This window comes from Pempheris klunzingeri, chromosome 2 (genome assembly GCF_042242105.1).
Source record: "Pempheris klunzingeri isolate RE-2024b chromosome 2, fPemKlu1.hap1, whole genome shotgun sequence".
In the NCBI taxonomy this organism is placed as follows: domain Eukaryota; kingdom Metazoa; phylum Chordata; class Actinopteri; order Acropomatiformes; family Pempheridae; genus Pempheris; species Pempheris klunzingeri.
The window spans coordinates 7889481-7961569 of record NC_092013.1 but is presented as its reverse complement, the minus strand read 5'-3'; the positions used below and the strand labels follow the sequence as shown (position 1 = coordinate 7961569).

The 72089-nt window shown below is 42.2% G+C and overlaps 1 protein-coding gene across 1 annotated transcript; it reads right to left on the bottom strand.

Moving 5' to 3' along the window:
* Positions 1–14568: 14568 nt before the first annotated feature.
* kif21b (kinesin family member 21B) lies at positions 14569–69792 on the bottom strand. Its single transcript, XM_070840130.1, has 34 exons — positions 69477–69792; positions 46346–46568; positions 45169–45351; positions 44120–44269; positions 42474–42608; positions 41923–42102; positions 41635–41750; positions 40987–41182; positions 39617–39806; positions 39399–39462; positions 38014–38244; positions 37172–37304; positions 36946–37084; positions 36327–36515; positions 35974–36173; positions 35766–35873; positions 34718–35034; positions 34008–34188; positions 33689–33892; positions 33478–33579; positions 32696–32861; positions 32125–32185; positions 31855–31903; positions 30852–31096; positions 29775–29843; positions 29523–29633; positions 25924–25962; positions 22577–22713; positions 21823–22003; positions 21389–21553; positions 20611–20728; positions 20342–20512; positions 15710–15909; positions 14569–14668 (listed from the first exon to the last, which is right to left on the bottom strand). The coding sequence occupies exons 1-34, from the start codon at positions 69515–69517 to the stop codon at positions 14569–14571; spliced, it is 5094 nt and encodes a 1697-aa protein (XP_070696231.1). The 5' UTR covers positions 69518–69792.
* Positions 69793–72089: the final 2297 nt, after the last annotated feature.

The window sequence follows — 72089 nt, the reverse complement described above, 5'->3', positions numbered from 1 at the left end:
GAGGAGCTCAACTACTTTTTTTCTCAACTTGAAAAGCTCTGACTCTGCTTTATGCTTCAAGCTCCTGTGAAATATTCAACTGGTGTTTTCATGGGTCTTTCTGTGAAATGTGGGAACTTGCTTAACTGAACAAGGCAGGTTTAAGTAAAGAGAATGCATACCCCAAAAAGTGCTGAGGCTAAAATAATTAGAATAGTCTGGAAGCCTTTTCCTTAAACTCTATCACCTCTGGTGCACACAAGACTTCTACCAGTAACCACATCCGAATTTAACACTGGGATACCACTTTAGCTAATATAAAACATCTCATTTACTGGATGAAGACTTTTAGAATACGAAACATAATGCACAGAAGTATGTGATGTGCTGAAAGCTCCCGCTGCAAAAACGGAGATAGAGTAGAGTGTTTGAAGCAACACTGGGAACAGACTTTCTAAAGTAGAAACACTTAAGTAGTTTCTTATTATTACTGTAACGCCTATTTAGTGCAGCTTAAGAGAACACCAGTGAACTCTGATTTATGTAGAGAAGTAGGGGGGGGTTGTCAGAACCCCAGTTCAAAAGGGACACATGTTCCCTCCCAGAGTGTAATCCTGCTCTGTCACCTAGTGGTTTAATCCAGAATCAAACCCCAACCCCCCAGAGGTGGCAAACATCACAGAGAGGCCTTTTATGAATCATTGTGCTGGGATCAACAAAGAAACAGACAGAGGGACCCACAGACAGACACACATGCTCGCAAGCATACAGTATTTATGGAAGGCAACAGCAGCCTGGGTGGCTGATTGACTGGCTAACAGCCCAGCTCTCCCTCAGGCTGCAGCAGATTCAGAGAACTGGATCTTCGGTTAGAGCTGCAAAACAATAGTAATAAAAATAGATACGCTTTAGCAGTAGATACACAGGCACTCAAACTAATTATGAACTTTTTGATTCAACACTTGCTCCCGCCCTTGATCATATAAGTAGCTAGTCATCCAAAAGTTTTAATGGTGCAGTCGCTTCTCTCTGTTTCTCTGGGAAAGTGCACTGCCGAGTCCTCCAGGGAAGCTGCCCGGACGCTTTGCTCCTCTCTCGTTTCACCAATGAAGCATATGTTGAGTGGGTTTGGCTCGTCGCTAATCAGAGTGTGTTGTGGCTGCGCTTGAACGCTGAAAATAGAGTGAAAATGATAATCAGACTGAGAGAACTCCCCACAGGCAAAGTTTCCACCAGGGACTTTTAAAGAAGTCAAAAGCGAGCACTCTGCTCACTGACAGCCTAATGTCACCACTCTGGAAGAGGACACAATTACACTTCATTCAATTATTTAGAGCCCCTTGTCTGACTGTAGATATATCTTAGATTAAAGTGAGTACGCATTGCTGATAAATTAGCTGATAGCTGAACATTTAGAACTATTGTATTTGTAGCCTGATATGCTGCTGACAAGATGTTACAAACTGGAGACTTGAAGACTTTAATCAAAGTTTTGCAGGCTGTTTTGTGTGTATGGTTGAAACTGTACCTGTTGTATTCACCCGTAAAGGTGCAGTTGGAAAGAGAGTGGACTTTGCTTGAGAATTTGAAAGAGTACAACTTCCACTTCCCTCCACCTCCCTCTCCACCACGCTTCAGTTCTGCCTCCAAAGCCTCTCCGAAGAGGAGACTGACATGCAAGTGTAGGCTAGCAGTAAAAACCATGCAAATGGCATACAAAGTAGAACAAATGAAACATTAGCTGCACTCGTTATAGATAGAAATAACAGTGATTGTTGCCTGGCTATATTTTAGCTAGATACTTGGTCCTAATTTCATTCCATTTAATTTAGAAATCTAACTTTGTGATGACAGTAATGCTACAGTGTTTCTGAACATGCCGTCATATTAATTTCATAACAGTGGAGTACCGGTCATCTGGCACACCAGCACAAATCCTGGTGGGCCATAAAATCCATAAAGTCTTTACTGGGTCCCAGCACTGTGCGTCTCTCTCTGTGTGTTTGACATTCAGAGTGTGCTGCATGTGTGCTCTGGGACCTCACCGACCCACCCCTGCTTTATTATTTACTTATCTAACGTTAGCTAGCACATGAGCTATCACAGCAAGATAAATGATAAACCTGTAAATCAGCAGCTTATTTACATTTTTCTCTTTGCAAATGAATGTTTGCAAAGCTCGTCCTGAAGCCACGCGCTGAAGATATTGAGCCTGACCGACTGGGAGCATGCACAGGGGAGGCACATGCGGTGATTGACACTGCCTTAGCAAATCCTCCTGGCTCCAGTGGATTCTTGCAAATGCCATTAAGAGCACATGGAGGAGCCAAAGGAACCTGATATTTTCACAGATTACCTGTCCTATGCACTACTGTCAGGATGTAGTTGCAATTACAGCAAATATGACAATACGCTTTTTATAAAAGTTACCTACTGCACCTTTAAGGAATTATTTTTTTTTTACATTTGGAGAAATATGCTCATTTGCTCGTCGACAGTAAAATGAGAAGATTGATACCACACACGAGAGTGCCACTGATCTTGTTGAAGAAAGTCGAAGGTTGAGATATTTCAAGTCGTAGTTATAGATTCATGTTAGTGCCAACTCAAACTTAATGCTATAGACATGAAACATGATATGCAAGAAGAAATGTGTCACTAGAACATATATAACAATTTTGTGTAGCTCATACTACAGGTATTCATGTATCCGTGTAAATATCGCTGGATGTGCTGCATTGGTCGGTATGAGTCTTACAGTGCAAGCTTTTATCCTCCTGCTGATGTTGCTGTCTCTTAACGTGACAGGAAAGAGAAGAATATTTTTCCTCTTTATGTGTTTGAAGGCACTTATTTCAGATCACAAAAAATGTTCAAAATTCGGACCACGCTGACAATAAGAAAGGCTACAAAAATATAGAGTTCAGGTTCTTATAACATAATCAACTTCTGACATGTCATTCAATTCACACAAGCTGACTCACTCATGTTCTGTAAAATCAAGGCTACTTGATTATACAATAAGAACACTTTCATTACTATAACAACCATAAGATACACTATAGGAACAGTTTCATCGAGGAACGCTGTCTGTGGCTTTTATGTGATGCACTTGAAAGGACTCAATAAGTATTTCATGATAAGGAGCACAGGAGGTGGATAATGTTTGACAGGACTGTTGTGATGACGGGTCAAAGTCTGTTTTCCCGTCCAGATCCACCGTCACATTTCAGAGGGATTTCCGTCTTGGAGTGGGTGTAAATCTGATCCGGGTGAGTGTGTCTCTCAAAATACCCCAACTCAATACTTCAGTGGATCCTTGAAAATACTTTCCAACACGTGCACATGTTAAATCCAAAGGGTTTGTAGTGCGTGGGAGCATCCTGTCTTCAGCACCATGGTGGAACTGGCCTTCTACCCGGCAGTGGCACTGATGTATTTTTTTGGAGTGATGCAAGCTTCACGGGACGATCGGGTGGAGCTGGATGACCGGGCGTCCATGAACGTGTTCTGCTTGTTCGTGTTGGCACAGCCGCTGTGTCTGGTCCTGGGAGGATACACTGGCATGGCTACGTACCTCCTCACAGCTCTGGTGTCCTACAACTTCCTGCCTTGGAGGACGACAAAAGAGCCTTCAAAGGGAAAAGAATCAAAGACGAAGACAAAGTGAGAGCAAAGGATGCGCACTATATGAAGACACTGGGTTTGAAAGAGGTCGCGAAAGAGAAAAATATTTAATCAAAGAAAAGGAATTCAATATGAAAACATTTTCTGTATGAATAGATGGATGTGTTGCTACCCTGCTTAATCACACAGTAGTTATTTAACCTGTTTCCAAAGGTGTTTTTCATCTGTTGCTGTAAACATCTGTGAGAAAGTACATTATCCAAGGACGTCTAGTCCTCCTCTGCAGAGGAGGTGACTCATTTTATGTTTTCTGCAATAAGGTTTATTTTAGACAAGAATGGATGGATCGCTCTAGTTTCCACAACACCTAATAGCCATAATGGAGGAAAAGAAGAGCACAAAATACAGAACAACTTTACCAACTAAAAATCTGACACAAAATGATATGTTTATATGTTAGCAACTCATCGATGCTGTTATCTTGAGATGATTATATATTACAAACTATGTTCCTGTCAAAAGTCAGTCTTGTCCATAATTCATTAATGCACTCGCTCATACAGACAAGTGGTTCTTTTGTAAAAGGATAAAAAGCATTGGGAATATGTTCTTCTACTATCTGCTGAGATATTGTCTGACAGCATGATGCCAATGATGCACAATATCAGTCCAGCCACTGCTTTAAGGCTCATAGATGGCTTTAGGTTAGCCATCACTCTAACACTGCTTCTCCAGACTGGAGCCGAGCGATCGGTGTCTGATCAGTGTGTCATTGTGTCAGTAGTACCTGCCTGAACCCTCTAAGAAGCTAGCACTGTGGATATCTTGATGAGACAAATTAACCTGTAATCACAAGAAAAATGTATTATCTCGGGATAACAAAACAATGAACGTGTGATCTCGGCACAACGGCACTAAGAGCACGGCCATTCTCGGCTTCCGTAGCGAGCCGTTATTTGGTGGCTTCTCAACTTAACATTACATCCAATCACTGGATGTGCCACTGACTTCATGTTAGGAAATATAACTCGACATGAATGTGACTGATATATGAATGAAATGTTAAACAAGTCATACACATTCATGAACACTGCCTTCAAATCTGCCCCACAAAAAATAAATTATTACAAATTCCCAAAAAATCAACATTGTGTTCTTTTTAATTATCCACCCATGTTCATGAATGACTGTGTGTCCCTCTGATGTGGCCAAAGCTGGTAGCGTGGAGAGTGCTGTGTGTGTGCTGCGTAAAGCCGGACTCAAAGAGAGAATGTATAATGGGATTAGACTGTGCTATTTAGTTGATAGTCCGAGGCTTTGTTCGGTGGTTATGCAGATGCTCGCTTCGCTGTGTGTATCTCAGTAACTGTGTGAATTTCTTTTTGAAGATGCTTACGACTTCCTTCAGCACTAAAATCCTGTTAGAGTTCATGTTGTATGAAATAATTTTCCGGGCTCTGAGTGTGTTGCACGTCTCTCTTTCTCATTTTGCTTCTTACAGGGGTGAATTTATGAAGGGTAAACAAGTTGATAATGTACTGAGTCAACCATTCCCTATAAGGTTGTGTTTCTGTGTATCTTCTCTCAAGGTTATACCCTTCCACAACAAAATGTTTAGCCTTGGCTCTCTACATGATTTTTTTCCATCTCGTACACAATCAGTATATGCGCAGTATGTTTACCCCACTCATTGCCATGTCAGGGGTGCTGCCTTCTCTATCATTCAAAAATAGCAAAAATAGTTTGTCCCTTATGAACCTCCACTGCTCATTTATTGCCTTTTTTAAAATTTTTTTTTTTACTGTATTCTTCACATTCCCCAGCCAGTCCTCTTGGTTGAATTACCTCCTCTTGCTTCCTCCTCCTTGTTGTTCATTTTTCCATTTCAGTCCTTCTCTACATTCAAGTTTGTTTCCATGATGCTGCTGATTCATCGCCCCAATTTATCTGTTTCAGTTTCTTTTCATCATCTGATCTAAGTCATACTAGCACAGGCAAGAGCTATTATTATCAACACAAAAGCATCAAATTGTTACTTGATCAATTCCGTTATTGTTTTTTATGACCTCTACATCACTGTGATTATATGAGTTTAAATCTTTCCTTACTTTGTTTAGGGAGCATTTTTAGGCACCAGTTGATCACTTCCAAATTGAAGACATGTTGTACTTTAACATAAGAGAAAGTAAATCCGCTGGCCGACAGGTTTGCGGTTTGTGCCTTGAACCTTTCTGTGTGGTGTTTGCATGTTCTCCCTGTGCTTGCGTGGGTTTTCTCCGGGTACCCTGGCTTCCTCCCACCTTCCAAAGACATTGGTGACTCTAAATTGCCAATAGGTGTGAGTGTGAGCATAAATTATCTTTGTATTGGTCCTGCGATTGACTGCCCATCAGTCCTGGTTTTACCCTGCCTCTTGCCCAAAGTCAGCTGGGATTGGCTCCAGTCCTCCCACCGCCCTTAAGGATAAGTGGTGTAGACAATGGATGGCTAGATAGTAAACCTGCATCAGTGGAATTTTTGGCCACTTGGTGGCAGCAGAAACGACCTGTAAAGACAACATGATTATTGATATATTATCACCTTGTAAAGCTGATATGGTGAGTGTGAGCAAACAAAGGTTTATTAATTAATCCAACAGAACCTTAGCACTCATTTGAAGGAATGCGTGGATATGTGTGTCCACCTGATAGAAGAAAATCCAATACAAATGCCTCTTTTAGCTCTATTTTGGTTTCCACCAACTTGGGAAATATCTTGCTCTTTAGCTTCTCATAGCTCCACTGAGGACCATGATTGTCCATGCGAAATCTCCTGAGAAGTCATCTGATATTTATCAACATTCCTGTTGTGGACTGTGTGAAGTGCTGGCTCGACCAACTGACCCGTTGCCTTTATTTGTAATACTGGGGTTCAATTCATTTTAGTTTACTCGCCAGTAAGCATAATGAATGTAGGAAATTTATTCTTCTCTCAAGGCATTTGGCTGAATTTCAAATTGATTTTGTATACTTACAAGGTGATTGATACAGTAAGACGGAGGGTGATGGATCAGCAAGTGAGAACAGACTCACTGGAGCGTTGTAGTGTGATGAAACAGACGAAGACATTCAAATGAAATTTCAGGAGTTTATTACATGGAGGGAGCAAATAGATGGAGCACATACAGCTGGGACGTGACAGGGTGTGTGTGTATGGATGTTTATTTGTTTGTGACTGGCATCTGCAAATGGTTTTCGCCTCCTCGGAGGCGTTAATGGCCGCCATACATCACAGTGCTTGTGTCTCTCGTCACTGCTGGGACAAGTGCAGCGCGGCACAAGTTAATGATCAGAGTTTGCAAGGGAAATGAAGATGTATGAGTAAAGTCTGTATCTCAAGCCTTGAAGTAGAAAGAAATGCGTCTGGATGAAAAACATCTCCCCATCTCTACTTTTCATCCTTTACATCCCGTTTGCCTCTTTTTCCTGAATGATCAATGAAATTGTCGTCCATTTATAAGGTAAATGATTTGTGCTTTTTCACGTGCTTTGGTCTTAAAATCATACAGAGGAGAAGATCAAGAGCTAATGGTTGTAATCTGCAGACAGCTAGGTAAATACTATTAAAATCCCAGTCAATTTTAAAGGTTAACAGAGTCTCTATTTGCACCCAGGTGCAAAAAGATCATTGTTTTGATTAAAATAATAACAATGATAATAGTATAATAATAATAATATATTATTATTTTGATAATAAGTCAAACAATATAAAAAGAAGGTAAATTAAAGACAAAATATCCTTTTTCCAACAAACACCTAGGCAAATAATGTTAGGGTGTAAATAGCATCTACCTTAAGATAATTGCAGGAGTGTGAAAAACTTATGATCCAAACTACATACGAAAGAAATCTGTGTACAATAAGATCTGATCTGGATTCATAAAAACACAAAGGACAGTTGTTTTTAACTTATTTATTTTCTTGAGGGAATGTTGGATCCTTCTTTAAATATTTACTTACATTATTTACAGTAAGATATTTTACATGGCTTGGTCACATGCACATGGTCATATAATAAAAAAAACTGTACACACATTTACACTCATTTAAGAGGGAGTAGTCTGTGCAATAAAAGGCACAAATGACCTTTGACCCTGCATTTATGTCCCATGATCACATATTTCACAGACACTACCACATGTCGTATTACGTGACAACACGTAATACGACAATGTGACAACACACACCTGGAGGAAAAAAACTACTTGAGCAGCTGCGGAGAAGACCTGTGTTGGTGTGTGATAGCAATTCGCCGCCAAGCAGCAAAGCAGTTAAGTGCCCTCTTGATCAACAGCCCTCTTGATTGTGTCTAAATGCGATTCCCATCCCCTCAGCAACCTGAGGGAATTCTTTTTCAGCCGTACTGATAATGTGAGCAGAGACGTCGTCTGACTTAAAACAGAATTTCACAATATGTAGGACAATCTACAATCCTCAGAATAAAGAAGATGTCTATTACAGATTCTGGATATTGAGTGAATAAATATCAATGTCCCACATACACATTCTGCTTCTTTAAGGCAGTAAGGCCTGTTGGCTGAGGCACGAGGCTGAAACTGAGACACTGACTACTTAGGTTTCATTACCTAGTAATCATAAGATGGTTGGGCTGGGCTGGAAATGCTAAAGGTGGTAATCACACACTCGTCAGTTTGACCCTTCAATCTGTTCTGTGGTCGTGTTTCCAATACCAGACACACTGATTTCAGCCACTATACATTTAATTTTTGTTTGCTGCTCTCAAACAGCGACTGTCAGCTTCGCAACGGTAGCTAGGCAGGGCCTGTCAAGCTTTCGATTTCTCCACATGGCGAAATGGTGCGCACGGGGCTCTGATATGAGCAAAACTCTGTATGCTGCAATTGTTAACAAGTCTGACTAATTAGCTTCCAACCTGCAGGAGTAAAAGTGTTTGAAGAAATGACAGCAGCTCTTTTCTTCTGTTTGGGGGAGTTTACACTCCAGCAACGCTTGTATCATATTTATTGGTTATTTCTCTTCCTAAAATCCTTTGCTTTGGTAAAAGTGAAGATTACCGCTTGAAAATACAAACATTAAAGCATAAATCTAAGCACTGTGTTGCTAGTCCAAGTATGTTTTTCTATAAGTCTGCTTTTGTTTACTTCCGCTTGAAACAGAGGACCTGTTGTTTCAAAAATTACTTTGATTTTCAAGTGATAACTTTATGAGTTGGGTTTGAAATTGGAAAACTTGACAAGCATAGCAACAGTAACTATGGGAGGATCGGGGGACTTAGCTAAAGGACGATTAAATTCTGTGTCCCCAGGTGAGATCCATTGGTGCAGCAGTGTCCATTGTTGTTTGCTACAATATTTATTTTTATTTTTACCACTGGGGACACCGGAGTCACAAATCTTAAATTTCACACATAATGGCTTCAAGGAGTGAGCAAGGTATTGGCTGTTCAAGTGATTTTAAGCTTTGGCTGTATAGCTTTCGAATTTAAACCAGATGCAGTATTTTTTTTTTTCATGCTTGGCTACAGAGCATTGCCACTGGCTGGTGAGACAATTCAGGATTGGAGAGGAGTATTGATCGAACAATACTCACTACATGTTCAATGGTAGATTTAGTTAGATAATACCTATCATCAGGTATGACTTTTTTTTTTTCTCATGATTGTTGCAGGAGAAATAGATTAAAGTCAGATATTGTCATCCTTTGTCTCTGATTATATCTTTCATGGAGTAATATGATCTGTTTGTGGTCAGTAATATTAAGAGAAATGCCTGAATGCCGGTAGACAGCCAGGGAAATAAGGATGGAGATGGACTCTCCTGAGTGTCTACAAAGCCGTGCATGCTGCTCTGTCAAAGTAAAAATTCTCATTCTCAGGTAACATTTGTTATAAAAAGGGACCTTAAAGGCAGGGACACATGGGGACTGCTTTTTTTTTTAAAGTCTTCACTGTTATCTTACAGACATTATTATGACTGATTCCTAAACGTACTGTAGAGCTTAACAGACGTGTTCTTTTCAGTGCTTTAAGAATCCTTTGTAAACTAAGTCTAAAACTAGGCTTAATACATATCTGGAAAACAGTTCACAGAGTATTCACAGCAGTGTTCATTATCCAAAGTGCATGTAAATCCTACTTGCAGAGATTAGAGGCCAGCTGATGATAAAGACTTCAGTTAACCTCAATTACATCTCCTCTGTAATATTAAAATGGTATGACACACCTATTTACACATCACCAAGTAATGAAGTGGCGCTGACATCGGCAGATCACAAGCCTCATATCCCAAATTTGGGTGGGGCTGATCCAAGGCCAGGTAATAATTTGGGGCGTCTGCTTTGCTATAATAAATCCTCAAAGCAAGCATCTTTTGTGGAGCACACTCAACATTTTTGGTACATTTTTTATGCACAGTTCAAACAAAGATGCCCAAATCCTTCGAAGATTTTAACAGCAAATCCATTCAGGTGTTAAACATTATGATAGACAATGACAATACAAGGAGGAACAAATTTCCTACTGAATTGCTATGTTTTGAGATGTCCAATCAACCGATGAGCACCACTAACATCATGCATCCTTCAGCAAATGTACAAGCACAGGACATCAAGCTGTCATCTAGCAGAGTGTCTAAAGCTGCAGTACTACAAGAACTTTTTTAGCAACAAGTAGGAGTCTGGAGAAGTGAAAAAAAAACAGAAAAGGTAGGCTGTCTTAGTATTGTTATCACATGAAACACCACAGATCTGGTGGGCAGGGTCAGTTTGGCTAATTAGCACGGATAAATACATAGTGTACAGTGAAGGGCCCGGTGGAGTCTGACCATAGGTCAAAGTATAACCCATTATGTTATGGAGGTGTATTTTCCTACTAACCACATTTTGTACCACTCACTCCAGTTTTATGGACAAACTACTATACAATTGCCATATTTTATACACACAATGATGGTCAATATCAGTGCACATCTTCTCAGAGTTGCAGGACTTTCAGCTTTGGCCAGATTGGGAAGATGTCATTTAAGGTGTGTACATTTTGTACACAAAAGCACAGTACATATATAATAAGTAAATGGAATCAAATGGAAAAGCAAAACATGGACAAAAAAAACATGTGGTACATTGATAGTACCTATTTTCTCAAAGTAATAACTTAAAAAAAAAATCTCAAAAAAGGCATTTGGTTGATTGAAAGAGCTACCTAAATTCACAGGGTCAAGTAATGACTTAAGTATGACTAACATTATCCTTCAACTTTTACCTGAGTTTCTAAGCGTAGCAAAATATCAAAATCATGAACGCTTCAACAAATCAACCCCATCATCAACACATCTGCATTCACTACCCCCCCCCCCAACATAAAACCAAAAACCCATTTATCATTGCTTTTGGAAAGCGTAAGCAGCTTTAAACTTATTTTGGCGACATCGACCATCAGCAGTACAAAGAATTTGCAGGAAGAATCTTGAACTTCAGGACCCACGAATGCTGTTTTGTGATCCAAGCTTTGTTTAATTAAACTACATTTTCTTCTGGGTCTTTTATAAGGAAAAGTGCACTGAATCACCAACAGATTCTTTTTTCAGCAGAGGGAATGAGTGAGAACAAAACTCAGTTGTCATACTAACAGACATGAATTGGGCTTTTTCAAGCAGTTAGACGTCTGTAAGACATGAAGCGTTTAAATGCTGCTGACAATTCAGATTGACACAAAAAAGCCTAAATTCATAAACTGAAAATTATGTGAATGTTTGCTATTATTTGTATTCAGAAGCATCAAGGAACAAAAAGATAATTGAACTGATTTTTAAGACTTGGGTTATGACTGTTGCCTGTAGGTGTGTGTGTATGTGTGTGTGTGTGTGTGTGCGCGCGCATGTGTGTCGCTAGAGTGTTGCAGTGTTGAATTTGTTTCATTAAAGAGACACTAAATCAACACAGTGACGGATGCCAAGACCTATCAGGCAAGATGGATAACCGAAACATCCACTGAAATCTTGTGTTTGTGTATCCACAGTTTGTGCATGTGCGTGTGTGTGTGTGTATGGGTTGCCCACACACATAATCTGCCACATAAACAGATTTGTACATCAGTGCACGGGTACAGGAAGTTTCTTCCTGCCTTTAAATGTAGCAGCAAATAGTGGGTGGAGGAAAATTGGGATTTTAATAAAAAATCCCTCTCAGTTATGACCTACTTTCACCCAAGTAATCTTGCCTGAAAAGCAGCCGGTGGAGCTGTGAGGCCTCTAATTAGATAGGCTTCCCAGAGAAGTTCAGCAGCAGGGAGGGGAGTGGACTCTTCAGTAAGGCTGGTCAGTCTGACAGTCGCTAACCTTAAAGATCAGACTGGAGCTGCAAGCAGGTGGGGGGAAACAGGTCGGGCTCCTATTACCATTTACGTGGTAGATAAATGGCAGGTGTGGGCCACATACTGTAGGATGGTTGAGATAACGATCTGGTACTTTGGCCTCAATGGAGAACCTGGCTCATAAATGTCTCGAAAGTGTGTACTGTAGGTGTGTACTGTTTGTGTCATACACATCTGCAGGGGTGTTTCTTATTTTTGCCGTGGTTAGCACTTTGCAGAGCAGATAATACAATCCAGTTGGCTTCCTCCAGGGGCCAGTGCTACCTCAGTTGTGCTACTGGGCATGTGCTTTCCTATTTGCAAGGTCAGCAACTAGACAGTCTGATAGCCAGAGGGCCACAGAGGACACATCCACGCAGAGATGAAGAGCCAGGCATTAAATAAAGACTTCAAAATGTCAAGCACCAGGTGTTTGTACAGAGAGACCCGTAAAAATGTTCCCTCCCACCTCATGCCAAAGTCCAAAACAACTGAGGTAGGGAAAATAATAAATTAATAAAAGTCATAAAAAAGATTAACATGACTTGTGAAACACAAAGTTTCAGTGATATACTAAGAGCGACTTTAAGTGACTGGAGGGCGTTTCCTGGGTAGAAACCAGAATATCAAGTGATGGTGGTCTGTGTAATTTTTCAAGTGATGTCTCCTCCAAGATCAGCAATTGCCGATTGATCGTCCTCCACCATCAACACACAGTAGGCCCCTCCAATGAGTTTAGTATCAGAACAGTCGCAACGCTAATGAATTCCAACAGTCCTAAACGGAGGAACAGAGGTCCCAGTTGTTAGTCAAAGTCTTTCTGGGATTTTAAAGTCGACTTAGGTCTTCACTTTCAGACAGTAGATACATGAATACACACGTCTTTCGGCAAATTAATCTTTCACTGTTCCGCAATGATTTTGTAACCTCGATGAAAGAACAAAAGGACACTTTTTCTTTTCCTTTTAATACCAGGCCGTGGTAGAGAAATTGTTCTGCCTGGCGTATCCACGGCCAGGAAGATGTGGTTTATCTTGTCCAAGTAGCATCTCGACTGAATGGCACTTTCAAATTGGCAGGAAAATAATTTGAAAGGCAAATAGTTTCTTTGCCTTTGAATACATCTTACGCCGTCAGCTTTGTCATTTTTCAATTTGACAAAGAAAAAAAGAAAAAACACCTTGATTGCCTTGGGAACGGTGTTTTTCAGCATCGCACCTCATTCCTAGAAGTGAGCAGGTCACAAATCAGTGGCTGAAGCAGCAGCTGAAGATGGCCGACAGAGGAACACCTTCGTTTGTCACCTCTTCCTCCACACCTTTGACAACCAGATCTTCACTGTCTTGTCGCTAAAGAGAGAGAGAGAGAGAGAGAGACACAGGGAGGGAGGTGAGATGACGAGCAAAGGAGAACACAACAAAGGGAGAAGATAACAGAACATCAATCAGGCAGTCTTCCCTTTCAAAGCAACCCATTGTACATCAGACAAAAAACAAAGAGACTGACTTCAAAGTACACTTCACACACGCATGCCCACACACACTTCATTAAAGACCCTTCTCCGCGGTGTCGGTAAAATAAACACCTCTCCAACCTCTCAGAAAAGTGTTGAAGTAAGTATGATTCATAACTCTGCGACAAGTAAATTTAATCAACGTGCCCACAACTTTACTCCCAACTGACCCCGTGATTTAATTTTCACCGTCTTGCACATTCTCACGGTGCTAGTCGTGACATCTTGCGCAGTTCAATTAGGCGGGCGATACCCAAAACAGCATCACAGTTTTCATTAACGCCAGCTGAAGAAGTTCGATACGCACTTTGATTGGTGGTAGGAGATGCTAAATGTCAGTTTAGTGGATATTGTCTGAAAGGATAATGCTCAAAGCGTTAAGTGAAAAGTTTGACTTCTTGAGAAATGCACCGGTGGCTTTCATGGGAACATCGATGCCACTGTCACGTCCGCATGATAAGTATGAAGCCGCAGCCAGAAGGCAGTTAGCTTAGCTTAGCATAAGATGGGGAAACAGCGAGCCTAACCAGCACCTCTAACCCTCGCTAATTAGCAAATTACATCTCATTTGTTTAATCCCAACGAAAAAAAAGTGGACTTCATTGTGCCAGGATCGCTGTTTCCGTTTTCTGTTTCCAGTCTTCATGCTAAGCTAACTGTTGGCTGGCTGTAGCCTCAATATACAGATATGAGAGTGGTATTGATCTTCTCACCTTTCAGAGAGAAAGCGAATTTCCCAGTTGTTATTGTGTTAAGCAGAGCAACAGGCGCAGCATACGAATTTGATTTGTGCACATAAGAAAAAGGAAAATTATTCTGCGCAAATCAACCTGTGATAAAAGTTTTACAAAGAGAAGTCAAACTGAGCCAAACAGAGCAACATGTGAAAAGACAACAGCAAAAACCGAGCGAAAAGAATGTCCGAAGATTTGGAGCATAAATGAAAAGGGGGATAGAAACAGAACAGGGGAAAACTGAAGCAGGTAAAGAAATATCAAAGTAGGGTGAAAAAACGCAGCAGGGAACACAAGATGGAGATTAGCTAAGAGAGTACCAGAGGAAGGGAGGGTTGGTGAGCGGAATCATGGGAGGCTGGTGGCTCGGCCCTTGATGGCCAGGACCCGTCGAGGAAGACACGGGGTCAAGCCTGGTACATAGCTCCACAACTTCACCCTGCAGTCACTGGGGTCGACAACGGGAAGGGGGGAGCAGAGGAGGAGGAAGGTGAGGGTGCAGAACAGCAGGAGAGGAGGAGTGGGAATGCAGAGTTTGAGAGACCAAATATTTGTCCGCAGAAAAGCGAGCGATGACAGAAGAGAGCGAGAGGAGGAGAAGACAGGAAGAAGAGGGAGCAGAGAGTTAGTCACCTTCAGCGAAAGGCCCCCGATTGAAAGAGAAGTGAATAAAATGAACACAAATGTCCCTGTCAGGCAGACACAAATAGCAAACAAGCATCGTCCCTGTCTGATGCAGCTGAGAGCTCAGAGAAAAAGGATGTAGTAAAGTGTGGCCCTCTCTGAGGATTCAAGGATTCATGGATCTTTATTGTCGAACCAGCAACAATTTCTACATGAGGTGGAACGACATTAAGAACTCGGGCTGTAAACCAAAAAGAACAAATAGACTGGATAAACAAGAGCACTATAAAACCTCTATTACACAGGCATTTATCAGTGAGAAATAAGCATGTGTGAGTTATCATCTCATTTAGGAAAAGGTAATATATTTGGTAGAGGGCCTATATTTTCTCTCTAAAATACAAACATTATCCTGTCTTTCAAACCTTCGAGCTGAAGATTTAACCCTCACAAATGGGGTAATTAACATATAGGTTCATTTTTTTGATAAAAGACCTGCAGGGTACCGTAGTTTTAAGCAATTTTTACACCAACAAGACTTGACAGTCCATTTGTTGGCTACTATTTGGATAAATAAACCACAGTGTCCATGTTTATGAGAATAAGGGAACATGTCCGCTAGCACAACATGATCATCACTGATGTGTTTCAATAGTTTTTATCCGGCTCTATGGCACAGTGGATGCATTGCATGTTAGCAAAATCAATTCATTGCTGGTTTGGTCTTTTCAAGGAATTAATTGACAAAAGACAAAATGTAGAATATCACGACTCTTACCCTTTAACTTTTATGTATGATTCAGTTTAAAGCTGAGGGTAGTTTAATCTACGGACACTTTCATGACAGTAATAACAGTTTTTTTACCTGGATGCAGTGAAGATCTGTCTTGAGTTGGTGCATATGGCGTTAATGGGGCTGTCGTGGCCTCTGACCTCTCCTATGGGGGTGAAGTTGTCTACGTTCCACACCTTCAGCATGCCGCCGCGACAGGCGCTCAGTAGCATTGGACGGCCTGGGACGTACGCCAGAGCACACACCCAGTCCTTATGGGCATTGGGGATTTGCTGTGGGGTAAAACAGGGAGACAGACAGATATTACATCTCAAGTTTTCACATTTAAAATCTTCCAGTAATTTGAATCTTGAATCTCAGAATGGCAGCAGAAACATAAATGCTCAGTTTTTCTATACATTTTTTTGCATATAAATCATCTTCAGTGAAACAGTGTATTTCTTGAATGGGAAAAGCACATCGTTGCTAGGCAACATACAAGTAGAGGGGTGGCTTGAGGCTCACTAATGCTGTATTTAGTCTCAGTTTTATTTTTAGCTTATGTTTCTGTGTTCAGTATTTTACAAGGACATCAAACATGATTCATGAACGCAGAACTGATTATTCTATCTCATGTCTTGTCATAAAAATAACACTGACATAAGCAAGGAGAAGTGTTTCAGTTGTCTTCATTTCAAATTACAGAGTAAGTGTTTGAAAAAGTATGACACTTTCATTTAATTGGGGGAAGACCGGAGTTAACCATGCCTGATATCAAATATTCTCAGTACACATATCAGTCTCAAAATACAGAATAATGATCCAAAAAACATTTTGATTTTAAGTTTGGGCTTTACCTAACTTACCATGCCTTCACCTTGGGTTTAGTTGTTCTGTACGTTTTTTTTTTTTTACTTTTTGTTTATCTCAACCAACTGGGGGGCAGATTAATTTAGCTCTGAACAGCAGAACACATGCACAGAAAGATAACTTTTATTGTATTTATCTACTTTTTCCTGTTGTGTTTCATTTGCTTCTGTCATTAGTTGATATTAATGTTGAATTTTGAGATTAGCCTCCAACCAAAATAACAATGCAAATTAAGCCCCTTTTCCATTATTGTTTCCATCAGGTATCTCACAAAATAATTTGTTTGTAGATGTTTCTGCACATAGTGTTTCACACTGCTGTTTGCAGTTTGTCTGCATCTTTTTCTTTGTTCGGCAGTAACTCAGTTATAAAATCCATACGTATTCCTCATTTGCAAGTCTATTTTAGCCTTCTTCCTTATGATCAAAACAGAGCTTAAATCAAAGCATGTGTTTTTTAGCTTTCTAGGCCATAAAAGAAATCAGTATTATTTAACTCAAGGTGATTTCATCTTGAAACAGAGCTGCAACTTATTTTCTGTTAAGTGATTCTTGCTGAACAATAGTCCGAGCCAAGAGCCATTTGAATGCTGTGTGTGACATTATCCAAATGGCTATAATTTGCTATGTACAATGTAATCTGGTGCATATATCGCATTGCTTTGTATAAACAAAGGTGCGTATTTAAACACAGCTCCGTAGCTCTCAAGAATTTATGATTCACAATAGAACATAAAAAGGACCATTCTCCTGCTGGTACTACCCATTTAGAAAAAGAATCAGAAAATTGTTGCCACACATGGGTAGATGATGATGGACAGAAACGATGCTTGGTTACAAACAGTGTAGACAGCAGGTAGAATGAACGCCTGCATTAAACTCTGATCGACTCCATCAGCATAATCCCATCAGTAAGATTTGGTGGACAGTTTCTATCCTTTTCCATTATTTAATTGACCACTTGGTAATCGTGTGCCACTGCAGTCATAATGTCTTGGCTGGCAGAGGTGACTCTCAGCCAGAGGTTTGTTGAGGTTTTGAATGGTTTGAAATTTAATGTTTACAGATATGTCCTTTGGCATAAAACTGATGCTTTTAGCAGTTATGTGTTTATGTGGCCTTCCTGTTTTCCTAAGAGTCTGTAATTGCAGAAAATAAGGATTTATTGGTCACTGCCATAAACCTAATGGCTTCTATCCATTTTCTCCATTCTCTAGTAGAGTAAAACTGATAAATTGGCCGGCCAGTATATAGCATCATATTAGCTTGTTGCCAATATATTATTATTGAAGCAAGCTAATGAGCAAATTAAAAAATGCCAAAGCTATATTTCAGGTCATTTAGAGGCAGTGTCTCCATTACATAGCATATATCGGCCAATATGTTATCAGATGTTTTTAAACTCTCAGATATCTGATATAGTGCCGTGGTTGAGCTCCTTTCTTATCGTCTGCAGATGCTTGTGTGACGATCTCAGCAGGTTGGCTGCTTCACAGATACTGGATCTTGCACATATGGCATCAAGTTGTTAATTTATGTGTAGAGCTAGATGGCGTTGATTCTTAGCTCCCATTTTATTCAATATGGTAAATTAGGAATATACCATTCTGTATGTAATATCATTGATATCAACCGATGTCTTACAGGGCATTACAGGTTCTCAGTCCAGTTCACACTCACTGAGAAAACAGAAAAACTGAGCACACAATTTCTCAACCATGACTTGAAAAAAGTCACCAGATTTCTGAAACCAATATAAATAGTAGTTAGCAGATAGTTGGGAGTGCAATAAGAGATGTAGATGAGAAATAGCTATTACTCAAAACAAAGACAGTTCTCACATACATTAAATCTAGCTCACTCATCTGTAACAACTTTACAAAAGTGCGTAAAAATCAGAATCAAGTATGTGAACACATTCGAGGAATCTGACTTCAGTTTTTGCACTGCTCTTGTGTACTTACACATAAACACATTTAACACAATGTAAATATGTGAACATGTACATAAGTATATGTGTAAAATGTGTTAATGCCTCCCAACACCTCACAGAGAGAAACACCATGCTGCTGCAGCTGCAGTTGCATAACTACTTGATAAAACCACCGAAGCACGCAAACTTGAAATTGTTTATAAAAGGTATATTAATATATATCAAGCAACTGGGAATCGCTAAACTACAGTGTTGAGCAATTATAAACAAATTGCCTCACATACTCTCCCAAGAAACACGCTGTAGCATATGCATTTTAACAGAGGGGTCAGTGTAGAACAGCTCCCAGCAGCAATCCTGGAGGGTGAGTTTCTGATTCTGAGTAATATATTCTATTATACCCCGAGCCACAATTTGATCTTATTACATAATTAGACAGAGACTACTGACTTAGAGAGGCTGTAAAACGGATTGTGTTGGCTGCTTCACAAATGAGGTTAAGGTCATACACCGCAGACCACAGCACTGACTGAGCTGATTTAATTGAGCCTCTGAATGGAAATAACAGTGTCTTGTGTTCTTGTTTTCTCTGTTTGGATCAACAAAGGCTAACTAGAACTTATGCAAACAACAATGAGAAAGTGCTGCTTAATATGCATATAACTGTGTATGCAAATGAGTAAGCCACATCCACCCACAAGGTGCATTATTATGTATTATTAACGTATACAGGCAAAAGGGGATATACAAGAGACATCGCAGAAGCCAACACATGCATACAAAGACACACACACACACAATGACTTTCCTCTCTGGTACCTGTGGCTGTGAGGCGTGTGGGCTCTAACACCCTGAGGTTGACGCTGTGATTTACTGCCACATTACACACAACGACACTCTGTTGACTCTCGCCACAGAGTGAGCACTCTGGGTAAAAGAAGACATGAAGGGAGCTGTCCTCCAACTTAATGCTCAACTGGCTGCACAGCTTTTTACTGTCACAGCCGAGCAGGTATCGGGTGTCGGATAACGAGCAAAGTGCGGTCTCTACCAGTGCTGCATGGGCACCGTCTGTGCCATGAGAAAAGAAAGAAGAAGAAGAAAGAAGAAGCTGCACTACAAACTGGTTTGAGACCCCAAATTAGACAGTCATGTAAGGAGATCTTTGTTCAGAGCTTCAGTTCAAGTACAGTTTACATTTTTTCTTGCTTCTTGTCTTCAATAGAGTGCTGCAGGAATGAGTCCTGAAAACAGAAGTTGAATATGTTGAAGAACAAAATATGTTCTTCAACATAAAAGTAAATACCCCACTCTTGAATTCTGAAGCTTTTATGCGTCTTAAAAAAAGCACTTGCTAATAAGTGGCTGAATGAGACTACAGAGGTTGTCAGGGATGCTACGTCGATGTCATTTACACACCAGTCTGCCTTTACAGCTTCTATTTTTGTTTGTAGTCGCGCTCTTGCAAACTATTCGATTGCATTTACACTTCAAAAATCCGTATTCAAGTGGTGCTTACTTGAAAGGATAATCTTGCTGAACATAACATGGAAGTATAAAAAAACTTTTGTTTGCTGCAAAGCTTCTGACAGTTTCTGACAAGAAATCTTTTCCCACAATAATCTCCCTTTTACACTGTGTTGGCCCTCTATCTGCACTGCATACATCCTATGAAAAGAACGGCTTTGCTTACAAGACATAAAACAGGACATTGGATCATTTGATTGAATCATTCCGCTTCCTGCTAACCTTAACCCAGATGACTGGACATACTGTGTAGGAACATACAACACATCCAGCTTTGATTTCAAATAGTTTCTGTATGTCCTCAGCATGATAAAAGAGACCAGGCTTTAAGAAAAAGCCCTGCCTTCATCCATATAACAAATCTGAACATTCAGGCACATAAACACACACACACACCTGAGTGAGCTCCTGCTGCTCCAGATCCCATTTCTTGATGCCGTTGTCTCTCGACCCACTGAACAGCACATCTCCCTGTACAGCCAAGCACTCGATGCCGTCATAATGGGGTGGCTCAAAGTTATGAGCTGGCCCTACATTACCCATAGTTCCCTCTGCCACGTCAAACACCTGAGGAGAAAACAGTAAGCAGGAGACTGTAAAAGATGTCTGCATCTGTGACACTTGGGTCTGGTCTAAGTACGTGTGAGTATGTGTGTAGGTGGTACCTTGACATAGTGGTCTTTGGAGCCAGTGATAACTTGGTCTTTTCCCAGCAAAGACTGTCCCACTGTCAGACACATGACAGAGCCAATGTGGCCTGTCAGCTTCCCCATCCCTTGCATCCTAAACATACGTAAATACACACACACACACACACACACACAGGCGCACAGCAAAGGAGGCGAAGCAAAGATCTGTGAAATTCATTACTTAGGAGAATTTGATTTTCAATGCGCCAGTTTCACTGTATGAAATCACTTTACATCTCACGAGTGAAGTAAAACTGCTGAGACACAGCGATGCCATAGGCAGAGATGATACTGAAGACATGTTTAATACATTCATTTTTCATTTCTGGGAGGTTCTTATGCATCATTAAATAGGTCTGAGCCCCTCAGCGCAAACTGTCTGGTCCTATCTGTTAATCATTCCCCTCTAGCAGCATAAAAACTGAGGAGAAGATGGTGCTTTTTCAGATATGGGCACCCTGTAGAAAACATGCTCATGTACACACTTCATATGACTCGGTAAGATGTTAATCAGCTCTCTGGTTGATTGACAAATTAATATATACATCCACATCCACGTCTAAGGGACTTTAAAGCTGGCTGTAAAGAAACTATCTGCATGAATGAGCCAATGAATGTGGAATGAGTAGTAAGCATTTGAATCAACGACAGAATTAATTAAAATGTAGATACAAAAATGACTGAATAAATACTTAGATCAGAAATTGGATGAGCAGGTCAATGAATGAATAAATTACTGAAGGTGCAAATGTACCTGTTGAGGTCCCACATGCGAACAGTGTTTCCAGCAGCAGCGTAGAGCACAGATCCTGACGGGTTGAGGGCTATCTGGTTGATCTGACACTCGCCCTGCGCAAAGGTTATTGTGCGGGTGGTGGTGCCCGCACATGCATCACCTGAGACCACCTGCCCAGATGAACTGCGGGGGCAAACAGGAACAAAATGGTGGGTTAAAAACTGACACAAGAAGGAGAAAAAAAAACAGCAGAGACAGAGATTTTTACAGCTGTCATTTTCTCTAGATGCATTTCAAATCACTTCCTCATTTCATTTGCCACTTTTCTGCAACTTGAAACACATCACTGAGCAGGAAAAACACATTCGTAGATCACGTCTGTCAAATATCTCCTCATCTGCAATTTTTCAGCTTATCTGTTTCGTCTGGCTGGTTGCAGGGAGGAAACTTACGTAAGCGTTCGGATACACTTGGCAGAGTCGCGGATGTCCCAAACCTTGATGTAGGAGGTGGAGACAGAGAAGACCAGACAGGAGGAAGGACAATATTTGACTGACACCACGTTGTTTGGGTGGCCTTTGAGGGTTACAATCTCCTGACCTGTAACCAGGTTCCACATCTTACAGGTACGATCTGGAGGAGGAAAGATGGACACTTCAAATACTCTGCACAACAGAGGCAAAGTTCAGGCTGCTACTTGCATGTATAGCATTTTAAATAAAATGGATCAGACAATTCTAATCTCGCTATTATTTTTGCTACAAGCCAGAAATAATCAACACGTTGTGTCTTGTTCGTTTAATCCGCACTCAAACAGAAATGTAAAAACGACACGAGTAACAACAAACACTAATTAATGTTTTTTACATTTCTGTTTGTGTGCGGATTAGAAGAATAGTCCAACAGATGAGAAGATTGATGCTATTTTCACACTTGCGTTATAAATCAGGAAGTTACATCCAGCAGCTAGTTAGCTTAGCTTAGCTTAGCTTAGCTTAACAACTGGAAACAAGAGTGGCAGCATTGGAAACAAACACATCATGTGATTTGCTTTAACGTGAATGAGATCCAATTGGAAGAGCTTTAAAAAACACACATGTAATGATATATACTGTTAATTAAAGAGCAGCTATTTAGGCCATTAAAGGTTTATAAGAAAAACCCCTTAAAAGAAAGAGCTATCAGTGTAATTAGAGGTATGTGTACCTTTAGATCCTGTGAATAGCAGCTCATCTGTAGCATCCACACACAGGACTGGCTTCGAATGCCCCTCGGCTACAGAAACACACTGCAGGGGCGCCGTCCGACCCCCCTTCACACCACCGATGGGATTGATCACACCCCTAAAGATCACAAATGCACATACAGCGTCACAGTCTCTTCAATATCAATCAGTAAGCCTGATTTCTCTCCTAATATCTACAGATGTGTGCACTGAAAAAACAACACAGCTCACAAACATGCACACACAAACACAAATGTTATTTCCAGTATACAAAGACAATACAAACCTCACTGGATACATACAGATGATGTACTCCCCTAAAAAAAATATGCACATACACGCAACTTCCTGTTTTCTGAGCCAAACTGATCCGTCTTTCTGGCCTGCCTCCACCTCCACCCCCCTCTTTTCTTTATGTTGTGGAACAGCCCAATTAAGGTACTACAAGAGTAAGAGCTGCTTTCCTATTCAACTTGTCAATCTGTCTGTCTTTTCTCTGTCTCTCTCTCACACACACACACACACACACACACAGTACATACCCACATATACTCAAACACGCACAGTCGCTTCTGTATTATGTGCACTCAATCTCTCTAGCTGAAACACTGCCCACCCCACCCCCCAACTAATCTATGTCCCACTGACAGGCCAGAGTCCAGAGTGCCTGGAGAGCAGTCAGCAGAGTGAGACAGAGCAGGGTGAGAAGAAGAGAGAGGAATGTGGGAAAATTGGTCCCTGGTGGGCTTCCTAATAACACCAACGGTGGTTAGTGTGTATGTGAGAGAACAGTGAGGGAGAGCCAGAGGATGTGAGGAGGGGAAAATAGAATCTGTAGCAAAATTCAGGACAGGTTTGTTTCTGCACAGAGTGAGCAAAACACAGAAGGGTGTGCTTGAAACTTGTCGAGGATGGCAACATGCTGCTCCTCTGTGCACTGATGTCCCAGCGTGAAGACACACACACACACACACACACACACACACACACACACACAAATACACACGTCAAATCAAAAATTAAAACACTAAACCATACTTTCAGTGTATCAGTGCATAAAAACGCCAACCCAAATCAAAAACTGTCAATCATTAGCCAGTGAAAAAAAGATTGCATGCATGTCTGCCAGGTCTCATAAAACACAAAACGGAACCGACTTGCACAGAATAAGCTAAAAACAATTGTTATCAACAGCCACAGCCTGAAACACTGACTACACAGCAGCCAGCAACTCAAAAATATACCACAGCACAACGTCTTCAAACGTCATCGTCAACACATGCAGCAGCCAGTTAGGTGGGGGCTGACTCTCAGTTCAGCACCTCCACAGTCAAATGCCTTTTGGGGCCCTGGGAAAAGGGTATGTGGTACATGTGGGTAAGGAGATTTAACAAGCCGATTATGTAGTCAAATTATCAGCTTCTGCTCCTCTGCAGAGCGGCAAAAGCTGACTGTGATGGCAGGTGTGCAGAGTGAACACATGCAATCTGTCCAACCCTCTTTTTGGTCCAATTCCACGTTGGAAAGACTATTATAAGATAATATGAGGATCAAAAACACGGCATTTGTTGGATAAAAATATGAGAAAAACTATACACATTTTTTTCAATAAATAGAGGAGAGAGGGAAAGGATGATTTAAAAAAAAAAAAAAGGAGAAAAAGAATTCGAGGTGCGGTTTCATTTGAATGAACCTTATCACTCTAAAGGCTTTTAACCCCATCATGTTGTCAGAGGAAGGTTGTGCGCTTCATCCTCATTGGTTAAAATGGGAAGACATTTAATCGCATCCTTGTGTGAAAGATATATTGATCATATTCTTTTAAATGAATAAAAACATGATTTTTTTTACCTTAATATGTTGTCAGAACCACTGTCACTTAACCAAGCTACTTTGTTTACCTGCCAGGAAACCAGTATGTTGCGTTATCCTGGACACCTTCATTTTTGTTCCTCTTTTGTTTTTCTCTATGAGGACACACACTGCACATGCTCTAATATCACTGAATGCTGCACTCTATTTTTGACAGCATTAGGCTGGTCTAAATGGCAGAAAGTGTTCCCATTCTTTCAGCGTCTGCAGAAGATATCATGGTGCGCTGTGTTATGCTGCTACGTAAGGGCTGCTAATGGATGTTGCAGGGCCAAGCACCAAGAGACCAGCAGACTAATGAAAACAAGGAAGGAGATCAGTGTGTGCTCTCTGCAGTACGCAGAAAAACAGACACAAGAGCCACGGTGAGAGGCGCATCCATCTGTTAGCGTGTGTGTGATAAAGACAAAGAAATAGAAAGGACTGATTTGAAAGAACGCGAGTAAAATCAGTTTTCGTAATTATTATATAATTTCATTGTATTTGTCTTTAAAATAAAAGTGCGTTTTTGCCGAAAGTCAGATGAGAAGATAAATACCACCGTCGTGTCTGTACACTACCTTTGAAGCCACAGTCAGTAGCCAATTATATAAGCTTAGCATGAAGACTGGAAGCAGGGTGAGATAGCTAGCCTGGCTCGGTCCAAAGGTAGCAAAATCTACCAACCAGCTCATTAACTAACTTACATTTAATCCGTAAAAAATGTAATTATAAAAACAAGAGCCTCTGCTGGTAACAAAATTTGTGGCCTTTACGCTTTACACCGTTTGTGCCGGATTAAATAGATAATATAACATGTTCATTAATGAGCTCTAGAGGTGATGGTAGGAGGATTTTGTTATGTTTGGAAAGAGCAAGACTAGCTATTTCACCCCATTTCCACTCTTTGTGCCATGCTAAGCTAACTAACTGCTACTTATTTAACAACAAAACAAAATAAGTGCATTTCTTACAGTTGGACTAATTCCTCTCATGTGCATTTCTAACCCTCTATTAATACTGCAGTCTTTACTGGAAATGAAGTTATGATATATATATCGAAAAAGAGTGATCATGCTTCTCTTACAGGATTAATATATATATATATATATATATAATATATATATTATTATAATATTAATATCAGATGGTTACTACCGTCATGAGGTGTTCCTTTAAATAACATTTATCTTCTTTTTCTACAGCCTCTAGAAAAGTGGTAAAGTTCATTCAGGTCTCGTGTGTGTGTGTGTGTGTGTGTGTAACACCACAGAGAAACACAGGTGGCGAAAAGCCTGCGGGTCAAGATGGCCGCATGTGGTTAAAACGTGCACCACAGCGGCCCCGCCCGCAGAGTGGGGAGAGGGAGGTGGAGGAGAGGCCAGGCGAGGCACTGACTACTGGTGGAGACGAGATGACACCAGGTGAGTTAACAGGCAAATGGGAAAACAGAGAGTGACGAACACAGTTCCTCTACCTGAGCACCTCGGAGAGCGAGGAGTCGCTGTCATCCGACCTGGAGGCAGAAGAGGAGCAGGAGAGGGGAGGGTGGGGCGGGAAGAGGAAAGGGTTAACCACGCTAAGGAAAGACAGAAGGATTACTGGCAAAGGGTTACGGGAAGGAGTGGCTGTGGGAAGGGTTTTGGATATAAAGCAGTGAGCAAACTGGCAGGAAAGCTCAGTCAAACAATAAAGCTTGTTCAGTGATTATCGGGCCATGAAATGTGCTTCTTCACTGATAAACACTGAGCAGGCTGTATTCCTTGACCACTGTCTGCAGGTGTTTCCCCAGGTAACACCCACACTAAGCAGTGCCTGGTTTAGTGGATTTTCCCCTAGCAGTGTTAGGGCTAACATTAAAGGTTAAAGGTTTAAAGAAATAGCATGACATTTTGGGAAATACGCTTACTTAATTTGTTGCAGAGAGTTAGATAATACGGTAGATACTACTCTTATGCCTGTCAGTTCAATATAAGCTTAGCGTAGCTTAGCATGAATACAAGAAAAAGGGGGAAACAGCCAGCCTAGCTCTGTCCTAAGGTAACAAAATCTGTCTATGTCTATGGAATGGAAAACAATTCATACACTAGATAATAGATAGAATAAGTAATTTGTGGTTTTACATGAGTTTATGTGCAGAACTAAAACCACAATTTGTTGTTTTTCATTTTTTTACTCGTATTGATTTCAATTACATTAAATTTTACCAATTAAACAACAGAAATAAATATCCATCTGTGAGCTCTAGAGGTGGTGGCCAGCAGATTTTGTTACCTTCACACAAAGTTGGCCGTTTCCACGGTTTTTATGCAAGACTGAATTAGCAAGCTGCTGGCATACAGACACAAGGATGCCTTCAATCTTCTCATCTAATTCTCAGCAAAAAAGGTGAATTGGCGTATTTCCCAAAATGTCAAACTATTCATTTGAACAAAGCAGAAAAAAGGTGCTGAAAGAAAAAGGGAAGTAGTCAAGGAGGAAACACTGATGCCAGGAGAGTCATACACGAGGTCAAAGAACCGCTACAGATGACAGTTTCCACATGTTTGTCGCCTTACCCCAAACGTATGACCCTCCTGATGCCAGTGTCCCCTCCCACATCTACTCTTTCCAGACATATTCAGGGAATTAGTACAGAGAAGAGCTTAAGGACCTCTAACAGGGTTGATGGAAGGGAAAATTCAAAATGGAGGATAAGGTTGTCAGTCAAAGTCACAGACCAGCTGGCTCAAAGCTGTCAGGGGAGAATATCCAGGCCACACATGTACAGTGCCTCCACAATAGCTCGGAGGGAAAGGCAATAAAAGTGTTATTATACTGTAAATATTTCATAGCTTCGGGTTTGAGAGCCCTTGTTTTACACTCACGAGCATGAAATAATAAAACAAAATGGTTCAGAATATGTCTGGAGGGAGCAACAGTGTTAAAAGGTGATAGAAATTCCTCAATTTCTTGGTATTTATTGCCGGTCATGGTGGCTATTAACATAACAATATCAGCTCTTCTTTCAGACTCTCAAGACAAAATCCTTTTAAAATTCATTGGTTTTGGAGGCTGCAAATGTAATGTGAGGATTTAAAAAAAAAACAGATCGGGGATTCAGAGCCTGTTTATCCAACAGAAGACAAGAAAACTTTGCATAAAATTAATTTTCCTCGTTCTCGCTTTCAAATCATTGATCCTCGTCTCATAGGCAACCAAATATGATATAAGTCAAAAAACAGAGGCGGAAAGCACACATACAGTCACAAAAACTTCTTGCATCCTAACAGGTTTTGTTAACTTGCAAAGATGTACTTGAGAACATCGCTACCTTCTCTCTTTACACTGCAGACAGCTTCTCATTTGACACCCAATTACACAGAATTCATAAAAATGAATTGCCTTTCTACATTTTTTTTTTTTTTTCCTAAATTAGCTTCACTTAGCCTGTGATGATTAATTGTCAGATTTAGGGTCAGTGTCAGTAATGTTAAAACAATGAAACCAAACAAAGTTAAAACGATGGTTTAAATGATGAATCTTTGGTAAATATCGTTTCAGTAAACACAACATTTACACCGCCCACACCTCACTTAAAACAAGAATGCAGGTGACAAAATGATGTTAATGCCTGAAACTTGCAAAAGTGCCGATGCTCCCCGCAACAAAAGGTGAAAGGAAAAACCTCACATCATTTCATTCCCCTGCATTACGCTCTATAGGAAGGCTTCTCCTGTGGGAGCTACATACAAGACCTTCAACACAAATATCCGCCCAGACTGCCACCTCGAGTCAATTCAAAATGGCTACCAGTGACAACAGCTGCATAGGAAGATGACAAGAGCCAACTCATTTACCTACCCCTGCTCCAGATAATGAGGACCCACAGGCTCCAACACGCACAACACATACAAATATGCACATATACAACCCAAAAACACGCACGCACACACACACTAATGGCACCCTGACTCATTTCACACTGCATCCTCGCTAACAATTAAGGGTCAATAAAGCTGAGAAGTGTTTCGGATTAATAAAGATTACAAAACAAACAACTTCAGAGCAGAGCCAAATGCTGACTGAAATTAACTGCTGACATTTGTTGGAGAGGAAAGCTGCAATTGATTGTGAGCAGGAAGGGATAAGGCCGGGTTGCTCATTCCAGTCTTGGCACCTTCGCAGCCGACATTAACATGCACCTCATATCCACATTGTGTCTCCATGTGATGTACCTGCACTACGCGCCTACACGCAGAGGCGTTTATAGCATTATTTTAGCTTCACGTATGGAAATAGGATGAAATAAAAGCGATAAAAAAAAAACAGGCCAATTCAACACCACAATTACTACAAAAATTACCATAAATTTGAATCAAATTATGCCTGACACAGTGTCAACAAACCTGATTAGTATGAGATAAGATTTATTGCAGGGCTGTTTTTTTATTGGGTTAGATTGTACAAACTGATTTCTCTTTGTACATGACGATGATGCGCATGATCTGCATTCGGAAAAGTGTCTCATCTCAAAACAGATAGCACATCTTGCTTTTTCCCCCCAGTTCGTTTCTGCAGAGGTTGATACTAACTTAGCTGCCTCCCTGCTCATTTGCATTTGTTTCCTGGTAACTCCTATAAATGGAATGGGAACACACTGCAGTTACATCTCCTTCTTGTTGTTTGTGTTGCTAAATGCAGCTGCTGAGTAGCCTGTGGTTATGGTTTGGATGATCAGATCTTCAATGCCTCTGAGTGCATCTAACACCTGTATGCTGTGAATGTTTGCACCATCTGGTTCCCAAGGTACCATATTAACACCAGATGAAAAAGTCTCTTTGTCTAAGAGTGTTTTTTGTCCTAACAGTTCCAATAGCACACTCTTAAGAGCGTGCATCTACACTGGGCAAAAGCACTTTCCTCTCGAAAGGCTTGACCTTCAACCTCTATCTACGTATCTGTCAGTGAAGACCTTAAAACCATAGAAGAAAAGAAAAGAAAAGAATGACTCATTAAATCAATGTGAGACTCAATTGATCAGATGAGGATAAAACCAGTATATGAAAGCACGTATCTGTGTGAGAGTGCACTCACTTGTCCAGAGCAGAACCTTGGGTTTGGTTGCTGGTGAGCCTTGAGAAGACGTTGCGGTCGTTCCTGGTCCTCAGGGGCGGGGAGGAGGGGGGAGTGTAGCCGTCCGTGGGCCTGATAAGAGACGGGAGGGCGCCAAAGGTTAAAGGATAGGGAAGGGCAAGAAGAGTTAAGAGGGAAGGAGAATTAAAATTGCATTACACAGTCAGAAAATGTGATAGATTTGCCCACAAAATAGCTTAAACTTGCATGTACCTGTACGCACGGTCGTAAGATTTTCTCCTTGTTATAGGGGAGGTGTCATAACCCCGAGACTGCCTGGGACTAACACACACACACACACACACACAAAAGCAAACTAAGCAAATCTTTAAGGGAGTGCACAGGAGGATGATACTCAACTATGTAAACTGTCAGCAATCTACAAGCAACGAGGGTTTTATGTAATGTAACAACACTTCTAGCACGCTAAAGCAACTGGCAGGATAATTTCTTTAAATATCAAATCACACATTACCAAGCCTTCCCTTCCCCAAGGACTAAATGTTTATTTGATTTCTCCTTTTCCCTCCCTGAAGCATTTTTTGACAACTTTGTGTCCCTCATCGGGGAATAAAATGTAAAAAGATCTTCTTTTTTTCTTGTTGATACGTTTATGACATTCCACAGGTGTTCGCTTATGGTTATGAAAGTACCCTCTTGTTTCTGTCCTGCTTTATTGTTTATCCCATTAGTATTTCTAGGTCAGCCCATGTCATCAACATTCAGTGATCCGGCTCTACATCTTGCTCAAGGATACTTCAGCAGAGAAAATGTTAACCAACATGAGGATTCAAGATGAGGCTCTGTAATTGAAGAGGACTCTAATCTACAGGCCACCCTTCTGCCCCCGCACAGGGGAGTGGGGATTTCCAATGAGGGGTACTTGTACCCTAGCACGCACTCCTGCAGTTGCCAGATGATACTTGGAAATATTTGTAGAGAAGCTCTACTAATTTGACACAATAAAAATGACATCCACATACAGAAACAGCTGTAATACCTTAACACAACATGATGCGATTTAAAATGCTTAAGTAGTAACAGGTAAAGGGTTGCCATTTAAAGCTAATAGTAACGTGATAATGATTGTGCTGTCAATGAAATACTTGAGCTTATTTGTGGGAGTAGAATGGGAGGAAAAGACGATTGGGAGCCACTGCAGTTCAGAGTGCAAATACAATGATCTGTCATCGTAGACACTGCAGTAACTATTACTTATTACCTCCTACTAACACTGAAAGGATATGTCTTGGCCTAGTTTCATCTCAGAGATTTCTATAATTCACTTACAAGGTGTGCCCCCTGACAGGCAGGCTGATGGTGCGGGACGCCCGTTCCCGGTGGTAGGAGTCTCGCAGGGCAAGGCTGAGCCCCAGACTCGCTGTCGCCAGGCTCAAGCCGTCCTCCTGGATGTCCGTCAGCGAGGCCAGAGACTTGGTGATGTGCTGCTGCTTGGTGCCCGATGAGGGGTCCAGGATGGGGCCCAGATACTCTGCAGACACCGCCTTCATCTGAGCCGACAGTCGAGGCTCCATCTGGTGTGACAAAACGTGCACCATTTGTGTTACGGAGCAGCACGGAGCGGAGAATTAAATGACAAAGGAGGAAAAACTTGAAATAAAGATAAAGACTGAATTTAATTAAGGCGCAAGAGGAAATTAACAAGCAGCCGGAAAACATCATTCCGTAAAAAGGGAAAGGGCAAAGAGAATATGAAAACAGCAAAACAAACACGCTAGAAGCAAGAAAACAATCATTGTGGGGCCAAACAATAGCTGGATAGAGAAAAACAATAACTAAAGGACAAAGAACAAATCATTAACAGGATAAGAGGGACTGTATCAGATCAGGGACTCCTCCTCAGAATATGAAACCAAGCCTCAGGAAGTGGAAGGAGGTTTAAGTGTTGGCTTATACTGCCACCTTATGGCTCCAAACAGGAATGGCAGCTGCTTGACAGACAAACTGTGGCATGTGTGTTGACCGTGAAAATTAGAGCAAGGGTCTAAACACAATCACTCCAGCGAAGACATTAACGTCATCTGACAACATGCAGTGTCGCTGTGATTCATAAAGCTCTGACAGACTTGGATACTGCACAGACACAGTATCGCTGCCCGATGTTTTGAGCAGTGACACACACAGCAGCTATTACTGAGAAAAACACGGAAGAGCTGTTAACACGTCGACAGAGGGCACCTTTGTTGTGTGAACAGGAAGAATGTGAATTTCAATCTAATGTCTCTGTAGCTAAATAACAACTCTGCACTTCAGCAGCACAAAGTAGCTGTACCTTTATCTTGAAATCATCTTGGCTGTTGGATTCTTTCATTTGAGAAACACTGCAGAAAGAGAGAAAATGGAAGTTGGGGGAAATAAACATATGTACAGAGAGAAATTCATATTATTGAGATGAATGGGTTACAGGATAAACACCGTGGTTTTTTTGCAAAATCCACTAAATTCCAGCAGACTGTAGGATAAATGTGTTTTTTAAAGAGGAGGATGTTGTGTGATGTTGTGTACTGCGGATGTTGTGTGGGCGAGCAGACTGCAGTCTCACCTGCTGTCGGAGGCTTGGCTGAACTCAGACGGCTCCTCGTCTGTGCTGGCGTAGCCATTTTCTGGAAGCACACAAAATACACAACTTGTCAGCCCCCAGCACACACACACACACACACACACACACGGTGTCTCTGCACTGCCACATTTTTCGATTATTATCTTTCACTGCATTTTCAGTGTTAATATAGTCTCTGAGGCTGATTACAGCCCGTCATTTTCAGTTTTTTCACACAGATTTAAACAAATCAGAACATTAACTGAAAAGACGGCACAAGCGAAAGAGAGAATGCAAGTGGATGATTGAGAGACTAATCTTCAACTTAATCTGGTACTGTATGTAGAGGGGTTGGTTTAAAGGAAAGCAGCATGGTAGAATAACTGTTTTATACTCTTATACATAAGATTTTATGCCACCACGAAGTGTTTTGAAAGTAGCATTAAGCAAACCGAAAGAAAAAAATAAAGATAAAGTTGGAAAAAGAGGCATAAAGAAAGAGGAACAAGGGGGGGGGGGTAAAGTCATCCACGGCGTCACGCAGAGCTAAACATAAACAAAGCCGACCACTCACCCTGCTGCACATTATGGATAAGAGCCTGGAGTTCAGGAATGTATTCTGCCTTTTCTCGCAGGGCATCGAGGATCATGTGATTGTGGGACGAGCCAATCATATCAGTCTGTCTCAGCTGACCCTCCAGCAGTCTGATCTGAGCCTCCTTCTGAGCCACCTGTAAACTCTGCACACACACACACACACAAAGGCCAGACAAGTCAAAAATGATAATACACACACACACACACACACAAAGAGCACTGTATCACTAAAGCTAGAGACACACAGGAAATGAGACTATGAAGTAAATATAGTGTTTTAATTTTCTAATGGGTGTTTATTGATCTTTTGGACCAAGACATTCACCCTAATAACATTTTGCAGTACAAAGATACACCACTAGATGGCACTGCAACCATGACTCACTGCACCTACACTTATTTCTACCATCTCAGCACATAGAACATGATTACATCTTTTTTCCAGTAGCATGATAAGATACAAATCTAAATCAATTTTAGTTAAATGTATAGACTTACTTACATATTACTTACTTACTAGACTAAACTAGACTTACTTATAAGATTTACACATATAATAGTTGTGTAAAAAAAGCTATATAATTTGTTGTTTTTTTGCACTAGTAATTATTCCACAATGCCGTTTTACACACCTTCAAGTGTGCAGATTTACATATATTCAACAGTGTTGCTTTTATATATGTTTCTAAGGCTGCAAAACCAATCTAAGGACTTCCTATGTTTTCTTGGTTTTCACAAGGACTCTGTATGATGACTCACTTTCTCGATGGAAGCCTTCAGGAAGTGGTCCAGCAGGTTTCGTGCTTCTGCCAAAGAGCAGGAGCTGATCACCACTGAGGTGTCCACAGAATCCAGCTCATCCTGCAGGAAAACACAGTCATGAACATTACTAGAGCCTGCTGTCACCTCTCACAGCTGGCCAGCGAGCATTACCGGTTTTCTGTGTGTGTGTGTGTGTGTGTGTTCATACCTTGGTCTCCTCTATCTGTACGATAGTGGCCTGGCAGTCGGACAGGCTGTCATTGATGTAGTCTATATTGGCGTTCAGCACCTCGATATCCTCGTTAATTTCCTGAAGGAGGCGGTCCTCTGCCTCTGGTCCCTCCCCCTCAGCCATTAGTACCTCCCTCTTATGTGAGAGCCCTTCCTGCTGGACCGTCAGCTCCTCTCGCTTCTGACTCATCAAAAACACAAATGCACACAGCCATGAAGTCAGAGCTTAATTTAAAAATCTAAAGAATAATTTTACACTGTGTAATCCCAGTGACGATAAAAATGGCCATTCCTACCTTGAGAAGGCGATCCATGTCAGCTTCCACATTTGCAATGGTCATTCTCTGCATGACAATGTCCATGATGCGACGCTCCAGGGTTTGCCACTTCTGACGGGCAGACTTGGAGAAACTGTTGGGTCTGCCCGCCGCCGCCATGCCACCCAGGACTGCTGGCTTACGCTGCAGCTTCTTCCTGCTGGAGAGGAGAGGAGAGGAGAGGAGAGGAGAGGAGAGGAGAGGAGAGGAGAGGAGAGGAGAGGAGAGGAGAGGAGAGGAGAGGATCTCCATTAAAGTACACATGTTACAGACTATAGACAGTGGCAGACTGAACCTAACCATATTACAAAGCATAATCAAACCTGCAATAACAAATCAACAAGCTTTGAACAATAACATATCATGACCTTTTAAGTGGCTTTGGTGAACTTTTTAGCAACATTCACTCCCTTTTAGCTCTGTTTTGGTTTCTCCCAACTCTTACAGACAATATCTGGCTCTTCAGCTGTTAAATGCTCCACTGTGTTCACCTGCTAGTCTCTAAGTTTGTCTGTCTAAAAATCTTTAACTACCAACAGCTGCCTGCTGCGGCCAAAAATGACACTGCGAGAGAGGTGAAAGTGTTCTGAGCCAGACAGCTCAACAATGAGGAGACATTAGCAGGTTCATCACTACAATTAACCCATTTCACATGGTCATTTAATACTTTATTATTATGAAAATCTTACCCGATGACCCTGGTTCCATCTATACTCCCCTCGCTCTCGCCCAGGTATCCAAACACATTGTTTTTGTTGTTCCACTGCCTCACCAGCCCGCTCACAGTCCTCCCAGTCTCAGGTTCGGAGCTGCTTGCCGTAGTGCTGGCTGATAACTCGGCTCCAGAGTCCGTAACTGGGGGAGTCTGGTTCCAGCGGGCCACGCGGCCGGCCACACGGTCTGACATGGGCTTGGTCAGGCGCCGCAGGGCGGTCACCTCCTGGGTCTTCCTGCGCAGCACCAGCTCCTGCTGCCGCTTCTGAGACTCCAGCGCTCGAATCTGGTACTGATGGACAGGAGAGAGAGAAACAGTTCTTCAATATGTTTTTTTTTTATTCAGTCTTGATCTACATGTTTTATTGTTTTTCAAACATTAATTAGATTCCTGAGCTGAATCTGACTCCTTTTTGCACAACAGGCTTACAAAGTGTTGATCGTGAGAGGATTTTAAAACTTAAGATGAAACCCTAAATAAAAGGATTATGAATGAGGCCCACAGTATAACAGTGCGAATGTTGTCGTGCTCATTAATAAGCCCTCTCCTCCAGGGAAAACAAATAAAGAAAGGAATGAATACACGAAGAGTATATGCTAATCTTCAAAAATAACAATCTGTGTCCAATATGTACATGACACGTAAATACGGTTTTTAAGGTGCCAGGCGGACAAACAGATGGAGACCTGACTGTGCATTTGCACACATGTATGCAAGCACACACACCAACTCAGAAGCATACATTATTCTTTAAATACAGAGGTGAAATTAGAATTTGGACCACTTTGACAACAGCAGTATCATAGAAGAAAATGGCACATAGAGACCATTGCTCACCCTGTTTCACCAAGCTCCTAATTTACCAATAATTCTATTTCTGTAGGTGACATTAAAGGAAGCAGAACAAATATATAAATATGTGCCGTACCTACTGTAGTTTGCAGTGGCGAGTAAAGGCTGCTAAGACATATAGAGCCAAATATCTCTCTCCTAAACTCCCACACAAACAGATGCAGTCTTACCTCTTGGCGTCGCTGCTCCTTCTTGAGCTGGGCGATCTCCCGGTTCCTCTTTGCCTCCACCATCCTCCTCCTCTGCTGCTCCTCCTTCATCTGCTTCATCAGTGTCACCTGGAAACAGCAGAGGGGTCAGACTTCCTAACTGCACTAGTATTCCTCCTTCGTCAAAGCCCCTGCCCCTCCCCCAAGACTCCTCTTCCTCTCCTCTCACCTTGGCCTTCTTCATGTCGTTCACCTCTGTCTGGAGTTTCTTCAGCTCCCGCTCGTACCTGCCCTGGTTTTTAAGGAGGCGCGCATGCTCTTTCTGGGCCGCTTGTAGCTTCAGCAGGTCTCGGTTCATTTCCTTCAGGCGTTTCTCATATTCCTGTTTGATCCGGTTGGCCTTCTCCTCCGTGTAGTTCTCCATGGACACTGTGTAGCCATGAAATAATGTTAATGACCTGTTGTCACGAGGTGTTTCCTTTAATGACATTTTCAAATTTTCTACTGATCGACTTCCTACTGGGTTTTCACTGACCCAGCCATATGTGTGTGAACTACTAATCCCATGGTGCATTAACTCACTGAGGTTCTGCAGAACGCGGTCTCTCTCCAGCTGAGTGTCTCGGATCTTGTTCTGCAGCAGAATGAGCTTCTCCTCGTACTGCAGCTTCAGCATCAGCAGCCTCCGCTGGCTGTTCTCCAGCTCGTCTATCAGCTTCTGTTTGATCTCAATCTCGCAGGTCAGATCAGCCAGGTCCGCCTGGAAGTTGGCTGCTTAAAGAAGAGTTAAAATTACATGCAACATTTTTACATTGGTCTGTATTTTTTAGATAATGAAATACATTAAAGTTCACACACTCCAAATTTAAGTCCTGATTTATTGTTTTTTTCTGACTGAAATCAAGCTTTTTTTTGTCTTCTGACTGAAATCAAACTTAAAAACTAGGCGTTGGTTTATCCATGTGTTGTCTTTTCGTTCTTATGTCAGAATGTGGCCATAAGTCCAAGATCTTAATTATAAAATGTTTCCTTCTGTCTTCACTGCCAACCATATGGCAAACTGCTAGATGTAGGTAAAGTAGGAGTAGATTTTAGCCATGCTAGCAGCTTTGTTCCCATTTCACTCTGATACTGACTAAAAACAGGACACAAAAGGGGAAGAGGTCTGGTCATTTTGTAGCAACAGCTGTCAGAAAGGCACCTTTCTCATCAGAGTCCGAGTCTGAATCCACCAGGCTCTCATCACTGTCAAACCCGTCCTCCTCCTCCCTGCCCTCCTCCTCGTCCTCCCCTTCGTCCTCATCGCAGCCGCTCTCCTCTTGCAGTGGAGACATGATGTCCTGCAAACAGGAACACTCAGATACATCAGACTGTTCTTTTTGATTCTGCTTTAAACTCTCATGAACGCTGACACGCGTGCGCCTTACCTCAGTGTAATTGTCGTCTGAATCGATCTCTCCATTCTGTCCGTTTTGTCCGTTTTCTCGACTCTGCCCGTTCTCTCCATTCTCGTGAGTGTGCAGCTTCACTCGTTTCTTCAGACCTTTCTCCAACTCTGGACTACAGGAGAAAAAAAACACATCACTGTTGAGCCAGGTACTATTTTCACCTTTGGCTGGTAGTACGAGTGTGTTTTGCCCATTACCATGTATTACAAACACTCTCTCTCATGTAAGCAAGACGTCAGACACTGCTAACAACCACCATTAGGGGTTTTGGGAGTGCTGCCAAGTGATGTGCTCATGGCAAAATCAGACTCTGAAGTCATTAGCGAAGTGTTCTTCAGCTCATCCATCTCTCATCTCGCCCTTTTAGCTCTTTATTTTCTACAGGCCATTTTATTTCCCCCTTTGCTCCCTCTTTTACAACCATCCCGCTCATCACACATCCCATCTACCTCCATGTCGATCCCATTAAACCTCAGTTAGCCTCTTATGCTGTGTGCTCTTCTCTCTTGTGACCCACTGGCCGACTGAATTAGACTTTTTTGTGTCCAAGCCAGCGTTACAACTCTGCACTGGCTGCATCCCAGTTCTATTCAGAAGCTGTGCGTCCCAAAGCACTAATCGACTTGTGATGTGGTCCTTAAGCCAGAGGAGGGAAGGGAGTATATGAGCATGAAAAATAATGTGACAATAGCATGGGAGCAGTGAGAAATTCAATTCACACGTTTACATGAGGACATGATAACTTCCTGGAACTTCTGGTGACTTATGTAAATAGCATGTAAATATGTGGGATCATCTCGAGTGCGTCCCCCTCTCCTCACCTCATCCTCCTCTGCCTCCTCTCCTTTTTCTTCAGCCTCTCGATGTCTAGCTTGGCCCGGCGCAACACGTCAGTCATCTCGGCCTCCATGGACATGGGAGCGGGGGAGGAGCCGGGAGGGTGGCCGGGGGCGGGGCTGAGAGTGGAAGGAGGGAAGGGGGAACGCGAAGAAAGTCGGGCCGCCTGCCGTCGCAGCGACTCGTTCATGGCCTCGCTCTCGAGAAGCTTGGTTCTGACAGACGAGGAGGAGAACGGAACGGAACGTTTAGAAAGTAATTAACCCTTTAACGTCTTCACCAAGAGAAAAGCAATGAAAAAATGTATTCTTTATATATTTTATTTCCTTGGGGCACTAATTACAAAAATCAATGTTTTTTTATGAACAGACCCCACATTTTCTGAAATATTGGCCTCTACCAAACGGTTGAGATGTCGTAAGTAAAACATGTTTTCAATAAGATATAGTGAGTCAAAATGTGCTCTACCATATGGTTGAGCAGAAGGTTAAAGGGTTAAAGCAGCTCACTCAGTGACTATGGAATTTTTTAAAGAAGAAATAGCAAATACTTCCTCCTTCCTTGATAAGCAATAAAATCTACTCTTGTTCAGTTCAATATACTCAGAGGTTTTACCTCTGCAGCATTGCTTGGTCTGATATGATCAATAGCATATGTAGCTTATTTTAGCGACACTAGCAAACTTGCTAAAAATATTGCTGTGTAACTAAGATTACTGAGTCAGTTCACTGACTTTATGACTCTTTTCTACTTGTGCTATTGTTAAACTAGATTTTACTATTTACTTTTATCCCATAATTGTCACTTGTGGTCAGTGTTCAGCAAAAGGTGCGTGGTTTTGCTTTAAATGAGACAATTGATGCCACTTTTGTGCCAAGATGAGGTCAACATGAAACTACAGCCAAGTTACAGTTAGCTTAGCTTAGCATTAAAACTGGAAACAAGGAGAAACAGTTTGGCTAACTACCTCTTGCTATTTTGTGATTAGGTTTTGTATCGATTCAACAAATCACGTTTATTACTGAGCTTAAGAGGTGGACTTTTTAGCCACGTGCAGATCCAAGCAAAATGTTTCCCCTTGTGTCCAGTCTTTATGTCACAGCAGCTAGCAGCAGCTAGCTTATCTTAGTTTAAACACAAACAGAAATGAGAGTAGAACATCTATCTGTATACTGTATATCTATATCATCTAACTCTCGACAAGAAAGAGAGTAAGGATATAACCTAAAATGTCAAACTATTCCTTTAAAACCAAATGTCCTTTGTTAGGTTAAAAAGTAAAGTTCGTGCTGATTTCAGTGAGGTTTCAGTGCACTATGATAAGTGATGGCAGTAAATAAAGAAATCCTGAAAGGTATAGAGCTCTTACCTAAGTTCCTCAACCTCTCGGATGTAGTTCTGGATTAAAGCCCCGATCTCCTCATTGCCTTCACCTGCAGGTCAAAGACAGGGGGAGGCTCAGGTCACAGAGAGCACTCAACGCAAAAAGGATGCATCAGTGGAAAAAATGAACCCAAAAACAGATTAAAGTAAGACTTATGATGGTAAACTTAAGAGAAACGTGGTGTACATTCAACTTCTACGTACTTGACTTGGTCAGCAGAGTGCTGACTTCATTGGCCAGCAGATGTGTTACACGGGTGTTGAGGTGGTCAATGGTCTCCTGCATGGCCTTTACCCTGAGCCGCAGTGTGTCGTTTTCTCTCTGCAGCATCGCATTCTCCTGATACATGTCGCTGAAGCCCTCTGACCCCTCCTCACATGCTACACGCTTCCCCTGCACAGAAAACAGTCAGCATGAGCAACAACAGTGACCACGACCCTGAACACCAAAAGATTTTTATGATGGAAAAAGACAATATTGGGGCCAAAAGACCTGAAAATCATAACTGTCTCTAAATCCTTACTCTTGCATATACTTGTTGCAGTCCAACCAAACACACAGTGCTATTGTTTAAAATGAGCTGGTCTGTCTGTGGCTCTTCAAGCAGCTATTGTTGTATTCTGAATGATTAACACTGAAAAAATCCTGTTGCGTAAACTTCGAACAGTGAGTCGCTATTTAATCCAGTCATAGCTCGCAGAGCTCATTACCTCCACCAATCCAACACTCCATTACTTCCAGACTCCAGTCACATCACATCCCTTATTACCACATCGAGGTCAGCTCGCAGTCCCTCGTCTAGGCACATATTCACTTCCCTCTAGTAACCGTGGTAACCCCCTTGATCGCATAATAGACTGACAACCCACTAAATGACTGCTCGATTCTTGTAGCCCCGAAGGTCGAAGCTGATGAAAAAGTGGAGACTCTTTGCAGATTTTCTTCATATTTTCTCCCTATTTCTTGTCACATTTTCTCGTATCATTGCCCACTCTGTCTTCTTACTGCATGAAGGCCTGTATCACAGTAGGTAAACAGCGTTACACAGAGAGCATTCAGGGCTACTCAGCACAAGCAGGATCCATTTATCTCTGCCGTACATTGTAAAATGCTGGAATTGCACTGATTAATCTTCGTCATACTCAGTCACTATAGTAAAAGCATAAATGGATGTGTGTCCTCCAGTAAAGACCTTTAATTTGATATAGTAATAAGCTGCTGCTGCAGGCATGGCCTTTACCTCTTACTCACACTCGAATATCATCCTCTCTTACTCCATTAGTGTTTTCTTTTTTTGTTCCTCTGCTCAGCTACTATTCTCAATTTCATCCGTCATGTCACCCCACTTCCCCGTCTCTTACGGCCTCATTGCATCACTTCCACTGACAGCCATGTGTTATCTCTCTTCAGCCTGCCAGCTTTTCATTCCTCATCCCTTCTCGTCTGTCATTCAGCCCCTCTCATCTTTTTCTCTCAGCTTCTCCATGTCTTTATTTTTTCAAACCTTTATTTATATTCCCCCCAACCATGTTTCCCCGCTTTCTCATCACCCATCCATCCCTCCATCTCTCACCGCCTTGTACTCCATCAGTTCCATCTGAAGTCGGGCTATCTCAGCACGCAGAGCGCTGATCTGCTGGCTGGTCTTGTCTTGGTTCACCACCACCTTATTCTTGATGTTGCGGGCACGGTTGGCGTACTTCAGCGTGTTCAGCGTCTCCATGAAGTCGCGGTCTGACGGACTGACACAAGCGATCATCACTGTGCGACTGGAGGGGAAGGAAATCAGAAGTTGTTGTTGTAGAAACTTGTCTTGTTGTTACCATGAGCCTAACAGAAGCCCTGTTGATACTCATTAACAACTCAACAGTGAATTTTGTATGTTTGGGGGTGTGAGGAAACATACTTTCTAAATACTGTCAATAACTAAATAGGGCTCTTGGTTAGTCATTTTGTAAAAGAAGAAATACACCATTATACAAATGTCTTGTTTTATCCAACAAAATCATTTATCAAAATAATGGCTGATATATTTTCAGTCAGTCAACTGTTCTCTCTGAGCTCTACATTGCACCAACACATGACTTTTACTTTATGGAACAAACTTGTTAGGATTTTAAAGGATTTTATTGTGTGTGTGTGTGTGTGTGTGTGTGTGTGTGTGTGTGTGTGTGTGTGTGTGTGTGTGTGTGTGTGTGTGTGTGTGTGTGTGTGTGTGTACCTGTTGCCTCCCAGTGAGTCCTGTAGTAGACGAGTGAGTTTGGAGTCTCTGTAAGGGACGTGTCCTCCCTTTTTGGCCTGGTCTCCTAAAGCACTGATCACATTTCCCAGGGCCAGCTACAACACACACACACACGCACACACACACACACAGTAATCCATCACAAACTTGTATTTAAATACACTCGAGCACAGACAAACAGTAAAAGAACATGCTTTGTTGATGCACGCTTTGTTTACATGTTTTCTATCATGCATTCAGACATTTTCTAGTCTCAGCGTGTCTCACCAGTCCACAGTTGATAGAGATTCCCTCGCGTGCTCTCTCTCCTGTGGCTCCTGTGCGCTTCAGCCTCTCAGAGCCGGCCAAGTCCACAAAGTGAAACTTGGCCATCAGCGTCTCAAACTCTGGCTGCGTGATGGCGCTGGAGTCCACGCCGTTCAACTCCCCGTTCTCTCCTCCTCCGTTCTGCCAGCGGACAGAAAAAAAACAATTGAAAATGAGTTCATGAGCGCTTTACTTAAAAATAGCAATTATTTCATCACCTTTTATGTTACTGTAACTGTTATACCAAATAAATTTTCTTTTATCTTTTCCTCTGTTTTTCTATTATTTTTTCTTCTTTTTTTCAATGTATTCATTATTTTTTAACCTTTCCTGCTAGTGCCTATCCCCCTTCATACCACCTTCCTCGACTAGCTGACAGATTTCCACCTAAAAAGAGGATGATGATGAAATTTTAATAGGATCCACCTCACTGTGGACCAGCCTGTTTTGCTTTTTCTTATTTTACTTCTCTCCATCTTAACACCTCTCCGCTGCCCAAACCCCAGTCTCACCATTTGACCCTGCTGGCACACTCGCATCTGGCAGAGGTGGATGGTGAAGATGGCGTGCGAGCGGGAGCTTTGGGCGTTCATCTGGGTGCTGGCTGTGGTGCGGGACAGAGCACCGAGCTTCAGACACTGCAGCAGCTGCAGCACACACGCACAATATGGAGGACATTTGGTTAGGAAAGAAAGAAAAAGTAGAAGGCTCAGTAACAAAAGCGAATAATCACTGTTGTCACTGAGCTATTTTGTGGGATCACCGCCTACAATCAATTGCTGATTTTTAGCATCAACAGATATTACGAGGGAGGGAAACAACTCATGTGGGTGACTTCAGACTTTCTCCAAACGTTTTTTTCTACATGTCTGCACATTCAAAGTGCTGCCTAATGCAAGATTTTTCTCTTATTTCTTCCCTCTCTATTGATATGTCCTCTCCTTTTCACTCTCAACGTGACTCCTCGTCTCCTTCCAGACTCCGTCACCTCCACTCTTCTATCTCATCCCTCCTGTTTTTGACATTTTCTCTCTTCCCTCCCACAGGAGTACCCATCTGTCTCTTCTTTTCTCTCGGCTGTCTGAATTTTGGGGCATTTTTTGCACAGCTGAGCTCTCCCAACTTTAGCCTTTCTTGTTGTTTTTCTTCTACCTTTCTGCTTCTATTTAACAGTTTGCTCACATCCCTCTCTCTGCTCTGTCACCCATTTGAGAATGAACTGAATAATACCTTAAGTGTCTTCTCTTGCCTGCATTTACTGTAGTCGTCCCCCTAAATCACCACCTGCCACCTCTGTTGACCTCTTTGTCACCAGCTCGTCACGTCTCCACTCGCCGTTATTCCCCCCGTCCTCTTGACCCCATCACATCCTCCTTCATCCGCACCGCCACTGCTGATCTGTTCCCTTTCTTGACAACTATTACTCACTCCACATACCTGGCAACTTCGCAAGAAAGCTACCTTCAAACAGTCTTGCATCAGATACTGCAGGCTGGTATCGTTCACACAACACAGCCTCATGGGTTCAACCAGTCTGGCTTGAAGGCAGCATGTTAGAGCCAAGTCTTTCTTATTATCCTCGACCTATTTCTTGTTTTTGACGGCTGACGACCAGATGGTTCTTGCCAGAATTTTCGGGGTGCTGGGGATCTTTGGCAGCTCCCACGCTCTGCCTCAACCAGTCACCATTCATCAATGTCGTCACAGTTAACCCTTTGCAATGCAGTACCACTCTACATGATCATTTTATGGTTACAGAAAACTTACCAAAGCATTTGCAATCTCTGAATTTTTGGTTCCTTGAAACTGTTGATGCCAAGAACCTAAATCATAAACTCAAGCTAAAAAAGAAGCTCCACTCTTCATATTTCATTTGAGCTTCTGTGTGAAATGTAAGTCAAGTGATCTGAGTGAGAGTGTATTATTAAATGTGCTTTTGTAAGCAAATGGTAAGTTCTGTGCAAGCATAAGTATGAAATATGATATAAGTCAAGCCAAAGCAGTGCAAGAGGTTAAAGAGCGAAAAGACGTGACCTTTATGGCCTTTATAATGTTATAGTAAACTTTTATGACCTTTTGACGAACAAGACTTTCTACTTTAGAATACATAGTTTACAAAAAAGACAGTCAACTCCGACACACACACACACACACTGACCTCCTCCTCAGAGTGCACCAGTCTGGAAGTGACCCCAGTGGTGTAGATGCTGCCACTGGCGTCCTCGTGGATCTTAATGTTGGACTTCCTGTTCCGGCTCTCCGGATCTCTGGATCCGTCAAACAAGTCCAGGACCTCTTCATTGTACAACTGCAAGAAAGCATTCACAATAAAAGTAAGAAAAACACATATGCATCATCACACAGTTCATACACATCCAATTCTACGGCATCAATCGCTTTTTCGTATCGTAATAATAGTCATAATATAACCATTAAACATAATGATTTGCTGTACTCTCTTCTTTTCTGGCAGCTGTGTTTTTTTTTTTTTTTTCTTTACACACAGGTCAAAGGAATGACCTCTCAGAGACCAATGAGGGCCAGGGGCCACAGGGGTCAGCTGAAAGCTCAGCTGTTCCCACCTACTGCCAAACACACACACAAACACACACACATCTGTTTACCATCAACAGTGATAACCTTTTGACCTGAGAAGAAAAAAACGCACATAAACAACACAGAGCAGCGCAGACAGGGCTAAAAAAAAAAAAGGGGAATTACTAATTAAAAAAATGGGATTTTGTATTTCCTAATACAGAATGATCATTAAAGTAATCAAATCACACACCCACATATACAATCATCTGCCTCCAAAGACAATCCAAACACTTACCTCTGGAGGAAATGGTTACTTGTCATATTATCTCATTGCTCCTAAATAAGCATCCCTCCCTCCCTCCCTCCCTCCTATCCCTCGCTCTTATCCATCATCTATCCCGCAGTGATGAAGACTAATGTCAGAGGTAACGGCCTACATTAATCAGGACCAACAAAGCACAAGCAGACACTCCTGCCCATCTGTCATCTGGCTTGTCACTTCCTGCTTGTGGAAGTGGGGGCTGGTCCTCCTCGTCTCCCTGTTTTGTCCCATCTGGAGTTAATTTGGACCAATATCCATCCCAGCACACAAGCGCACACATGCACATCTACGAGCACGAATATCAATACTGCACGTTCAAAATGGGTAAAGAAAGAAGTGTCGCCCACCTCTAGAAACTGGGCGCTGACTTTAAACTCAGGTGGCTGGCTGCCGGCCTCCTGGGCGAGTGTTCTCCTGCTCTGGATTCCCTCAAACAGCTGGTGAACAGCCCGCGGGATGATGCCCTGTTCCTGCTGGCTCAGGTTCACATCGAAGCCCGTCCCCATGGTGTAGGTCTTCCCTGAACCCGTCTGAAACACAGGTCACGTGATCACACTTACCGTTTACTTCAAACATCCTAGATCCCGTATCATCAGTAACCTCTTTTTGCATGCAAGTTAATTTAAATTATATTAACTGTGTGTTGCAGTGAGTGTGTTTTTATGCAGGTGTGGATATATTACAGAATATTCATAGGTGTATACACATGTACAGTCTCTTGCTTTTGACTTTTTATTTAGTTTTTTTCCCCCTCTTTATTATACTTGATGTCATTTTTCCAATAAGTACTAGATACACAGATGGCCAGCCTCTAAAGGATTGCTGTACCGCCCTCCAGATAAATTTCAGTCTAAAAGTCTACGATGAAATGTAAAAACAGCAGGTATAACCACACAATATCTTACAAAATACATACATACAATGCTTAGAAAAGACTCGATACAATAATAGAATAGGTACTAGATTATCATATTGCATGACTGTGACTGTGTGTGATATATAAACACTGTGTCGACGCCCCAATACTAAGCATTTTAATTTGCAAGATTTATTTTGCTCGTCCAAGCTAGATATTAAAAACACATCAACTGACTGTCTTCACTGTGTGTTAAAGATGTGATAATGTTCGCTATCTGTCAAATCGTCCCACTGGTGTAGCATGTGTGTCTCCTGCAGGATTTAGACAAGAACTGGTTTGGTACTCGTGTTGCTTCTTTGTTTTGTTTTCTATTTTTTCTGTTTGTTTTTTCCTTTTGTTCCTCTCTCTCCTTTTTGCTTTGTTGTCATTATGCTAAGATGGTAGATGGAGTGTAACCTTGAGCATTTTAATAAAAAAAAAAAAAGATTAAAAGATTAAAATGCAAACACACAGTCACGAAGCATTTGCAAACATAATTGTGAATATATTAAAATCTAAGGTCATATTAATAAAGGGATAAATAACCACAAAAGCTATGAAACTCTTTTTATTTATAAATTAATGTGAAAATAACTAATGTTGAGATCCAAGCCTCAGTGTCATACCTGACCATACGCGAACACGGTAGCATTGTAGCCCTCGAAGCAGCCCTCTATCAGCTTGTACACACAGGCCTGGTAGATGTGCTGCTGCTCTGAGTCGATGTCAAACACAAAGTCATAGGTGAAGGCCTTGTCCTTTCCCAGGAGGACCTGTGGTTCTCCTGGTGTGACCAGCGTGCACACATGGCAACCCTCTATCTTCTCCTTGGCCATCTGAGGACGAATCCTGAGGGAAGAGAAGACAAGGAGAGACAGTCAACAAATGGATAATAAGATTAGAACTAAAAAAGTGCACTCAGAAGATTTCAGATCTCTTCTACACATGACCATAACCTTCCCTAAACTCCAACCCAAACTGTGGTGGGCACTAATACAGGAAACACTCACTTAGAGCCAAGATGGCGGTAAAGATAACAGTACCGGGGATTTATTTGTGTCGTGTTGTGCATAACTTAAGTTAATCATAACATATTGAGCACAGAATCAATTTACAGATTCCAGTTCAAAAATAGGCCAGGTCTTTCTATGGATGCCTAATTTGTGGCCTGCAACAGACTAAGTGAGGCTTGTTTGTTTCCCAGCCGATTGTAAGAAATGTCAGTCACTTGCGGCCCCTGACCGGCCAGTTAAGAGGAGTGAGGAGTCAGCAGTCGATGTCGGTATGAAACTTTCAATAAAACAGGTTTTGTAAAATTTGAGAATCACCGCAACTGTACTGTCGTTCAGCACACAGGCATAAATGTGACCAAAAAATATAAAAATATAAAATATCGCTCCAGTGTCATGCAGACAGACAGTATATACACAGTAACACAAACCATGAACACATATACAAACAGAAACAAGCACGACTAAACTATAATAATATAATGATTATACCGTCAAAAATCCAAAAAGGTTATATGGTGATCATGCAAAAAATGTGCCTGAAATGGTTTTAATGTTTTTATGCCCTGTGCAAGTCAAGCATGGCAAAGTGATCCACACACTAGACATGCTCTGCTCTGACCTCAGGAACAAGAAACAGTGAGAATATGAGACCACATCATGATTGTTAACAGGAAGACGTCCACATCGAGACCACGAGTGAAAAATATTAATCTATTCAAGAAAAATTACCATATGCTTTATTAGAGTAGACATTTAATTAAAAGACGGCTCTGGCAAGATAAACCCAAACTAAGTGGTATTCAGTTTTCTACTGTTTCTGGGATAATGACATTAAAGACATTTTCATGAATCTGTTTCCACTGGAATCCAATGTAATGTTTGTGAAACCGAGCACATGTTTTAAGTGTAAAGTGTTCCTATAAACCTCGGTGGTCACTGTTCAGACAACACCTGTGCCTTACACCAGAGCCAATGTTTTATGACTTTCATTTTATACAAGGACTACTCCAACAATGTAGCACTGTGCTCCTCTGACACTGTCGGACTCACAGTTTAACAAAAGGGATCAGAATCGAAGCAGCAACACAAGAGGTATCATCTTTTTTACTCTGTGTTTTACTCCTTTTTTTTTTTTTTTAAGAACCTGGCGGCTACATTACCCACAATGCTACTCGATTCGATTCACTCGATCGATCATAATGTGGCCTCAAGCCACTCAAACAGACTTTGATGTGCAAAATATGTGCAGTTTCCTTTTAGAAGAGGCCTGTTGGAGCAGACGACTTAGACAAACTTTAAATTCATATGATTTTCCTTCTTTATTTGGCCACCTTATAAGACGTTGATGGAACAAATGAAATTTAAAAAAAAATGTGTACGAGTGGGAAGAGCAGAATGTATATATTTCAAGGTGCTAGAAGATCTACTATAAACTACTTTTATATGAGTGCTATAATATTCCTACATTTATTACAGAAACCATGTTCACTCTTTCATATCAAAGCTCAGCCGTGTCAAACCCTGGTCAGCAGCACGGTCATATAACGTGTGTTCACCCATGTTAACTTAAACACAGCTTTATCCAAGAGGGGCATTAAAATGAACCACCACTCTGATTGACTGGTAGAGGGAGATGGGTCAGACTTGATCAAATCTGTGTCCTGTTACGCAAAAAAGACAAACAAGACGTTCACACAACTTTCCACTGTGGAACGAAACAGAAATCTGTAACAGGAGAACCCCGAGGCACACAGTCAACAACAGCACACTTGTTTGTGCTGCTGATTTAGAAGGAAAGAGATAGTGGTATAGAAAATGATATCGGGCAGAAAAAGCACAGTTCTAAGAAAAGTTAGTCCAAGGCCACTGATGATAAGTCAGACTTTGGCTGATAAGTCATTATTACATCAGCTGTTAATCCTGCTGCTCAGGACTCAAGAGTCCTGCAGTGCTTTCCATCCTGACAGGTAGTTCACTGCAGTTAATTGCTTTTACCTGACATCCCAGTTGTAAAATAATCCCTGATTAAATGAGTCCAAAGAGAAGCAGCCACTGCGCCTTAACATCTTTGAACGCAGTGATAGAATGAGGGCTGAGCATTTAAATGTAAAATCATTTTAATATGTTTGCCAGCAGAGCAGCAGAAAGTCTCTTTTTACATGCTTGCGCCATTAATTGTGAAGAAGCGCATTGTGGAGAATACTGAGGGTATAATGTTGTTGCAATGTTCATAAAACAGAAGATCTGTCACACGGCACGCTGTTAATCTTGGGCTTTCAGAGGTACAATGTGGACACAGTGGGGAGGTAATCACTTTAAGCTGCGGAAAAAGCCATGAGGCAGCAGTATCGGAGCACTGGGTCCACCTCTCCACATGCTAAACACCCCCCCCCCCCCTGAGTTCAATCTTCAGGGGATGCAAATCAACTCCCCCGCACACTGAGCCTGCACCCTATGGGATGCTTCAACAAAGGCTCACACACATATATATATATACTGTATACAGGCATAAAAAAGCAAGAGAAATCCCCAACCACATGCAGCTGCTGTAGGGATTGTGGGCACATCACAAAGACACACACAGCCACTCCAGAAACAAATACTGTACACACAACCTACTGTGCTATCTTCAGTTCACACATGGTTCCTCTCAAGCATGCATTAGGAACCACACCCACCGCTAACACTCACAATAATCCTTTCACCGCACGTTGTTATGGCGCTGCACAAACACACACACACACACAGCTGACAACAGCATTTTTTTGGCCCTCTTTCAGGCCTTGAGGCGTCACTGCAGAGGGTCTTCCAGGAAGGAATTAAAGACATTAGAGCAGCCCAATTCAGCGGCAGCAAACTAACCCCCCGTCCACCTTATGATAGAACATAGAAAGCAGCTTGCAGACAGATGAGTCCCTTTTATTACTGGAGGTGACCTTGACACCGAGGTTAATGTATCTAAAACCACAGATCCCATATGAGTGCTGTTTGAGCCAATTATTAACGTGAAGTGGGTATGACAGAGGAGGAGTGCACTGCACAAGACGAATGGTGTGTGTGTGTGTGTGTGTGTGTGTGTGTGTGTGTGTGTGTGTGTGTGTGTGTGTGTGTGCTGCAGCTGAATCATAAAAGGGCTGGAGGTCCTTCGTCTCTCCTTTTCTTTCTGTTTACACTCAATTCTATCAATCTGTTGTGTCCAATATTTATAGGTCACAAGTGTCAGGTATAACACTTGACATTTGAAAGAAAGAAAGATGTATACAGTATGTGGACTACAGTATGGGTTGGAAATTGTTTAAATATAGACATGAGAAATTTTTAAGTATCACATTCATCTACTCGGGATCACACATTTTGCAATCGTCAGTCTTTCCTCCATTTCAATGATTAACTTTTCATCATCACTTACAGTTAAAAAAGAACATCGCAGCAATACTTTCTAAATTTCGACTTGGCGTGTTTCCTGCAGACAGTAAGTGCTTTCCTGTTTCTGCTTCGCCTCGTCTCACATTGACCACTGACTGACTTACTGAGCAGCCACGGCAGGGTTTGTCTCTGCTGTTGAATCTTCTGACACTTTGGTCATTGCCAATTCATGATTTCTACAGAGGCCGAAACAGCAGTTAGGTTAATATTTTGTCTTTTGTCTTTCAAGCCTTCCAGACTGTGAAATACAAGGTAATTTTGTGGGTTTGAACTTTGCTCTGATGAGAAAGCTGCAGCTATTTTTGGTTCATTTTTAGCCATGGCTCTAGGGTGACAATGACTGTGGGCCAACTTGTCCACCAGACTGAAATATGTCAATAATTACTGGAGAAATAAAACGGTATGAAACAAACCTCACAACTATGAGAATAATTGTCGGCTGTTGCCATATAGCATGACAAAATACATGTCAAGATTTGATGCTCTACATGCCTCTTCGCCATTATCACAAGGGAGAAAAACATTCACAAGACAAGTATGGCTGAATTAAAGAAAGTCGTCACAAGCTCTGAATCAAATGAGAACACACACACACACACACACACACACACACACAAACACAAAGAGACACAAAAACAATAATGACAGCCTGTCTGTGATCCACAGGGACAAGAAATGGAACAGCTATAAATAATCAATTCACACAGACACACAGACACACACACACATAAGCACACCATGGCTCAGCTGGCTGAACATTTAAGCCAGCCGCACCAACAAAGGGTGGGATCCATAACATTGATCGCCACAGCACACATGACACACACACACACACACACAGATCATACACAGAGGCGAAAAGACGTTTAGCAGCTAAAAATAACCCATAATGTCACGATTAAATGTGTGCATGAGACAGAGGGGAAAGGGAGAAACACAGAGAAGCAGATTGTTGATCCCTGATGCAGCAAATTAAGGCGTCTATCTCTTCTCATCTCTGCACACTAATAGGAAAACGGTTTAAATACCCAAGGGAGTAACCAGAGTCCCTGATAGGAGCAACACACACACACACACACACTCACACACACTCACACACACTCACACACACTCACACACACACACACTCACACACCTGTATTCCTCTCTTTTTTGTAACGTTTTTCTGATTCTTTTAACACAGATGAACGTACAGGTACAAACAATGCATTTACACTTGTTTACCCCAATCTTTCGTCAGAGGCCTTAAATCTAGTTCTGTCAAACACACACACACACACACACACACACACACACACATCAGAAACTCATTATCCACAAGCTCAGAGGGAATTCATTTATTATAATAATTATCAAACACAACAGTGCTAATTAGGGCCAGACTCATAAAAAAACTGAAACAAACAAACATGTACACATGCACGGTGTACGTACACAGTGTAATTGCCATATCAATCCCTGATAGCAGCAAAAGTTATTGATGCGTGACTTGAGAGTGAAGTAATCAGCATCATGAGGGCGGCAGCGGACCTCTCAGAATACTGAACACAGTCCTCAAGACCTTTCTGACATTTACAGCTTCCTTCCTCAGATTCCAGCTTTTGAAAATGTAAAAAAAAAAACCTCATCCGGCAAATAAACAAGCAGATTTACATCAGAGAGTTGAATGGGGAGAGCATCACAGTCCAAAAAGAACCAGTGCCTATGAAATTTAACCCACCAGCATGTAATGTATCGGATCTGCACTGTAAAACAAGAATTTTAATAATTAAGTGTATTTCATATTTCATATATTTCTCTCCAGATTATCTCCTACAGATTCTACAGATCTCTTGCCACACTGTAAAAAAGCAGTTTCTAATATTCACAATTCACAATATTTTCACTATGGACACACTCAAACACACGTACGTACGTACACACACACACTGGATGCTAACAGAAACAGAAAGTCTTAGTCTTGTTCCCAGTTTGTTTCCCTTGGCTGGCATACTTATGGAGGGTCTGGTTTCCTTGGGAACTGCACACACAGCTCAGGGACTCCTAATGTGTAATGAGCATATGTTTGTGTTTACACCGGTGAAATATCACTGTATTCTAGTGGCGTGCAAATCACAAAATTACAAAATGCTAATATCCCATCATGTGCCAGTTATTCAGTAATCCTCACCTGAAACTCCACTGTTGACCTGCTGTCCAGAAAATAGTCAGGACCGAATGCCAAGTCTGTTACCAACAGGCCCAGAGCATCAATAAAATCAGGCTGCCAATGACAGCGAGTGCCAGTAATGCCGCTATGTGTGTGTGTGCACTATTGTATATGTGTGTGTGGTCATGCTCACTCAACCTTCACAGAACAGGCCGGTGATAGCCAAAGAGCTCATTTCCCTAATGTAAACACTTCAGTATATACACACACACACACACACACGCAGAGGGACAGAGTTAATCGTATTCTCTTGAGCTGTGAGTGTTTCAGAGCGCTGTTGTCTCTCCTCTGGCACAGAGCCAGCGGAGGAAGCCACCGGATCGTTGTGTTCGTGCTTCCCTGAACACTCTTGTCCATCTATCAGAGGACAACATCGACTCTCAGGTTTCTCAATCAGGGATTATTCCATCAGTGCCCCTCTCACTTTCCCTGTTATTTGTTATCTTTTTAGCTTCATCACTGAGCAGGAAACTGTCATTTAGCTCCTCTTTTGTCTCTTGTCCTCATCCTCGCACCTCTGCCTGTTTTGTAGCCTTCCCTCACTTTGTTGCCAGTGAAAACAGACCATCAGGACAAAAGCTTGAATGGCAGAGGCAGCAAAGGGGCCTGTTCCATTTCCTTTTTCTCCTGATAACAGCAGAGGCTAAACGCTAATGTGGACTTTTCCTCGCCGCCTCACTTCCTCTCCCTCCAGCTCTCTTTCTTTCTATTGATCAAATATCGCCTTCATGATGGAAAAACACATCTGAAATCATTCGGCGTGAGACACAGCGCATTGTGTCTGCTCCCTAACAACTGTTTTGAATGCAAACACACAGGTCTCCCCCTCCTCCAGTCACACAGCAGATCCAATAACTGTTGACACACGACTCAACAGTCAGTGTGCCATCCAGAAAAAGTTGCGCTGACAGGTAGAAAATTAAAGCTCCACAGGTGACTCACTGTGCTGTAAAGACACTGATCAGTGGTAAAGAATGGAAGATGCGGTGCAAAAACCAAGCTAACACAGAAAAGCCTGTGTAAGGAGGCTGTAAATGAGAATTGATTTTGTGTTTTTTAGGATCAGGTTTTCTGAGGTCGGGGCAAGTTGATCTCAGATCAGTGTCCCAAGATCCTCTCATTCACGAGGATCAAACTGTCCTGATTGATGAGGACAACAGGCACATCTTCTTCTTTCCACATAATTTACTCCTCATGTCTCATATGGGTGAGTGAAGCAGACGAATGCAATCAAGCTGAACTCTATGGTGACAGGGGTAAAGAGAGAAAAGATTGATTTACCAAAGTCAAATGCAGTAAAGAAATTACAGTTACACTAATCATTTTTATTTTTCATATTCATATAAATTACTATGTGTAATATGGAAAGAGTGATTTGTATAATAATTATCACCCATCTCTTATCATTTTTTGTTTTTTTACTGCCCAAAACTGTTTTGGTTCAGTCTGGAAAGTTTAGAAGTGCAAAGGCAGCTCTTTTCAGTTAAAAAAAGCTCTGATAAACCCTCTGTACACTACCTGCTCCGCTCCAAACAACACACAGACAAGGTTAGCGACTAGCTGGTGAGGATACGCATCATTTAGCAGCTAAAGAGACACATATTTCCCTCAGGAGTTGGTGGAGACCAAAATAGAGGTAAAAGAACAGCAAATACTGGACTTACATTTGCCAAAAAACACCAAATGAAGGTTAATGTTGCTCTGTAACTGAAAATAAGAAACTGTTTGCTAATGCATTCACATCATGGAATATGGTATGTTTCCTCATCAGTATCTCATAACCAAACACTGCCCCGTGCAGATGCCCTGACATAGTAGGAGGTGGTGAGACTTAATATCCCTCTGTTGTCATCCCGCTCATTAATAACCACTCAGCAGAGAGTCTGTCATTGCATCCTTTCTTCTACTCTCTGCTTCTCTCATACACACCTCATTTCCTTTGTATGGTTAGTGTTGGTTTAGACAAGGCGCTCTTGCTCTGAACCAGCAGTGTCCATTACACAATATTGTCTAACAGCCCAATATTGGTGCAGAACGTCTAAAGTGGAGGAAGGTTCACAGGCAGAAGGAATCCATGTTCTTTTTATATTCATCATTAAATAAATGGACGCCACCCTCGTGTATTTATGCCATTAAGCCATTCAGATTGAGAACACTTTCACATTTCCACAATAACCTTTGAGAAAATGTTGCGACACACTGCACTACAGGTCAAAGCAATCATTAATTATTTCTCCAAAGTACATTAACTGCATTGAAAGGTGTTGCCCTCTAATTCTGAGCATGTCCGTGCCTGTCAGTGGTGGCTGAGAGGGTTTTCTAAACTGCTTCAGGGTGCATTTCTGCTGATTTCTCCACGCCATGGCCCCACCACACTATCAGCTGCCAGGGTGTTGGCTCCACATACACATCACTGGCGTGATTTCTTGTAAACCCAATGGGCACTTTGCCATTAAAATAATGCACACACACTTACAGGAATGGCCTTCATTTATCAAACGAGTCCATCAAAGTGATCTTAAAATGAACATGAATATAAAATTGTTTCTTGAACTGCTGCCAAACTCAAAGCAGTGCATATTCATAAGCATGCAATATACATTATGCCCAATGAAATACAACTACCAATGACCAAGAAACAATGCTGAAGTCACAGTCATAGCGCACTCAGTAAAATCCTGTTAAATATCACCAGGTCAGTCATCATCATCTTACTCAAAGTTTCTCTTATTTCACTTCTGTTCCAACCACTGAGACACAATGAGAAAGATCACAAGTTATATGTTTACAACCTAATAAATACCAAATACAAGCGACACCTGAAATAAACCCATACAGCCACAGACGTGTAGCGCTGTTCACTGTGCAGAACTGCCTTTCCCTTTCTGAAAGAGATTAACCTCGTGCAACCAGCCCAACAGAGATTACATAAACAGTGTCTCCATCTGGTTCTGTTCTGTTTGCTTTCCTTGTACCATACCTCCGATTAGTGCTTTGTCATTGTCTGGTTCAGATTAGGATTAACGCAACTGACAGAGCAGTGTGTGTGTGTGTGTGTGTGTGTGTGTGTGTATACCACAGACAGAGATATGCACAGCATTTTCATGTATGAGAATCTATTTTTTTCTATATTTTTCCTCACTGACAGAGACAACTACAGATTATGATAGGAAAATGTCTGTATGACAAGCATTCATTAAAAAAAGGATGTGAAGTTGCAATGTCTTAAAAGAATTTAAGTCCCACATTGGAAAAAAGAAACTAAAAAAACAATCAGTGTCATTTCCAAGGTTGAGGGAGATAGGACTATTAATACATCTTAATGAACTAAACATGTGTGTTTTCTCTTTTTGACTTGCCGTGACAAACCCAGCTGTGCTCTTATCACTGTGAATGTGAGCAAGTCCAGGTCATGTTCTCATAACAACCAGGACCAGATAACTCAGACACAAGATAGAAGACACAGAAGAAGTGTACAAATGCCCTACCAGAAAACACTAGCACAAAAATACAGAAATAGTCATTTGACTACTGTCTTTTCTTGTTCGTGTAACACTTGCAGTAACATTTCTTACTGGAAATGAAAATCCAGATAAGTGTATATACACAGAGGAAAAAATAAAACAATAATAGTTTTTTGGGGAATTTGTTGTTGTTTTTTTTACAGAAAATGGGGCGAGACAAATGGGGATGATGTTCAACAAACATCTCTGGCCAGACTCAAACCACGGTCACCATCTTGAACCCCTTTAGGACATATTTTGCATTTTAGCAAGTAATTTAACTATTATGTCTGATTCCTTCAAAGTCCTTAAATCTTAATGCAAGTGTAAGTGGGTGTATGTCTTAGTATGCGTCCTGGCAACATGTGATAGCAGCCTTTGTCGCACTGATACAAAACCTCTAAAAAGTGGTCGAGGTGGAGCTGATTAACGCTCTTTGAACCATTTATCTCCCTGATGCTCTCTCACTGAACCTGCCTCTTTCTGGTCCGAGTCAAACAAATAAAAAGACAAAGGGAATGAGAGAAAAGGGAAAATGAGAACAAGAACTGGAGAGAGGGGATATTATGGCCTTTCATGAAGATTGTCGCATGTTTGACATGAAAAGCCCTGAGAACTCAGGAAATTGGCTCGGCCTATTTTGGGTTAAGGAGCTCTGGGCATATCAGTGACTGAGGGATGAAATGAGAGAGGCCCCGAGGTGCATCTATAGATGGAGGGGAGGCAGACCAGTGGCAGCTTAGGTCAAAACTGGAAGAACAGCCATTTAACAAAATGAGTAACAAAACAAAGTGGATGTGAGAAAATACATCTGTTTGAGAGTCACTTGATCAGTACATTATCCAAAAGATAAATTTACAAGTAAGACTCAGAAACGACTTTTAACCCATCTAATCTGTGCTGTTGACAGAGATTAATATGTTTTATCTTAGTATGGAAATGTCCTCTGTAGGGTTGCAGGAGTCTACTTGTTTCGCTCTATAACATGGCATGATAATTGATATAGTACCTGTGCATGCACAATGCAGGTCTCCTAGTCAACTTTCTTTTTTATTCATTTTCCTAAATCCATTTTTTTTGTGCACTCCAGCTAATATCACTCAAACTGGTGTTGGTTTATTCATTTTCAGAACTGCATTTATCTTTATCGTTAATAATCATAAGACATTACTTTAAAAGCTCATAGCTGATGTAATTTTTAATCAGTAGTAAATGTAACATGCTATAGTGTTAAAATGTAAACCAATATCTTTTATATATATATAGTTATATGATATTTTCTGTCATGTATATATTTCAGTTTTTCTCTTCTTTAGGTTCAATCTAATTTTGCAAAAGTGCTTCCCAATCCAGCTCAAACAACTGTCACACAGTCACTTATACAGTCAATACAGTGTAGCGTGATACCTTGATACTGTTAAACCGCGACACATTCCAAGACAGTTATCATACAGTGAAAATCTCACAGAGTTGCATCCCTAGTCCTCTGTTTAACCGGGAATTTCCTATAAGTACTTCACTAAGAGCAAAAACTATCAACCTCCTTGTGGCACTAGAGGAAAAGTGAGGGGATCATAAAAGTCAGTAGGATTCATCCTCTGGGAACCGTGAATGTCTGTACAAAATGTGATGGTTATCCATCTAATAGTTGTTGGGACATCTCAGTCAGACCGAGTCAACTATTCTGGCATATTCCAGCTCATCAACACATTTTATATTAAGATCATTTTTTGTATAGTATACTTCTCCAATATTTTAACATGTCACCTAATGCATGTAATCACAAGCATTTAGCAATATTTACAGTAAATAGTGTTTTGCATCCATATTAGTCAATGCAATTTTGTTGACTGATTTGTGACTGCAATTCCTCGTCTTAACGTAAATGTATTCAGCACTAATGAACATCTTCGTTAATTAAAGCCCATTCATCAAAGAGTTACTGTAAAAAAAAAAAACGACCTCCTTTATGAAACACAAGCTGAAAGGCACCATTTTTGATTACCGAGCTACAGTAGGCATTTCTGTCCTGCTTCCATTTAATCAGTGCTCCCATTGATTCCCTGGATCAGCTGTCTGCAGTGATTCCGCACATAAAACCATCCAGTGTCTCTCTCTGTCCAATCCACCTTCTCATCTCTCCGTCTCTTCGTTCGTCTATCGGTCTATCCATCACAATCCACCTAAGACGCCTTTCCATGATGCCTCCGCTCTTACAGTAATCAGTTAAGCATCGGTGTGTGCGTGAAATAGCGACACACCCTCTCCCATAATGGGTTATGGAAGGAGGCCATTCAGGACAAAATCTGTCTCTCACTTTGGCCTCCGATCCTCCACATGGGCCCGGCATCACAGCAGGCTAACAGGATGGTAGCCAAACACACACACACACACACATGCACACATTCAGTAGTTCATATGCTGGCCCAGCACTCTCGAAGGGGATGGCAGAAATAATCAATGGGCACCTGACTGTGCATTGTCCCTGGCAAGATAAGGCCATGTTAGCTATGAATGAAATAAACTGGCATCAAATAAAAGTGAATGAGGGGTGAGAAATTGCACTTGGCTAGCTTTGACCTTGCCCTCTGATTTAGGGCAGGAGAAAATCGGGATAAAAAGAGATGTGAGTGGACGCAAAGGGAGCCGAATTCAGAGAGCAAATGTCTGCCTCAGGTGGGAGCACCGGGCGAGAAGGCACTAATAAGGAACGCTCGGACAAACTGAGGCAGTGATGCATGAAGGAAATGGAGGGAAGAGCTGAGTAAGTGTGGTAGATGTAAATGAGGAAAGCAAAGAGGCCTGTGCGCATTACTATCAAGCATTCATAGGCATGTGTGGAGGAAGTAGGACAGCGGTCACAGGAGGCTGGCGCTGGGCGTGGACAGCTGGCTCGCCCAGGTGGTGGCAGGCAGACTCAGAGTGGACACCTTCTGCCACTCCCATTTGGCGTCTGCCTTGCCACACTGATGCACACGTGCTGATGCTCCCAGAGCGCCACGCCTGCTGCAATTCAATGTGTCCATAAGGCTCCAAAATGGCGTCATGTGGGTATCATCCTCATGTACTGTACGATTGGCTAGAGCTGAAATCATCATTTAAATATCTGAATATCTTTAGTTAAGAATTTAACATCCATTAAGTAGTTAGGAGCTTTCACTCATACATCATGCTTTTCAGCAGCAGATCATATTTGTCCTGTTGACAAGGAATTGTACATGTGTGAATTTTCAGTTTCTTGAGTACTTTTCATCCATGTTGGCTTAAGAAAAGCTTTTGAATGTCTTTAGATTTTCGAGTGTCAGTTCCATCCATGGCGTTCGACCCTGTCCAATATGGAAACATAGAAACAATGAAAAGTTTCCCTATTTCATCAGTTTAAATAACAATAATTGAGAACATAGACTCACACAAACAAGCACTCCATCAATACACGATATTCTCTGCTTCCTGGACCATCTGACGCTGCACTTGCAGCCCATTCACCTCCACACTCAGACATATAATACATGTGCACCACTGTTCATAGCCCATGTATTAACCTTATCTATCGAGCTAACCTCAGACTAGCGGCCCTGTAGCCCGCGGCACTGCTGCCGATTGGTAACCAGCGATAAGGGAGAGCAGGGCTCACATATATTGTGCTCATTGGTTTGACTGGTTGTGTTAGCATGCAGTGTGGCACACGGGAGCACAAATGAGCGAACTGGTTCATCGATGTTAACATGAGCGCTTTCTTAACTGAGCCAGACTTCAGGAGAAGAGTTGTCCTACATTGTTTGGAAAGGGCTGGGTCGACTGTTCAAAAGAGATCAACTAACTGAGCCGATCTCCATCAGGAGACATACAAAAGACATACATGTCATTGTAGGTTTGTCCCAATACACAACTGCAGCCTCGTTGCTTTCTTTTTGTCTACTATCCTTGCAATCGAAGAATGAATAGACATCCATGTTCCGTGACAATAAGCCAGCACATCAAAGATAAAATGAAGACTGAAGCCAAGACTTCAGATTGCGATCTGTGGGACACTCCAGGGTCTCAAATACCACATTTTTATGCTGATAATATCAGGTAAAGCGGGACAGAGTGTGTGGAAAGCTGAACAGGCTACGCATGAGACTGGAAAACAGCACAAAGAGGTGAACAACATCAGCTGCGAAAGGCGTTGGCCCAGGCTTTAAAAACCGAGCAATCACATATTGCATTTATTTGCTGTCTGAGCGTACCTGCCCTCAGGCTTATCACACAGACAAAACACTCGTCATACTTAAATGTCTTCGACTTAAAAGCCTAAGATGGGTAATTTATATGTAAACGTATATAATATTAGAATTCATATTGATAATAGTAAAAACTGCATAACAACAGAGGAATTATTCAGTTACTGCAGCATTTCAATTTCTTCTCAGCACAGTATCAATCATCACAGCGTAAACTGTGCCACAACTTCTCATCACTGTCAAAGATGAGTAACCATCATTCAATTTCAGATGAGCCTCTCTCATTGTTACAAGGGCACATCAGTCCGCATCATCGGAGCTGATTCTGGGTCAATCCTCACCCCACTTCCTTATCCCCCCTCCTCATTTCTCTTCCCTCCCCCCTCATCTGCTCTGTCTGCTGCTCCATGGGGGGAGGTGGAGGCACATAAAAGAATCAAATTAGCTTCCTTTCCTACATTTCCATGACAGACGGCCTTGTCAAGGTCAGGGAGGTGCTAGCCAATGTCTGCTTAACTCCAATTACCTTCAACAAACACTGGCCAATAGGATAACAACTTGCTTTTTTTTTGATGGATGTTGTTAGCCAAAGCGCTTGTTATCACCATGTGAATGCCTTAAATCTGAAGAGTGTTAAGGGTATGTTCGGAGGTTAAATTGGGCCGGGCTGTCGGGGCTCAGAAGTACAACCTGGCTGTGCGCTCGTGTGACAGGCTTTTTGGCGTGTCCGAGGCACACCGGGCCTGCGTTTTCGCCAAGGTCCATGATGCACAGAGAGACTTTAACAAATCCGCTGAGCCCAGAGCTCACCCATCCAACACATTCGACTGACAGACCACAAACTATGTCGCAAAATTGATTTGGTGTGAGAATAAATTATGGCCGTGGCACTGGGACACCCAGTATGGATTCATGAAAAGATCAAAGATGGAAATGGAAAATTGGCAAAATAGAAAAAGAGCCCAAAATGTTCATATTTTGCTTTTATGTGAAATAAATGTATCATGCAAACCACGTGTGTTGTAACAAGTTTTTTTCCACGTGAAATACTGCTTTGCATATGATAAATATGTATCTATGTGAATATCACATTACAAGTGAAATTGATGCTTTCGAATGTCTTCTCTTTCATTTCATATGAGAAATATCTGAAGATCGCATGGGACTATGTGTGAATTATTCAAATACTGGTAGGTAAGATGAACAGGCCTAAATGACGTAAAAATAGACACCAAGTGCAACACGATAAACCACCCAGAATACTAAGGATACAGCATTTGTTTGTTTTGGTGGTTTATTTCGAGAATATAAAGGTTGCAAGTCAAACAAAGACACAGCAACCAAAACCTGTGGCTGTTTTCACCTTTTCCTTTCACAGACGGTGTACAGCACACACGGCCGAGCTGCAGACTGCTGCCATGACTCTGCTTGTCTGCCTGCCTCCCCGGAGGGCTGGTTAGCATTACCACCAGCCCAGCCTCCCACTCTGTCAGACAGCATTTAGCATGAGCGCTAATGTAGCCAGCCACCATGTTTGTCTGTCTGTAGGAATGTGAACTTAGCCAGGGGCTGGACACCTAGCTTTTTCTGTCGGGTACTTGCACACGTACACACATGTATTCTCCTGTATTGTGTGTGCAGAGGTGTATGAGGTTAGGTGATATATCAAAAAAAATGGGCTATGACCTCGGAATGATAATTATTAGTCTGCTGAATGTTGGAGCAGACAAGATAATGAGATACAGATACATTTGGTTAATGCTAATTTTCTACCAGAGAAGGTGTTTTTAAGCTAGCAGGCTGAGCTACCATGCTAATTATCTTAATGACTTGTACCATTCAGGACATCTTGAGTATTTCCAAGCACATGTTCCTTGCATCAAGTGCTTTTATGCACATTAAACACTTCCTGAATCAGTCTAAACAGCTCACGAGCTGATTTCACTGTTCAAATCTTGAGAATCACAATATAGTATTGTATATAGTATAATATAGCATAGTATTGATGACGTAAAAAACCTGCTCATACGTTGTCTTTTCTTTCTCAGTTGCTGTGAGAAGTAAATTACTAAATGCTGAAACTCATTAGCTTCTTTTCAACACTATACAAGATTGAGCAAAAAGTGTATACAGTCAAGCAAATGTTAAACATCATTGTCCAATACTTTTCTATTCATAATTATAAAATAAAAGTCTTATTTCTATCCATTTTATTTTTCAAAACAAGCAATAGTCAACTGCCATGCTAGCAACTCTCCAAATCTGTAGTAAAGGCACTGCTGTGAGCTAAATGCTAACAACAGCATGCTAAGCTAACATGCTATCACTGACAATTCTAACACGCTGATGTTGAGCAGGTATAACGTTTACTGTGTTAGCCCTTGAGGTTTAGCATGTTGGCATGCTAACATTTGCAAGTTAGCACTAAATACAAAGTGGCCTACTGCTGAAGCTGATGGGATTGTCTGAAGTTCTGCAGATATTTGGTCATAAACCGAAGTATTGGACAAACTAATTTAGAAAATAGATCATTTTGAGTTTGTCAGTTTATTTAGTGCTGAATTCAGCAGTTTTAAAGCCTCGTCCTGCTGTCGTCTGTCTCCATTCACGCACAACTAAACAAAACAAACTCAGAGACACAAACTCCAGCAGTGATTAAGCTACTTAGCACCGAAGGTGATTATGGGCCAGCTGGTCACACACACACACACACACACACACACACACACACACACACACACACACACCCCTCCATATCTGCACAACAGACTCTGACAGCATCTCTACTGAAGCATGCAGACAAACACATACTACACAGTCTGGCACAAATTCAGAAATCTCTATTCAACATCTACTATCTTGTCCATAATATCTACATTTCACCAAAATAAATCCAAAGCACGCTGTCCAGGAAGTGGCACAAGAGGCTAAATAAAATTCACTTACATTAATTCCGAAGGAAAAACATTATGATTAGGAATAAATCCATTTCAGATGGATGCAGAGACAGAAAGAGCACAGTAAAGCTCTTTCACAGAAACGCTGACCTGCCAACAGTGTGCAATGCTTCAGGAGACATTTCAGAGGCTGAGGAATGAAGTGTGTGTGTGTGTGTGTTTAAGAGTATGTTTAAAGAGGCACAAAAAAGATAAAGGGATTAATAAAATAGAGCAGGAGGAAGGGGGACTCTTGAATTTTACACTGCTTTCCTTACTTTACTGGCTAGTCGTGTTATAGTTCTAGTTGACAGTAAAATAGAGTGAATTAACTCTACACAAGTCTAGACACAACACCTGAGGGCCTCCATCTCTCTGTCACTTCCTCCCTCCGCGGGAATATGGCAAGCACGTGCAGCTGTGCCCAAATTATTCATACACACGATGCTCAGACATACACACGCAGGCAAACACACACACACACACACACACACACATGGATGCACCCATGCAGACACACACTGATTGCATGTTTGGCTAAGAGCTCGTATTTGCATGCTACAGTAGCCCCTTTGACAAGAGAAGAGACACTCGTTCCTTTTCCCCCTCCGCCCCCTTCTGTCCACCTCCCTCCTCTTTGATTTTTCTTTGTATTTGTTGCGTTGAATTGCAGGAAGCATCGCTCTTTTCACAAGAGGGAGAGCAGTTTATAAAACAAAGACGACATCACAAATTGACTGCAAAAACCTCTTTCTTTAGCCTTTCCTGTCTACCGTACTCTGAAAATATAGGCTGTTCTTCATCCCACATTTAGCCTCCAGTTCTCTGCCCTTGCTGCTCAGTGTGTCTTTATCTGTGTGTGTGTGTGTGTGTGTGTGTGTGTGTGTGTGTGTGTGTGTGTGTGTGTGTGTGTGTGTGTGTGTGTGTGTGTGTGTGTGCAAACTCAGCACAGAGCACAAAGACCTGCAGTGACATCAGACTCATTCACACTGTGTCCTCTGTCTATGCTCACCCGAGAGGTGCTCTGTTTAAAGGGCCTCTGCTACGCCTCATCCGCCCTCCCACCCACACACACACACACACACACACACACACAGATCCCCTGAGATTTCTAAGTGACCACAATAATGTCAAAACACACAAATTGGTTATATAGTTCATCAAAATATGCAGACCACAGACATGTAATCAAATCTCTAAAGAATGCTAAAGAATGAGGAAATTGACTATTTGCTGTGTTGATCATAAAAAAGGTTTTCTTGTGTCCAGGCAGCATGAAGGACAATAATTAGGCCTGTTTAGACGGCCAGCTCCAGCTGACATATGATGAGACCCTGATAACAGGAAAATGCAAATGCTCAAACTGGAGCGCCTTTCATTCATTGCTGAATTCAAATAAATACAGATCTGTGTGTGTGTGTGTGTGTGCGTGTGTGTGTGCGTGTGTGCGCGTGAGTGTGTGCGTGTTCATGTGCAAGAGTGGGCGAACGGGAGGTGGAAGGAGCTGGGGGGAGAGAAAGATGGTGACATTCCAGCATTTTTATCAGTTTTACACTTTATTTTTGCTCAAAGTGCAGACGCGCTTGAGCAAGAGGAAATAAAGTGATGAGGCCAAAGCTTTGAAGGAAGTTTGAGATGGCGTGGCGTCAGTTAGCACACTCGGGATCAACGTGTATTCTCATTCTTTTGTCAGGAACAGCCCGTCTTTGTCACAGAACATTAGAAAATGTGTTAGAAAGCAGACTTTAATTGCTGCTCTTATTCAGGCTACACAGCAGCAGCCTCATTCCTGAAGGGTTTATGAAAAAATGCCCCGGGGCTTAACTTCAAGTCCATTTTCTTTCAGTCTTCAGTCTGGCTCGTCAGCAGCTAGCACAGCAGGAAGTGCACAGGAAGTGTGGATGGTCCAGCGGCTGCCTTACAGGAAGTCATTCTGCAACAGCAGCACACCATTTGGGAGTGCTGATGCACTTAACACGGAGAAGTTCATCAACAGACCAGTCCCATAACTCATCGTAATACCAAAGTCGCTATCTGTTGAACACAAGCACCACAACGACAGTCACATCCTCTCAGGTAACCCAGTCAAACAGCTCTACTATACGCCTGCCATCAGATGTGTCAGTAAGAGGAGTTGTGTTAATGTTTGGGTAACCAGGATTAATGAGTGTAGCTCGGCAACCTCACTAACGTCTTTGTCTGTTTCACCTCTTCAGCCACAATCTGCTTATAAAGCCCATGAGCCTGTAGAGGCTGATTATGCAAAGGTGTCTACCGCCAGAAAACAGGTGAAAAGCACTTTGTACGATTCTTTTTAAGCCCATTACTGTCACAAACTGTTCTTGCCTTCTGAACATCACTTTGTCGCTTGGTTTAAACACGGATGACGTTCCTATCGGCTTTCAGGTTTTGTGTCAGAGGTTTCTTTCATCTTCCCTGCAGTGACACAAATGCGTATACAGTACATACAAGTGATTCTAGACAGGCAGCTTCTTCAGCACTCTTGCCACAAAAGACAGACACAGAACTGTTAGCTCTAATAGATTTGAAGGGCAACAACAACAAGAAAAAAAAAAAAAAAACATGTGACTAGCATGCCAGCATGAGGAGGAAGTGATGCACAGCTGCGGACGGCCAACTCGGGCGTGTGCTCTGCCATGTTTCCTGCTCATCTTCCCTCGGTTGAGGCCAAATCACTGTTTGGAAGCAAGTTCAACAGCGACCCCCGCCATCAAGGCAAACTGCTTTCACTTTCCCTGACCCGGCTAATACAAATCTGCGACAAGCTGCTCAATGAGGGGGATGAATGTTGAGACCAAGTGTAAGAATGCACTCATGAGATTACACTGCAGCACTACCCTGTGACCAGTACATACTGTATGATGATACACAAGTCTAAACACACACAATTTCCCACCAGAGTCCAGCCATTTTAAAGGCAACCCCCCGGGGAGGTGTGTAACCCAGACAGAGCCTGTGTGGCAAACTGTTAACACACACAGGAAACAGGCGAGACTGGTAGCCTACACAGGACATACGTCCAACAACAAAACACCACCTTCTTTTTTGTTGTTTTTTTTTAAACTCCCATTTAAAGTCTTTGTGTATCAGCTGTGAGGGCCCCTTCCGCAGTCGTATCCTGCTGCTCCCGTTTTGTTTTGAAGCCACTGTTTTGGTCATGGGGTTGGCAAAAAGTTTGCAACATTTTTGTGGATTCATGAAAAACTTTAGTGCCTCTGCAAAGCATTATTTTGGACTAGTCGATCATCTCGCTATCAGAGATCTAGAGAGTTCGAAGCTAAGCCTTTTGCTCAGCTGAGCTCCCATCGCCTTTAAGCCAAAATGCTCTGCGTCATGACTGTCCAAAATACTCTGATTCTCCAAATGTGGGGACTGAAAGAACGCTGAATATTTTATGCTCTATTTGCAGGACTTATTTTTTTCATTCAGCCTCATTACTGTCATCATCTTTAACCACAAATGTGTAAAACAATGACAACGATGGTGATTCCTCAGGCCATTTTTTGGCAACGGAGCTCAAATCCGACAGACAGGAAAGCCTTGAGGAGAAGTCTGCTAAGGTGAGAACATCGAGCAGCAGTCACAAGGTCAAAGACCACAACAGCTCTAAACAGATTTGTCTTTGTGTCTATTTATACACAGCTACGGAGGCTGACTTAGCACTTTGGTGAGAGAGTCGTTCGCCGGTTCTGAGATGAGCGAGTGGCCGGGCAGCAGAGAAACGGCAAGAGAAAGATCGATATCGATATGACATTTACACACTGCTCGTAATCCTCATGTCAAGTTACACCCAGCGCACATGCACGCACACAAAAGCTGAATTATTGACATTTATAGCAGCGTGTGCACACTCAGAGCCAGCCTTAACATAAAGCTTTCACTCTGGGGCCAATGCTGCACTTAACATAAGATCAACGAGAGGAGGAAGAGGAGGAGGAGGAGGAGGCAGCCTCGAGGTGAAGTGAAACTGCACATATGTCTGTGTGTGAGTGAGTGTGTCCGGGTATGAGTGTGTGTATGTGTGGAGGGGGGTAAAGTGGGTGAGACTGAGAAAATGTAGGAGTCATTTCATTCTTATAGCCTGTTTGCATCAGACCAAGCTTATGGTGTAAGTGAAAGCAGCCACATAAAGATGAAACAGGCACTTAGCGGGGAGTTACATTACATGCATCTTGTTGTGTTTGACTTGAATGCAATGCAGTACTATTGCCTGTGTGTGTGTGTGAGTGTGTGTCTGTACATGTGTGTATGTCATATCCACCTTCATTCCTCAGGCAGTCAGGTCTGAATGCAGGATTGTGGGTCAAGTCACTGGTTATACAGACATTGTTTTGGGAGGGCAGTGCAGACATTCAGGAAATGGATGCTGGCGGTTCAGACTGAGTGTGTGTGTGAGTGTGTGTCTGTGTGTGTGTGTTGGTTTGCCCTCACGCCAACCTCATTGCCCTCCAAATGCATACTCACACACACACACACACACACACACACACACACATAGTCTTATGCAGCCTGCCTGAGGGCTGCACAACATGGGAGCAATTAAACACCATCCTCTCTTATCAGCTACAGACTTTCTCAGGACACACAAAAAGATGCTCGGCGGTCATTGGGAAAACCGTCGCTTATACGGCAGGAAGTTATCCCCCTCCGTGTGTTTATTTGTGGGCTTCCCATTTCCTGTCAAACACACAAGCACTTTTTGCGGCACCCACAAGGCATGTAAATACACACAGAGATCACACATGATGAGAGGGAGCAGGGCTAGCTCGCCCACCAGCGGAGTCATGTAATTACACGAACTCCGCTTAATTACAACGTGAAGCTCGTGCCAATAAAACCGATTTAAAAGGTGCTGATGTGATTAAAATGCATGGCCCTCTTTTGCGGAGGTAAAAGCGAGGCTGAAAATGAGGTGGCACAGCGATGATCGTGTCGATGTTGCATCACCAAAGACGAAGGAGACAGCTAAACACGCAGGCGTACGTCTGGTGCGTGTAGTGATATCTGTCACCTTCACTCATTCAGTTACACGCCGTCGACAAGCCTCCGAGTTGCTCCCCAGACTTTAATCAATAACTTCAGTTGAGCAGCAGCCACCAGCTGTCTCTGTGGCTTCTCTTTTCACCTCCTCCCTTTGCTTTTTTTTTTGTCAGCACCTCCTTCCCCGCTTCCTGTTACAGTTGACGCTGTGAGCAAGCACAAAGGAGACTCACTCAGCGGATGATTGACAAGCTGCTCTGAAACCTCCCCTGGGGAAATGGGGCCATCGGTGGAAAGGTTCATCTTAAAAGGCTGCTCAACCCCCACTAAGTCCAATCAATGGTTCCCAAACTAGGGTTGGAGGACCACAATAGGGTCACTGATGATGAATGGTTCATTTTCACTCTTACTTTGATGCAGTTGCTTTACAGTAAGAGGGTGTGAGGATGCCCATTTTGAACGCGGGATTGCCAAAGTTTTATTCTTTGCATCAGTACCACACAATGGGAGAACAACCCTCTCATAAAGGACTGTCAGTGCGACCAACTGGGACTGGGAGGGTCTGAGTTAGAGGACAGTGGCTCTGTCAGACCACCGGCTCTGCCTCAGCACACTGCAAAATGAATACAGGCGCAGCCCCCAATCACACTCGAGCCACGCCGTCCAGTTTTACAGGCACCCCGTGCAGGCACATGCACATTTCTACGATCTCTTTCAACCAGCGTTTCCATCGATGGGCTGCTAACATCTCCTGATAGGAATCCAAAAAAAGCCGCCGTGCTGCCTGAGCTTTTGGGTGCAATTCCAACAAAGGCAGTGAATGACACAGCTCTGAAGGAGACCATCTCTTTGTGCTCGATTCATTTGCAGAGGCAGGATGATATTACACACACAAAAAAAAAAAAAAAAAAAAAGCACCACATGCCTCTGCTTTTCACACCCTGCTTATGGAGCAGGCTCAGCCATGCACATGTAAGGTGTTCACTAGACACGGTCAGGATAAGGTGAGACTGCAGGTAGCTGCCTGTGAGAATAATAATAGAAAATTTGGTTTGGAGAGAAACGCCCATTCTCCTCCCTGCACCTGGCTGCAGCTGCCCTTCACTTCACAATGTTAAACCCCGCTGCTTCACATGAAACAGACTGGAGCTGCGGGGAACTTATGCCCCCCAACATGGAAACAGTCCTGTGGAGACTATGGCACATGCTTTGCCTCATCAATACTGTGCAGAGCACCACCCATGTCTTACAAAACAAGGTGTAATACTCATCTCCGTAGCTGTGAAACCTGCTGTGTCCTACAATGAGAAGAGGCATGGAGGAGCGTGAATGGGGAAATAAGAGTGTAAGTGCGCGGGCTGGTTTTAATTGATCGCCAGGAGGCTCAGACACAATGTGGTCTGCAAAGGTCGGCAGATTTCCAGCAGACAGACGTCGGAGGCTTACCTCAACGCAACCTTCACACAGCAGTCGCCCTGGCTCGCCATTGTCGCTTTCAAGCTTCGCCGACGGGACGTGGAGGGTTTCGGCCGAGTTGGGGTGTCTGCGGGGGTAAAACCGTGCGGGGCTGCGGCGGTGCGGGGTGTCTCAGGTCAGCGGGAGCAGCCGTCAAGACCTGCCGGCGGAGAGCTGCCTCATCGGGACTCCTCCTGTCTGCTTCTCCTCCGCGGTGGCGGCGGTCATGTCTGTCTCGCTGGTGTTTGTCACATCGCAGAGTTTAAGCCGCTTTTTTTTTTCTTTCTTTTTTCTTTCCGTGCTCTGTTTCAGCCGCTACATCCTGTTTAAAGTGCGTATGAGCGAAGCATATGAGCGCTCCTCAGATAACACTGCTGCTCTCACACAGACCAGATCACGTTGAAGCGGCGCTGAGAGCGTAAAGTGGAGGGGGTGGTGCTGCCTTCAGGGGCTGTCGGAAACAGCGGATTCACCTTTGGAGCGTTTGTGTGTGTGTGGGGGGGAGCTATGGCCTCTGCAGAATCAATACCTTCCGACTACCAGTGCACTACAGAGGGATAATTACACCCATAAATAAGATTATAAAATGATACGTGAACAAATGTACTAGTCTGGTACTGATAGATTCAATGCTGGCTCAGCTGCTAAGTAATATGCACATGAAAGCGTTTCCAAAACAATAACTATGTGTCTTATGGGCACACAAATGTACAGGAGGAGGAAGCATTCAAGATTGTTTACTTAAAGGCATATTCCATAAAGTTGGGGGCCTCCTCAGAGAAGAATTAAAGGTCCCATATTATGGTAATTTTTCATAACATTTCATATTTGTTTTTGGAGGTCCAGCTAGATTTAGATTTACGTGGTTTAATGTTCAAACGCCCATTATTTCTCTTATACCAGACATGGCCGCCGCAGCAGGTGTTTTCAGCCTCTGTCCAAACGCTCCGTTTTTAAAAGAACTGAACAATCTGTTGCTTTGCTCTCGCCTTTCGCATCTTTGTGTTACCAGGAGCTGGCGTTACTGAGGGAAACACAAAGTCGGAGTGGATTCAGGGGGTTTTCAGTGGTTGGCTTCAGTCTCCTGAAGGGTTGGAGGAGGTCACATGATCAACAGATCCCCTTATGACATCATAAAGGGAGTCAAAGCTAAACAGCGCTTTTCACATATGTTTACTCAAAGATGGAGCAAGAGAAAAGGAGAGAGAACAGGTTGGAAGGATGGAGATAAACTGATTATTAGTATGGGTCAAGTTCCAAAAACACTGGATCCTACATTTCCCATCATGCAGCAGGATAGTGTCCCTCATTAGACCATAAGCGCCCACTTCATTCAAACTCAAGGCCACGAAAGACTTTTTACAGTTTGTGTAGTAGCCTCACAGTCCTCTTGACAAATGAACTGAACTCATTGTGTAAAATCAGTGGAGTGCCTTAAGTCCTGCATTGTAAGTCTTGCATAAGTAAAAATAAAAGTATTCATTTTCAGGCAGGATAATCCTTCTTAATGGTGTAGTATTATATATTATAATGGTGGTTCTTACTTGTGCATTGATGTGTAAACAGCATTTTAAGCTTGCAGCTGGTCATAGCTGAGCAACTATTATATATGTAGCCTACCTATATTACATACTCTTGGGTATGGGTTTAATCCAGTGTATCATATTTTAATAGTCTGATTACATGTTTTAATTTAGTAGGCTACAATATTTGCCTGTGCATCAAAATGTGCTAAAATAAAGTAGCACTTCAAAATTTGTACGTGTAAATGGTGTTAGTTAAATTCCACCACTGCAAAATGGTGAAATGAATTGAGGAACAAATGTTGTTCTCCTTAACTGAACTGCACCTGCACCTGAATTGTGATGTGCACAATTATGACTATACGATAATACGAGGAGTCCCTGAAAGCGGCATAATCGCAGTAGATTGACACACGGTTCAGCCAATTGCTGAGCTAGCCCCGCCTTCATTGAACATGAGAGACCAATCAGCGGGCTGGACGGGCCTCTGTGTCCCCGCCCAGGGACGCACCCACACCGGGCAGTAAAGATTATAAACCTACAGCACCCTGACTGCCAGCGGCGACATCTGAGGCCCGTTAAACTGCCATGAACAGAGGGAGACTGTTCCCATGACGGAGAGGAGGGGCCACCGCTTTAAACACCTTGAGGTCAAAGGCTGAAACTCATGCAGAGGTTATTATGTCCTCGTAGAGGATGGAGTTAATTTGCTCTGGTTTGAATGGGAAGTTAAACTTTGCTCACTTCCCTCTCCAGCTGAGTCAGATTTCTTCAAAAGAGGAAACTGAAATCCTTTCTCTTAGTTGAGTCAAACAGACATGATGCCTATTACTCAGTTTTTCCTCTCCCTCTATGCTCTCTTTACTCTGGATCTATACCTCCAAATTTTGCCTAATTACCCCCCTGTTTCCTCTAACATCCTGATACAGCCACGTTTCTGTTGGACTACTTCAAATGATCTATGCAAAGTGATTCCACCTCATGTTTAGAGCCACTACAGCTGTCAGTGATGCTGGCAGTGTTTTCCACTTGGCAGGATTCACATCTAACTCTTGCAGAGAAAACTGCAGCTTTTCCAAAT

Excerpts from the sequence above, each read along its gene's own strand:
- kif21b (XM_070840130.1), bottom strand. The coding sequence starts at position 69,517 with ATGGCGAGCCAGGGCGACTGCTGTGTGAAGGTTGCGTTGAG. Across the intron at positions 41,751-41,922 it reads TCTCTATCAACTGTGGACTG|CTGGCCCTGGGAAATGTGAT; the intron begins GTGAGACACGCT and ends TGTGTGTTGTAG. Across the intron at positions 15,910-20,341 it reads AGCAGCAGGAGCTCACTCAG|CAAATCCCCAATGCCCATAA; the intron begins GTGTGTGTGTGT and ends TTTACCCCACAG.